Source organism: Musa acuminata, chromosome BXJ3-6 (genome assembly GCF_036884655.1).
Source record: "Musa acuminata AAA Group cultivar baxijiao chromosome BXJ3-6, Cavendish_Baxijiao_AAA, whole genome shotgun sequence".
NCBI lineage: Eukaryota > Viridiplantae > Streptophyta > Magnoliopsida > Zingiberales > Musaceae > Musa > Musa acuminata.
Window position 1 is genome coordinate 22,576,200 of NC_088354.1, and position 72,089 is coordinate 22,648,288.

At 39.8% G+C, this 72,089-nt stretch overlaps 1 long non-coding RNA gene across 2 annotated transcripts; it reads left to right on the top strand.

Annotated features, from left to right (window-relative positions):
• Positions 1-23,869: 23,869 nt before the first annotated feature.
• On the top strand, positions 23,870-33,816 carry LOC135639899 (uncharacterized). Of its 2 annotated transcripts, XR_010497071.1 has the most exons (3): positions 23,870-25,341; positions 27,540-31,146; positions 33,345-33,816. It is a non-coding gene; the product is annotated as an uncharacterized LOC135639899 (long non-coding RNA). The 2 variants fall into 2 exon arrangements; XR_010497070.1 differs by lacking the exon at positions 33,345-33,816 and having other exon boundaries at positions 27,540-32,638.
• The last annotated feature ends 38,273 nt before the right edge of the window (positions 33,817-72,089 follow it).

Here is a 72,089-nt window from a genome sequence, read left to right on the forward strand (position 1 = left end):
CTATGATTATATCATGATTCGCAATATGATCTCGTATAAAGTGATGTCTGATATTAATATGTTTTGTTCTTGAGTGTTGTATAGGATTCTTTGTTAAGCATATTGCACTCGTGTTATCACATTTAATGGGAATATCTTTAAGATTAATTTTGTAATCTTCTAAAGTGTTTTTCATCCATACAACTTGTGCACAGCATGCACTTGCTGCAATATATTCAGCTTCAGTTGTTGATAGAGCAACCGAGCTTTGTTTCTTAGATGACCAGGAAACAAGAGCATGTCCTAAAAATTGACATGTTCCTGATGTGCTTTTTCTATCTAATCTACAACCAGCAAAGTCCGCATCAGCATAAGCAATTAACTCAAGATTCTCTGATTTTGGGTACCATAATCCTAGATTTGTGGTACCATTAAGGTATCTGAGTATTCTTTTAACTGCTTTGAGATGAGATATCTTAGGGTTTGATTGAAATCTAGCACAAAGTCCTACACTGAACATGATGTCTGGTCTTGTTGCAGTGAGGTAAAGTAAACTTCCTATCATACCCGTATAAGTTTTTTGATCAAAGCTTTCTCCACTTTCATCAATTTCTAATTTAGTGGAGGTGCTCATAGGAGTGTTAATGGCTTTTGAGTTCTCCATATTAAACTTCTTGAGTAGATTCATGGCATATTTAGTTTGACTAATAAAGATGCCATTGCTTAGTTGTTTGATTTGTAAACGTAAGAAGAATGTTAACTCTCCCATTAAACTCATTTCAAATTCAAGACTCATAGTTTTAGCAAAAGATTCACAGAGAGATTCATTCGTAGAACCAAAGATAATATCATCAACATAAATTTGAACAATGAGAAAATTATTTTCAAAATTCTTGATGAATAATGTAGTATCAACCTTGCCTTTTATGAAATTATTTTCAATAAGAAAAGAACTAAGTCTCTCATACCAAGCCCTTGGAGCTTGTTTTAAACCATAGAGAGCTTTAGTTAATCTAAACACATGATTAGGGAGACTATTATTTTCAAATCCAGGAGGTTGTTCAACATAGACTTCTTCGGAAATAAAGCCATTTAGAAAAGCGCTTTTAACATCCATTTGAAATAACTTAAAATTATTACAACTAGCGTAGGCAAGGAGCATCCTTATGGCTTCCAATCGAGCCACAGGTGCGAAGGTTTCTTCGTAATCGATACCTTCTTCTTGGTTGAAACCTTTGGCCACTAATCTAGCCTTGTTTCTAACCACGATACCATTTTCATCTTGCTTGTTTCTAAAGACCCATTTAGTACCAATAACTAAATGGTCATTTGGCCTAGGAACAAGCGTCCACACCTCATTTCTCTCAAATTGATTCAATTCATCTTGCATTGCGATAATCCATGAATCATCTTTCATGGCTTCGTCAACGCATTTGGGTTCAATTTGGGAGAGAAAGGCGGCGTTTGCACAAAAAGTTTTAAGAGAAGATCGTGTTTGAACCCCCTTTGACGTGTCTCCTAAGATTAGCTCATTAGGATGAGCATCTACATACTTCCAATCCTTGGGTAAGGAAGTGGATGCATCCAAGTTGCTAGTTGGAGACGGGGTTTCGTTTAAATTCAAAGAATCAAAGTTAACATCATCATCAAGATCATTTTTCTTAATTTCGGAAATCTCATTGAAAACAACATGGATGGATTCTTCAATAATTAAAGTTCTTTTATTGAAAATACGAAAAGCTTTAGAAACCGAAGAATAACCAAGAAAGATTCCTTCATCAGATTTAGCATCGAATTTTCCTAAGTTATCCTTTTCATTTAAGATAAAGCACTTACACCCAAAGACTTTAAAATATGAGACATTGGGTTTTTTGTTATTCCATAACTCATAAGGAGTTTTGGTGAGTAAGGGTCTTACTAGAACTCTATTCAAAATATAGCATGCAGTGTTTACAGCTTCGGCCCAAAAATATTTGGGTAGGCTATGTTCATTCAACATGGTTCTTGCCATTTCTTGTAGATTTCGATTTTTTCTTTCTACTACCCCATTTTGTTGAGGATTTCTTGGAGTAGAGAAATTATGGTTGTATCCATTGAGTTCACAGAATTCTTGGAAATCATGGTTTTGAAATTCTCCACCATGATCACTTCTAATTGACGAAATCATAGATCCCTTCTCATTTTGAACAAGTTTACAAAACTTGGTAAAATATCTAAAGCATTCATTTTTCTGTTTTAAGAAGTAGGTCCATGTATATCTGCTATAGTCATCAACAATGACAAATGCGTATTTGCTACCTCCTAGACTCGATGTAGAGATTGGTCCGAACAAGTCCATATGGATCAATTGTAAGGGCCTAGAGGTGCTTATTTGATTCTTAGCTTTGAAACTACCCTTAATTTGTTTACCTAATTGGCAAGCATCGCATACATTATCTTTGATGAACTTGATATGAGGAATTCCTCTTACAAGTTCTCTAGATGATACTTGAGTGATTAGTTTCATGCTAGCATGACCTAATCTTCTATGCCATAGCCAAGCATCCTCATTCATAACCGCAAAGCACATTTCATCACATAAGTCATTGATGTCAATAGTGTATACGTTATTTTGTTTTAATGCAATCATAGACATATTTTTATGTGGTTTTTCAATGATGCAAGCATTAGATTCGAATTTGACAGTATATCCTTTATCACATAATTGACTAATACTAAAGAGGTTATGTTTTAAACCATCAACTAACAGAACATCTTCAATAAAGAGGTTGGATTTGTTACCTATGGTTCCTTTGCCAATGATTTCACCCTTGTTGTTGTCTCCGAAGGTGACATAGCCTTCGTCTATGCTAGTGAGCTTAGAGAATTGAGATGGATCTCCGATCATATGCCTTGAGCATCCACTATCAAGGTACCATCTCTTGCTCCTAGCTTGCGATGGTTTAGTTTTCTACAAGAAAGGATGATGTTTAGGTACCCATTTGCTTTTGGGTGCCTCATAAATAGATCTACATTTTCTATCATGTTGCATAGAGTTTATCATGGTTCCTTTAGGAACCCAAATCAATTTGTTTGGACTTATTTTTTTGAATGGACAACAATGTGTCTTGTGTCCAGATTTGCAACAAAAGTTGCACTTGGTTTGGTGTTGAACATGTAAGATGCGGTTGCACCTCTTGACTGGAGAGGTTGCACCGCCTGGCAGAGCTCGAAGACTGAGCTCAGGCGGTGCCACCTCTCTGTCAGGGAGGTTGCACCGCCCAGTCTTGCTCGAAGACTGAGCTCAGGCGGTGCCACCTCTCTGTCAGGGAGGTTGCACCGCCCAGTCTTGCTCGAAGACTGAGCTCAGGCGGTGCCACCTCCCGGCTGGGGAGGTTGCACCGCCCAGTCTCGCTGGGAGGCTTAGCCCAGGCGGTGCCACCTCCTGGCCTAGGCGGTTGCACCTCCTGGTGCAATCAGGGTCTGAATGGTTAGCTCCATTCGGCCCAATTTCAGTCTTTCAGGGGCCCAATTGCCCCAAGATTAAGCTAATGGGATCACCTCCCATTTTCCAACTTAATCAACGTGCTAACTACGATTAGATCTAAGACAATTTCTGCAGCTTTGCTTCGGTGCGTCAATCGCTCCTTCCGGCGAGTTTCCGGCGAACTTCCGTCGATCATCCGATGAACCCTCGGTGATGCTCCTGCGGACTTCCGGCAAACTCCTGGACTTTACGACGATCCACTTGGCAAGTTCCGACGAGCTTCACTTGGCAAGCTTCTGGACTTCTCGGATCTGTTCTCGCAGAACCTCCGACGACCGTCCGAACTTCCGTCGAACTCTCGAACTTCCAACGTGATCATGAACTTGACTCCGGCGTAACTCCTGCTGCTTGTCTAACTTTCATCGTAGTTAATCCTGCACACTTATCTCAACACATAGATTAGACAACAAATGACAATTGACTTCATCATCAAAATCCGAGATTCAACACGTAGTCGATGAGTCAAGTGAATTATTACAGAGATAATAATTCACTGAGTTAGAAGGAGTTTTGACAGGTATGACTCACGGCCAGCTCAATATTGGGCCTAGAGGGTCACACACATATGGTAGGCATTGCGATGAGTAGAGGTTCGGATATGAGATATCCGACGGAGCCCTTGTCTTATTGGATGCAGATCCAATACCCACTAGGGAAGGACCCATTAGGGTTTGACACGGGATCTCTATAAATAGGAGGGATTCACAGCCTTATAGGCTAGAGCTTTTGCGTGCCTTTCCTATTCTCCTCTTCCTCTCCACCTCAGAGTAGGCCTGGAGTTTTGAGGAGCGTCATCGCAACCCTGCTGTGTGGATCACCGCTAGAGAGGAGGACGCTTGACCTCCTTCACCCTCTCCTAAGGATCTGCAAGGAAACAGGGATATACAATCTCCCTAGGTAACACAATCTAATCTATACGCAGTTTCATGTTTCGCGGATTTTTCGCACCAATCTTCGCACGACGACGAACATCTTTTTGGGAATCGGGGATTTTGTTTTCTTGTTCTTCCGCTGCGCATGTGATGTCGCCCCCATGATTTCCCAATAGTGGTATCAGAGCCAGGTTGTTCGTGCGAATGATTGGTTTTGAACTGCGTATGTTGTGTTTAGGAAGAATATTGACGTCAAAATCGTTGACGCAAAAGCGAGAAAGGGCAGCAACAGTTGCTGCCCTCGATCTGCATGCCTATAGCCACCTGCAGCGGCAGCCGCAGCCAGGCAGCACAGCGCCGGCGCATGCGCAAGCGCTGTGCCTGCAGCAGCCGGCCGACGGTCTGCTTGCAGCAGGCTTGCTGCCGACGGGGCTGGCAGCCCACTGGCAGAGACGCCGCAGGGCAGCGGCGCCTCCCGCCGCTGCTCCCGCGGGCGAAACCCCCCCCACAGGGACGGCCGCCCGGCGGGACAGCACCGCCTGCGGAGGCAGCGGCGCCCGAAGGGGGAGCCCACCCGCAGCGGCATCGCCGCCAGCGGGCGTGCCGCCTGCAGGCGAGGGCAGTGCCCTCGCCCCGCCGCATAGGCTGCCGCCGTCAGGGTGGCGGCGGCAGCCGCAGCGAAAAAGGGGAAAGGGTATTAGGGTTTTCTGGACAAAAGACAATTTTGCCCCTCGGAATTTGAGAAATTCCAGTTTCTGTCTTTTGTCTAAATTACGAAAATACCCTTTGGGAATTGAGAAATTCCCTACATGTCCCTGATTTCAAAAAAATATTAATTAATTAAAAGGTTTAGTTCATTATTATTTTTATTATTATCTAGTAGTCCTACATGATGATGATTATTTATACATGTGATGTATGATGTATGGACGGATGATCATGGACCGTGTGATGTGTGTACTTGTGATTATTATTATTGAGGTCTGCGAACCTCCATTATATTTCTCGTTTATTGTCGGGCCTGCGTGCCTATGATTAAGTTGTAATCACATGAGGAGGCACAGCGGGAGCGTGGATGCGATAGCGGTACCCACGAGACGGACGATCGTGATGTTTGGAGATGCATCAAGATGTCGACGAAACCGACGAGGACGAGATGGACGATCACAGGGCATGGAGATGCACCGTTGCACACATAGATCTTGATGTGAGTGATTAGGCCTACTGGCTCGGGCCTAATCATATTAGGTTGTGGTCCATGATCATCTGGTGTGATTGCTTATACACATACTAGATATGTATATATATTTGCATGCGATGTAGATATATATTAAATATGTATATGTGTGACATGTCATATTAGGAGACCAAATTATAGAAACATCTCTCGATAATATTAAGTCGGTAAACGTGAGGCAATTAGATTGATCCACGTGGCCTTCCATCGTTATGAGTAAGAACCGATTCCCGATGTAGGTTGAGTTGGTCGAGTCCCTCGAGACTCACCTATATCGCGATTCGCTATCTTGCTTACGACATAGAGATGTCACCGGTGACCTGAGGGCATGGTATGCTTGGTCCAGTCCCTCGAGGGTATATCATCAAATCAGACTCATCTTGTAACGAAGGTGTTGACTTAACCGAGCATCATGGTTGGTCGAGTCCCTCGAGGCCATGGTGATTCGGAGGCCGAACAGGACGGGAATCACAAGGAGTTGTGATCGGCAAGAGTTGCCTACCTTTTAGGCTTAGTGTGATTGGTCGAGTCCCTCGAGGTTACACTAAGACGCTGATTGGATCCTGATCCCCACTAGAAGTCTGCCGGAGACTTCCGTTTCACGTGCTGAGGATGTCGCGTGACTCGATAGTAAAATAGTGGGAGCATATTAAGATAGAAGTCCATATCTTGATAGTTTATTTCTTGCAAAATCTGCATGTTATTCATTTCTGCTACATCTTTATTTTCAGAAAATGTCGCTTTCAATTCCCTTACGTGGCATACTTGATGTCAATCGCCTCATTGGTCCAAATTATACGGATTGGCTCCGTAACTTGAGAATTGTTCTCACAGCGGAGAAAATCGTGTACGTCCTTGATACAGTGATGCCTACGCCCGAAGAAGGGGCAAGCGAGAATGAGATCACTCACTACGTGAAGTACATTGATGACTCCACTCTTGCTCAGTGCTATATGTTGGGCTCTATGACTCCAGAGTTACAAAGACAACATGAAAAGATGGATGCCAGATCCATTCTCCTACATGTCCACAAATTGTTTGAGGAACAGGGAAGGACTCAACGATATGAGATATCCAAGAGCCTTTTCCGTGCTAGGATGACTGAGGGGACACCGGTTCAGAACCATGTCCTAAAGATGATTGAGTGGATAGAGAAACTCACAGGTCTAGGAATGGTCCTAGAGGATAACTTGTGTATGGACATTGTGCTTCAGTCCCTGCCAGATTCCTTTTCACAGTTCATAATGAATTTTAATATGAACAAGCTTGAGGTGACTCTCTCAGAGCTCCTCAATATGTTGAGGGGGGCAGAGAGTACTATTAAGAAAGAGAAGCCAGTTCTCTACACTGGTGAGACCAGAAAGAAAAGGAAAGCAGAAAGGTCCCTTAAGAAGGGAAAGGGCAAGGGCAAACAAGGTAAAGCAAAGGTTGCTAAGAAAGACCCAACAAAGGACAAAGGCCAGTGCTTCCACTGTGGTAAAGATGGGCATTGGAAGAGAAACTGCAAAGAGTACCTTGCAGAAAGGGCGAAACAAAAGCTTGATGAAGCTTCAGGTACATTCATGATCAGTCTCCATTTGTCAGACTCTTATGATAACACATGGGTATTGGATACCGGTAGTGCTTATCATATATGCAATTCGTTGCAGGTTCTGGCAAGGCCTAGGAGACTAGAGAGAGGCGAGATGGACCTCAAGATGGGTAATGGAGCAAAAGTTGCTGTATTAGTTGTTGGCGAGGTCGCCCTACATCTACCTAGTGGAGCTTTTATTGCATTAGATGCATGTTATTTTGTTCCTTCTATTACCAAAAACATTATCTCCATTTCATGTTTAACAGTTAGTGGATATAAATTTGTTTTTGAGAACAATGGATATAAATAAGATCATCACGAAAGGAACATTGCATAATGGTTTATTTATGTTAGACACCACTCCACATATCATGAATGTAAATGTGTCCAAAAGGAAACGAGATGAGTTGAACAGTGCATACCTGTGGCATTGTAGGCTAGGTCACATCCATGAAAGAAGGATTCAAAAGTTGCTAAATGATGGGTATCTAGATCCATTCGACTATATGTCTTATGCAACTTGTGAGCCTTGCATTCGTGGAAAATTGACCAACTCTCCATTTAGTGGAACTAGAGAGAGAGCCACTGAGTTGTTGGAACTCATACATAGTGATGTATGTGGACCCATGTCAACTCATGCCATTGGAGGTTACTCCTACTTCATTACATTTACTGATGATTTCTCAAGATATGGATATGTGTACTTAATGAAGTACAAGTCCGAGGCCTTTGAGAAATTCGGAGAGTATAAGAATGAGGTGGAGAACCAGACTGGAAAGAGTAATAAAAATCTTCGATCAGATCCAGGAGGTGAGTACTTAAGTACAGAGTTTACTCAGTTCCTCAAGGACCATGAGATATTATCCCAATGGACACCTCCTTACACACCTCAGCTCAATGGTGTCTCTGAAAGGAGAAATCGTACTTTATTAGATATGGTACGGTCCATGATGAGTTTCGCTGACCTACCCATCTCATTCTGGGGATATGCCCTAGAAACCGTAGCTTACCTTCTGAACAAAGTTCCAACTAAGTCGGTAGTGTCTACACCATATGAGATATGGAAAGGGAAGAAGCATGATCCTAAGGTTGTTAAGATTTGGGGCTGCCCAGCCCACGTTAAAAGACACAACCCCGATAAGTTAGAATCAAGGACAGAGCGATGCATATTTGTGGGATACCCCAAAGAAACTTGTGGGTATTACTTCTATCATCTCGAGGACCAAAAGGTCTTTGTAGCTAAGAGAGCAGTGTTCCTTGAGAAGGAACACATTCTTGGCGGAGACAGTGGGAGAATGATAGAGTTGAGCGAAGTTAGAGAATCAAGCTCAAGCACCACTCTACAGCCCGAGTCTGTTCAGGTACCTAATACACAAGTTTCAACTTTACGCAGGTCTGATAGAGTATCTCATCCTCCTGAGAGATATGTGGGACATATTAGAGGAGAGGATGTAGAGGATATTGATCCTCAGACCTACGAGGAGACTATTATGAGTATAGACTTCGGGAAGTGGCAAGAAGCCATGAATTCTGAGATGGATTCTATGTACTCCAATAAGGTTTGGAACCTAGTTGATGCGCCCGAAGGTATTGTACCCATCGGTTGCAAGTGGATCTTTAAGAAAAAGATCGGAGTAGATGGAAAGGTAGAGACCTATAAAGCAAGACTAGTGACTAAGGGGTATCGTCAAAGGCAAGGTGTTGACTACAACGAAACTTTCTCACCCATAGCAATGCTAAAATCCATCAGAATTCTATTGGCTATTGCAGCACACTATGATTATGAGATCTGGCAGATGGATGTGAAAACCGCATTCCTCAACGGGAACCTCGAGGAGGTGTATATGATGCAACCTGAGGGATTCGTGTCCAAGAACTGCCTAGATAAGGTGTGTAGGTTGCTTAGATCCATTTATAGACTAAAGCAAGCTTCCCAAAGTTGGAACATAAGATTTGATGAGGCAATCAGATCTTATGACTTCGTTAAGAACGAAGATGAGCCTTATGACTTCGTTAAAGGCAAGGAATTGGCTAATCAAACACATTTCTTATGCAATCTCTTCTGGAACTAGTACTAATATGTGGTACGATCCTTGGGTGAATGGGAAGAGTATATTTCAATTATATGGCGACAGAATACGAAAAGATCTTGGGGCTCCCAAAGATTGGAAGGTTTCCGAGTTCATTGCTAACGGTACCTGGTGTCTCCCTAATCCTATTTCTCCCGAAATGTTATCACTTTGGCCGACTATCATAGCTATTCCAATCAGGAACAACTCTTCAGATATACTTATTTGGCCTCATGACAATGGCAAATTTAGTGTCACATCCGTATGGAATCAAATTAGACAAAGAAATAACAAGTGGGTCCCAAGCAGTTGGACATGGGATCGACCGGGATCACAAAGACACTCCTTATGTACATGGCAGGCCCTTCTCAATAAACTACCTACAATAGACAATATGAAAAGAAGAGGTATCTATCATGTTAACCGATGCTCCCTTTGTTTGCAACAAGAAGAAACTGTTGACCACCTTTATTTTGCTTGTAATTATACAAAATGGATATGGAAGGAGATTCTCCAGCGATTTGAACTCAATAGACTGCCGCAACCAAACTTGCACCAAGAACTAGGCGACCTTATGCAATGTTTCTCAAGAAAAGGGCCACTTACACAACTGGCAAAGGCTACTTTCAGATGCGCTATTTGGTGGATGTGGAAGGAGAGATGTAATAGAATCTTTGAATGTCAACACACAAACAATGCTCAGCTCTTGAAAGAGATTATTAGAGACTCAAGATCCTGTATGGAGCATGATCTCAAAATCGAGCACTTCACCCGAAGAGAAAAAGATATTTTTATCAAATTTAATTTTGCTATTAGCTAAAGATCTTGGGAATGATGTCAAATAATGTACCCACAGGTAGTTATAGTCTACAGCATGTTTAGTCATAACTATCGCATTCGCACTCTATGAGTTAATTGGCTTTGTCTATGACTTGTATAGATAAAGCTATTTGTAGAATCTTTACACATAATCAATTTACTTTTACTTACAAAAAAAAAAGGTAAGTGGGAGCGCTATCACCTTTTTGGTGTTATATGTGGATGACATCCTCATCATTGGGAATGACGTAGGAATGCTATCCACAGTAAAGACTTAGTTATCTAGACACTTCTCCATAAAGGACTTAGGGGAAGCATCCTATATCTTGGGGATTAGAATCTATAGAGATAGATCCAAGAGGATGCTTGGCTTGTCCCAGTCCAGGTACATAGAAACCATTGTAAAAAAGGTTTGACATGGAAAACTCCAGAAGAAAGGGCAAACATGAATATGATACCTTATGCCTCAGCAATAGGGTCTATCATATATGCCATGCTATGTACTAGGCCTGATATAGCGCATGCTCTGAGTGTCACGAGCAGGTATCAGGCGGATCCAGGCTTGGCGCACTGGAAAGCAGTAAAGTGTATCCTTAAGTACTTGAGAAGGACTAAGGATCTTTTACTAGTATATGGAGGTAATAGCCTTAAGGTTGAAGGCTTCACTGACTCAAGTTTTCAGTCTGATGTCGATGATAGCAAGTCGAATTCAGGGTATGTGTACACCTTGAATGGAGGAGCAGTGTGCTGGAAGAGTTCCAAGCAAGATACCACTGCTGACTCGACCACAGAGGCGGAGTACATTGCCGCATTAGATGCAGCAAAGGAGGGAGTCTGGGTGAAGAAGTTCATCACAGATTTGGGAGTCGATACAGATAGCGACAAGTCGACTTCCTTATATTGCGACAACTATGGGGTGATTACTCAAATAAGGGAACCCGGGTCTCATCAGAAGTGTTCTGAGGAGGTTCCAGCTTTTAAGAGAGATCGTAACCCGAGGAGATGTAGCAGTGGAAAGAGTTCCATCCGAAGATAACATTGCAGATCCACTGACAAAGCCGTTGTCTCAGATTGTCTTTGAGCGTCACAGGGGTCTGATGGGGATCAGACACAAAGGTGATTGGCTTTAGGTCAAGTGGGAGATTGCTAGTCATAGGTGCCCAGCAAGCCAATCACATGAGTGATGGCACGTGTGACTTGATACATAATCTTTTTGCTTATTATATTTTGGCGTATATCACTTTATAACTATTGCATAAATGCATATATATATTGTGATGTCCTTGGATTTGTGCAATGGGAATCGGATCGTGATGAGATCACGATAATGAGATCGATTCACCTTTAAACACATATCCTAAATAATCCCGGTCATAGGTTACTCGAGAGGGACATCGTGATAACCGGATAGACTGGTGTGCTGTATACCCGTCCATATGATGGATGCAGCTGGTCTCATAGCTGCTCTTGTAGGGACACTAGGGATACAGTACAGGTGCTCATTGGAGAATGAGTTCACTGATTGATCCGCTTACGGAATGCTGGATGGTTGATGATGCCTTATTGTCAGACAGCGATTCCGTAGTCCTAGTGGTGTATTTGGTCCTTAGACTTGAGACACCAAGGATGTCCTGTATGAGTGCTCCACTCTTTGATACCAGACTTATAGGTTTGGCTGTCCCCAGATCTAGTACAGCTGGTCATTGGGAGTGGTAGTCGACCTTACGAGGGCTATTGAGTGTCAATAGAGGATCATCCACTCTCGGCATTGTGAGAGGAATATCCTATGTTTTCTTGCTCAGACAAATCCCTGGCCAGGGTCATTCGGGTTGAGAGAGAAAGAGTTCTCCGGGAGAATCCGATTAGAGCGAGACTCGAGTAGAAACCGTATGGGTCTGACAGCACCATGCTCGATATACGGTCTTTGGGATATTAGATGGATGAGGGACTATAGGTACACGGTAACTGAGGACAGACAGGTCCAATGGATTGGATTCCCCTGTATCGTCTGGGGACTACGGCGTAGTGGCCTAGTACGTCCGTAGTCGATGAGTCGAGTGAATTATTACAGAGATAATAATTCACTGAGTTAGAAGGAGTTCTGACAGGTATGACTCACGGCCAGCTCGATATTGGGCCTAGAGGGTCACACATATATGGTAGGCATTGCGATGAGTAGAGGTTCGGATATGAGATATCCGACGGAGCCCTTGTCTTATTGGATGCAGATCTAATACCCACTAGGGAAGGACCCATTAGGGTTTGACACGGGATCTCTATAAATAGGAGGGATTCACAGCCTCATAGGCTAGAGCCTTTGCTTGCCTTTCCTATTCTCCTCTTCCTCTCCACCTCAGAGTAGGCCTGGAGTTTTGAGGAGCGTCATCGCAACCCTGCCGTGTGGATCACCGCTAGAGAGGAGGATGCTTGACCTCCTTCACCCTCTCCTAAGGATCTACAAGGAAACAAGGATATACGATCTCCCTAGGTAACACAATCTAATATATACGCAGTTTCATGTTTTGCGGATTTTTGCGCACCAATCTTCGCACGACGACGAACATCTTTTTGGGAATCGGGGATTTTGTTTTCTTGGTCTTCTGCTGCGCATGTGATGTCGCCCCCATGATTTCCCAACAGAGAAGTGTCTAGATAACCAAGCCTTTACTGTGGATAGCATTCCTTCGTCATTCCCAATGATCAGGATGTCATCCACATATAACACCAAAAAGGTGATAGCACTCCCACTTACCTTCCTGTACACACAAGGCTCATCTTCGTTCTTAATGGAGTTATAAGATCTGATTGCCTCATCAAATCTTATATTCCAACTTCAGGAAGCTTACTTTAGTCCATAAATGAATCTGAGCAACCTACACACCTTATCTGGGTAGTTCTTGGACACGAATCCCTCAGGTTGCATCATATACACCTTCTCCTCGAGGTTCCCATTGAGGAATGCAGTTTTCACATCCATCTGCCAGATCTCATAATCATAGTGTGCTGCAATAGCTAATAGAATTCTGATGGAATTTAGCATTGCTACGGGTGAGAAGGTTTCGTCGTAGTCAACACCTTGCCTTTGACGATACCCCTTAGCCACTAGCCTTGCTTTATAGGTCTCTACCTTTCCATCTACTCCGATCTTTTTCTTAGAATTCATGGCTTCTTGCTATTTCCCGGAGTCTATACTCATAATAGCCTTCTCGTAGGTCTGATGGTCAATATCCTCAACATCCTCTCCTCTAATATGTCCCATATACCTCTCAGGAGGATGAGATACTCTATCAGACCTACGTAAAATTGAAACTTGTGTATTAGGTACCTGAATAGACTCGGGCTGTAGAGTGGTGCTTGAGCTTGGTTCTCCAACCTCACTCAACTCTATCATTCTCCCACTATCTCCGCAAGAATGTGTTCCTTCTCAAGGAACACTGCTCTCTTAGCTACAAAAACCTTTTGGTCCTCGAGATGATAGAAATAATACCCACAAGTTTCCTTGGGGTATCCCACAAATTTGCATCGCTTTATCCTTGATTCTAACTTATCGGGGTTGTGTCTTTTAACGTGGGAAGGGCAGCCCCAAATCTTAACAACCTTAAGATCAGGCTTCTTCTATTTCCATATCTCATATGGTGTAGACACTACCGACTTAATTGGAACTTTGTTTAGAAGGTAAGCTATGGTTTCTGGGGCATATCCCCAGAATGAGATGGGTAGGTCAGCGAAACTCATCATGGACCATACGTACCATGTCTAATAGCGTACGATTTCTCCTTTCAAAGACACCATTGAGCTGAGGTGTATAAGGAGGTGTCCATTGGGATAATATCCCATGGTCCTTGAGGAACTGAGTAAACTCTGTACTTAAGTACTCACCTCCTCGATCTGATCGAAGAGTTTTGATACTCTTTCCAGTCTGGTTCTCCACCTTATTCTTATACTCTCTGAATTTCTCAAAGGTCTCGGACTTGTACTTCATTAAGTACACATATTCATACCTTGAGAAATCATCAGTAAAGGTAATGAAGTAGGAGTAACCACCAATGGCATGAGTTGACATGGGTCCACATACATCACTATGTATGAGTTCCAACAGCTCAGTGGCTATCTCTCTAGTTCCACTAAATGAAGTGTTAGTCAGTTTTCCATGAAGATAAGGTTCACAAGTTGCATATGACACATAGTCGAATGGATCTAGATATCCATCATTTAGTAACTTTTGAATCATTCTTTCATGGATGTGACCTAGCCTACAATGCCACAGGTATGCACTGTTCATCTCATCTCATTTCCTCTTGGACACATTTATATTCATGATATGTGGAGTAGTGTCTAATATAAATAAACCTTTATGCAATATTCCTCTCGCTAATCTCCCCTCAGCTTTGTTAGAATTTACAATAAATTGTAGATGTGATAAGCAATACTGGTATCCAATACCAATGCACTATCACAAAAATCTAACAATTGAAGATTGATCATGAATGTACCTGAAGTTTCTCCAAGCTTCTATTTCGCCCTCTCTACAAGGTACTCTTTGTAGTTCCTCTTTCAGTGCCCATCTTTGCCACAGTGGAAGTGTGCAAGCTAGCGATTCTTGCTTCTTTTAGCAATGTGCAAGTTACAAGTTTTTGCATTTTCTTTACTTGTGCAAGCTAGCTATCTCCCCCTTTATCATTGTCAAAAAGAAGAAAAGAATATAATTTTGTATCTCTTTTTCCTTTCACAATAATTTTCAAATCATGTCAAAGGTTGAATAACAAAGATGAAAAATCAAGTTATGAATGTCAAAACAATTTTTCATCATGAATATTTTATCATTGCATGCATCATTTTCATATGTTGAAGTGTTGCATGCATAATATCAAATCATCATTCATAATTTCATCAATGTTTCAATCATTATTTCAATATGTTTGTGCATCATTATAGTTTCAATTTACAACATACATAATTTTAAAACCTTTACATTTGTATCCTTCATGCATGACACAAATAAATCAATCACGATGGGCATATCATACATGATATTCAAGCATTCATGATACATCATTTTGACAACAAATCATAGCATTTCAAATCATGATGGTATATAAATATCAAATTATATTACATCCTATCATACATGATCATAACTTCTCATTTGTTTGCATCAACATAAATTCATGAGTATTTCATGCATAATTTCATATCATCATAAAAAAAATATCAAGAGATTTTTGGTGATGAGATATACAAATCATGAAGACAAATAGTGAATATCAAGAGATATATTATGATTCTTTTTGGATAACTCAAATGGTGAAAAGAAAGAATCATAGTAGACAATCTTGATTTATAAAAAGAATTTTCAAGTTATAAATCATGAGAAATCAAGATCATGATTTCGATAAAATCCATTAAATTTAAATCGTTTTCATAATCCATGAGATTCACAAAAGCATAATATACATGGATTCATTCACGAAAAATCAAAATCAATTTCATGGTTCAAAAATTCATAACATAGGAATTGAGAAATTTTCAAGAAATGTATTCCTCTTTTATTTCATACAAGCATGCCCTTACTAAATAAAAACATTCTGTTAGGATCAAGAGCACTAAGAGGGGGGGGTGAATTAGTGCAGCGGAAAACTTTCTGCGATTAAAATCGAAAGCTGCGTTCAAACGATAAAAATAACTTCTGTATGAAAGTTGATACTAAGCAAGGTTAAAGTCAATCTATGCAGGCAGTTTGCAGCTATGATGAAAACCAGAATATCGGCGCAAACTGAAATCCGACGTTCGTACGAAGAAACTGATTTACGTCTAAATGCTGATTCGTAAATCACTTGATTAGATAAGACGCAGTTTAAGCAGGAGTATAAAGGCAGTGTGCAGTTATGGTAAAGCTCAAAACGTAAACGCAATCTGCAATATGATGATCATACGAAAAAGCAGATTTACATCTAAACGCAGATTTACGTCTAAACACAGATTTACGTCTAAACGCAGATTTATGTCTGAACTTTGAAGCTCGTTCATAAAATCGTAGAGGGGCAGTAAGCTATTGAGAAGTTTGCAGTGAAGATAAAATGCTCAAAGATACACATAATCAATTTACTTTTACTTACAAAAAAAAAATGCTCAAAGGAAATGCAAACCGAGATTTAGAGTGGTTCGGTCAATCTTGACCTACTCCACTTTTGGCTTCCTCCACCGACGAGGTCACCGACGTCAACTAGAGGCCTTCCTTCAATAGGCGAAGGCCAACCACCCTCTTATAGATTCACTCCTTTTGACGGGCTTAGGAGACAACCCTTACAGAAGTTTTCTCTCCTCTCTTTACAACTCAAACTTTGAAGAACAGAAAGAGGAGAACTAGTAGTTTTGAGCTCTAAGAACCACAGAAAGACAGCAAGATTTTGAGTATGTGTTCTGTGCTTTCAGTGCTGAATGGGTGGGGTATTTATAGGCCCCAACCCAGTTCAAATTTGGAGCTCAAATTTGTCAATTCTCGGAATTCCGGGATCAGGCGGTTGCACCTCCTGATTGGGGCGGTTGCACCGCCTAGCAGAGCTCGAAGACTGAGCCTCTAGGTGGTGCCACCTCTGTCAGGGGCGGTTGCACCTCTCTGCCAGAGCTCGAAGACCGAGCTCAGGCGGTTGCACCGCCTGACTGGGGAGGTTGCACCGCCTAGCAGAGCTCGAAACTTGAGCTCTGGCGGTGCTACCTCTTGACAGAAGAGGTTGCACCGCCTAGTCTCGCTCGGAGACTGAGCCCGGGGTGGTGCCACCTCTTGGCTGGGGCGGTTGCACCTCCCAGTCTCGCTGGGAGACATAGCCTAGGCGGTGCTACCTCCTGGCTTGGGCGGTTGCACCTCCCACAGCAATCAGGGTCCGAATGAGTTGATCCATTCGACCCAATTTGATTCTTTCAGGGGCCCAATTGCCCCAAGATTAAGCTAATGGGTTCACCTCCCATTTCTAACTTAATCAATGTGCTAACTACGATTATTTCCTAAGACATATTCTGCAGCTTGCTCCGGTGCGTCAATCGCTTCTTCCGGCGAGTTTCCGGCGAACTTCCGTCGATCATCCGACGAACCCTCGGTGATCCTCCTACAGACTTCCGGCAAACTCCTGGACTTGCGACGATCAACTTGGCAAGTTCTGACGAGCTCCTTTGACAAGCTTCTGGACTTCTCGGATTTGTTCCCGCAAAACCTCCGACGACTGTCCGAACTTCTGTTGAACTCTCGAACTCCCAACGTGATCATAGTCTTGACTCCAGCGCAACAACAGCTACATGTCTTACTTTAATCGTAGTTAATCCTGCACATGTAAAACAAAAACTTCGATCGAGACAATTAATCCTAAGCATTAATCACGTTGTCCGGCATGTCATTGGTCTCGCGACGCTTCGTCCGATTCTTCGGCGCATCGTCCTCTCTTGCAGCCTATTGCCCAATCGGCCAGTTGTCTCCGTAACTCCGATGTACTTGGCGCAATATCCGCTCTCCTTGGCCCGATGCCCGAATCCATAGCCCGAAGCCTTCTGTCGATACGTCGACCGATCCACCGGCCCGACGTCCAATCTTCTGACATGTTCCTCCGGCCCTGTTAGGATCGAGAGCACTAAGAGGGGGGGGTGAATTAGTGCAGCGGATATCTTTTAGCGATTAAAAACAAAAGCTGCGTTCGTTCGATATAAATCAGTTTTGAAGCAAAAGCCGACTCAAAGATAACTTATGACTAAGTGCAGTTTACGTCTAAACGTAGTTTACGTCTAAACACAATTTACGTTTAAATGCAGTTTGCGTCTAAACGCAGTTTTACGTCTAAACGCAGATTTACGTCTAAATGCAGATTTACGTCCAAACTCAGTTTACGTCTAAAACGCAGTTTTACATTTAAACGTAGTTTACGTCTAAACGTAGTTTTATGTCTAAAACGCAGATTTACGTCTAAACGCAGATTTACGTCTAAACGCAGATTTACGTCTAAACGCAGATTTACGTCTAAACGCAGTTTGCGTCTAAGCGCAGTTTGCGTCCAAACACAGTTTGCGTCTAAGCGCAGTTTACGTCTAAACGCAGTTTGCGTCTAAACGCAGTTTGCGTCTAAGCGCAGTTTACGTCTAAACGCAGTTTGCGTCTAAACGCAGTTTGCGTCTAAACGCAGTTTGCGTCTAAACGCAGATGACAGTTTGCAGTTCTAAATGAAATCAAGACGTAAACGTAAACTGCACAGAACCTTGTTCGTAAAAGCGTAGAAGACAGTTTGCAGTTGTAAATGAAATCAAGACGTGAACGTAAACTGCACAGAACCTTGTCCGTAAAAAAGGCGCAGAAGATAGTTTGCAGTTGTAAGTGAAATCAAGACGTAAACGTAAACTGCACAGAACTCATTCGTAAAAGCGCAGAGAGACAGTTTGCAGTTTGTAGATGGAATCAAGACGTAAACGTAAACTGCACAGAATTCGTTCGTAAAAGCGCAGAGAGCAGTTTGCAGTTTGTAAATGGAATTAAGATGTGAACATAAACTGCACAGAACTCATTCGTAAAAGCGCAGAGAGCAGTAGCTATGTAGGAGGTTTGCAGTAATGATAAAGTGCTCAAAATAAACGCAAACCAGAGATTTAGAGTGGTTCGGTCAGTCTTGACCTACTCCACTTTTGGCTTCCTCCACCGGCGAGGTCACCGACGTCAACTAGGAGCCTTCCTTCAATAGGCGAAGGCCAACTACCCTCTTACAGATTCACTCCTTTTGACGGGCTCAGGAGACAACCCTTACAAATGTTTTCTCTCCTCTCTTTACAACTCAAACTTGAAGAACAGAAGGAGGAGGAAAACTAGCAGTTTTGAGCTCTAAGAACCACTGAAAAGATCAAGATTTCGGCTTAAGTTCTTTTTTTTTCAGTGCTGAATGGGTGGGGAATTTATAGGCCCCAACCCAATTCAAATTTGGAGCTCAAAACAATCAAATCCCGGAATTCTGGGATCAGGCGGTTGCACCTCTTGACTGGAGAGGTTGCACCGCCTGGCAGAGCTCGAAGACTGAGCTCAGGCGGTGCCACCTCTTGACAGAGGCGGTTGCACCTCTCTGCCAGAGCTCGAAGACTGAGCTCAGGCGGTGCCACCTCTCTGTCAGGGAGGTTGCACCGCCCAGTCTTGCTCGAAGACTGAGCTCAGGCGGTGCCACCTCCCGGCTGGGGCGGTTGCACCTCCCAGCCTCGTTGGAAGACTTAGCCTGGGCGGTGCTACCTCCTGGCTGGGGCGGTGCCACCTCTTTCACTATTTCAGCTTACTTGGTTTGGCTCTAAACTTGGCCCAAACCAGTCCGAACTTGGGCCTAATTGGCCCCTACTTGGGTTATAGGATTAACACCTAATCCTAACCCTAATTAATGTGCTAACTATGATTTTAAAGACATTTTCTAAGCTATTACAAAGTCCGCAAGTCAAGACTTCTTCTAGCGAGCTTTCGGCAAACTTCCGGCGGTCTTCCGATGAACTCTCGGAAACCATTCTGCGGACTCCTGGCAAGCTCCTAGACTTCACGATTTGATCTTAGCGAGTTCCAACGAGCTTCTTCGGCAAGCTCCGATCTTTCTCGGCGAGCTCCGCGAACTTCCAACGAACCTTCCGGCAAGCTTTCGAAAATCCTTCGGCAAGCTCCCAACTCATTCTCGGCTAGTTTCGGTAGCATTCCCGATGAACCTTCGGACTTCCGTCGAACTCTCGAACTTGCAACAAATCCTTCGCGCTTGACTCCGACACTTTGTTTCGCTTTATGTCTTCATCGTTATCATAGTTAATCCTGCACAATTAAAGCAAAACTTCGATCGAGACAATTAATCCTAAGCAATTAACCAAGTTGTCCGGCATGTCATTGGTCCCTCGACGCTTCGTCTGATTCTTCGGCGCATCGTCCTCTCCTGCGGCCTATTGCCCGATCGGCCAGTTGACTTCGCAACTCCGATATCCTTGGCACAATACCCGCTCTTCTTGGCCCGATGCCCGAGTCCACGACCCGAAGCCTTCTGTCGATACGTCGACCGATCCACTGGCCCGACGTCCAATCTTCTGACATGTTCCTCCGGCACAACATGATGTTCCTGCTTTAATTGTCTCATCCTGATCAAAGCATCCTGCGTCACTCAAAACGCAGATTAAATCATAAACATATATCAAGTAGTTTCATCATCAAAATACGAGATTCAACAATCTCCCCCTTTTTGATGATGACAACTACTTGATGACGGAGTTAAACTTAACTCCCGGAGTTTAAACAAACTCCCCCTATCAATATGCCATATTGATAGAACCTTGAATTCAAACTGAATTCAAGTCATTGCAATATTCATCATGAATACTTGCAACACGTCAACATGAACTTATGCATAAACTTATGCATAACATGTCATGTCATCAACATACTTCTCCCCCTTTGTCATCAACAAAAAGGAGAAGTACCACAATCAAGTGTTTGTGATATTGGTTCAACTCATTGCATGAAAAACATATTATCAAGTTTTATTATCATGCAGTTTTGAAGCCAGAAAATTTAGCAAATGTTACATCATGCTTAGAATATTCAGGCTATCAAGTTTTAGATATGCAAGTTTTACAGCATACAAGATAGCACTTTTAGAACATGCAAGCTAGCAATTTAGAGATGTTCAAGAAAGCAACTCTTGCTTCTTGAGATATGCAAATTTGTCAAGTTTTGCTAGATGTGCAAGTTAGCATTTTTGCCTCTTGAGATAGGCAAGATAGCACATTTGCTTCTTTTGAGATAGCAACTTTTCGCTTCTCTTTAGACTACAAGCTAGCAATTTTTTTTTACGATATATAAGTTAGCAAAAACTTCGAAAGCAAATGCAAGATAACTTTCTTGTGTAGGCTCATGATTATTGCTTCCTATTATAATGTGCAGGTTGCAAGTCTTGCTTCTTGAGATATTCAAGATGGTGATGTTCAAGAAGACAACTTTTGCTTCTTGAAATAAGCAAGTTATCAATCTTTGCTACTTAAGATAGGCAAGCTAGCAATCAAGTTTTTGCATCTTCTTGACTTGTGCAAGCTAGCTATCTCCCCCTTTGTCATTGTCAAAAAGAAAGGAAGAATACAGTTTTGTAGTTCTTTTTCCTTTTACAACGATTTCAAAATCATGACAAAGGATGAATAATCAAGTTATGAATGTCAAGACAATTTTTCATCATGAATATTTTATCATTGCATTATCATAAGTTGAAGTATTACATGCATAATATCATATCATCATTCATAATTACATTAATGTTTCAATATAGCAATTTCTTCTCAAAATGTGTAACTTAGCACTCATCATGATTTACATCATATGCAATACATCACATCATAATTAGAAAGCACAAGTATTGCATGCATAATTGCAAAACATAAATGTTTCATATCATGATGGTATCAATTTTGTCAAATTATATCCTACCATGCATGATCAATAACTCCTCATTTGTATTTCATGCATTATTTCATTTCATCTCATAAGGAATATCAAGAAAAGTTATTGGATGAGGAGATAAATATTTTATGAATACACGGAATTGTATAAAAATCATATCATAAGTGTTTCGTGTATTCATATTATCACATGAAGCATATTATCATTTTTGAGATTCATAACATGAATAACGTTATTACTATTTCATCAAAATCAATTTCGAGATTCACACAATATCATGAAATCATTAATCTCGATAAGATGGGAAAAGCATTTTCTTTTTAAGTGATTCTTTTAACACATCATAAAAAACTCATTCATAACTCAAGTGATTTACAAGATATCATAAATGAATTTATCACTTGTATTTCATCAAAATAGAGAACTCTAGAGATAGAAAATGATTGAAGCATTTAACATGATTGAAGCATGATTCATATTTAAAGTGTATCTTATGTCGTAAATACGAATCAAGCATTTGTAAAATCTGAAATCATCCTCAAAATTACATTCAATAAATTCATATATGACAAGCATAGATTTATTGAAAAATCAATAAGATAGAGGATTATATTTCAAGTGTTTATCAATTGTAGCATTTCATCACATGGTAAGATATCAATGCGTAAAATTACGATACAAGTTCTTGATATCTTAACGCATGATGCAAACATGGCATAATGCAAATTTGGCAATCATATCAATTCATATATTTCTCCCCTTTTTTTAAGTGTTTCATCTTAAGTGATCGATTTCATGTTAGCATACCTTTTCATTTATGTCAAATGAAAACATGCATCAACGTTTAGGATTGTAAAATGAATTTCATCATAAAACCATCAATCACAAAAATCATCATGTAAAACTTTTAAAATCTCATGCATAAAATCGTCAAATCATAGTATCAAAACTTTAATATTTTCATTGCAACATTAAGCAAGGTTTCATTGAACTTAATTTTGAATGATTCTTATAAATGCCTAAAACATCTTTAGCTTTAATTTATATAATTGACTTTATAATAGCATGCTCAAATCTTTATTCTTATGTCAAAACCATACATCATCTCTAATCAAAGACAATAAAAAAATATCAAAAAACCATGTATCGTCATTGAAAAGAAATATGAAAATCATCAAAATATACATTCTTGCTTTTCAAGCACATTAATAAGATTAATCTCACAAGGTGTACAATCATTAGATTTTTATCTTGCATTAACATAAGACATGCAGTTTTCATTATCATTTTCAAAATTACAAGCATGATCATATTTTTACATTTTCATTATTAATATAATTTTCAAGAAAATTTAAAGAAAAAGAAAAATGCATCATGAAAAGCATCATGTAATTTCGAAATAAATTAAAGGCATTTTGATTACCTCAGCGTCGAAAGGCGTAGTTTGCCACCTCGCCTTTGTTGATTTTCTCCTCGTCTTCGGAGGAGCTCGATTCATCCCAATTTTTATTCTTCTTCTTGCGTTCAAAGCAAGTAGTTCCGTTCTTTTTATTTTTTAATTTTTGTTTCATTTGTAGTTTAAGTTCACCATCACTTGAGCTTATGCTCGAGTGGTCTTCAAATGTTCTATGTCCCAAATCCTTCCTGTTCTTTGGAAGGTGGTTCTCTTGCTCTTCATGAGCTTTACAAATCATTTCGTAGGTCATTAATGACCCGATTAGTTCTTCAAGAGGGAAATTTCGCAGATCTTTTGCCTCTTGAATAGCGGTGACTTTAGGATCCCAACTCTTAGGAAGGGATCTTAGTATCTTATTAACAAGCTCAAAATCCGAAAAGCTCTTTCCGAGTCCTTTTAGACCGTTGACGACATCCGTGAAACGGGTAAACATGTCGCCAATGGTTTCACTCGGTTTCATCCGAAAAAGTTCGAAAGAATGTAACAGCAAATTGATTTTTGACTCTTTTACTCTACTTGTGCCCTCATGGGTCACTTCGAGCGTGTGCCAAATATCAAACGTAGTTTCACAAGTTGAAACACGGTTAAACTCGTTTTTATCAAGTGCACAAAATAAGGCATTCATAGCCTTTGCATTAAGAGCGAAAGCCTTCTTCTCCAAATCATTCCAATCGATCATTGGAAGAGAAGACTTTGAAAAACCATTCTCGACAAGATTCCAAAGATCAATGTCCATAGAAATAAGAAAGATTCTCATTTGGGTTTTCCAATAGGTGTAGTCCGTCCCATTAAACATGGGTGGACGTGTAATGGAATGGCCCTCTTGGTTTCCGGCGTAAGCCATCTCTCTTGGGTTTTAATCCTTTTGAGAGTTAACCGGGCTCTGATACCAATTGTTAGGATCGTGTAATATCCCTCGCTTTTAAAAATTATTAATAAAGATTTATATGTAAATTGGAGGACCTATATGTAAATATAGAAATTACAAGGACTAAACTGCTAAGTTGCAAAAAAAGAAAAAAAAAGGGAAAACCGAAAATTCGGTATTATCCCACCGCCTCCCACGCACTCTGTTTCTTCCAGAAACAGAGAGAGCGGTGGGGCGTGAGGACAAGAAGGAGAGTGGTAGAAGAAGAGGAGGTGGCTGCAGCGAGGGCTGCAGCGAGAAGCTGTGGGGCGTGGGGAGAAGAAGAGAGGAAGAAGAGGGAGAAGAGAAGAAGAAGAAGAAGAAGAAGAGAAGAGGATAGCTGCGGCAAGGCTGCAGCGAGGAGGTGTGTGGGGTTGGGGAGGAAAAGGGAAGAGGAGAAGAAGAGGGAAAAGAGAGGGAAGAGGGAGAGGAGCGAGAGGTGGCAGCAGCTAGGGCTGCAGCACCTCTGTTTCCTGCAGGTGGAAACAGAGGAGAGGTGTGGGGCGTTCGAAGAGGAGAAGAAGAAGAAGAGGAAGAGAAGAGGAAGAGGAAGCAGGGGAAGAGGTTGTGACACCTCTGTTTCCTGCAGACGAAACAGAGGAGAGGGTGTGGGTGACGTCGGGGAGAAGAAGGGGAGGAAGGAGAAGAAGAGAAGAAGAAGAAAGGAAGGAAAAGGAAGAGGAGAAGGGAAGAAAGTAGCTGCGGCTGCGGTTGTGGCAGCTGCAGCTGTGGCAGGGAAAGAAGAAGAGAAAGGAAGAAGGGAAGGAGAGGAAGAAGAGAAGGGGCTACGGCTGCGGCGATGGCAGCTGCAGTTGGAAGAGAAGAAGGAGAGGAAGATGAGCAGGGGAGGAAGAAAGGGCTGTGGCCGTGGCTGAGGCTGCGACTGCAGCATGCAGCTGGGAAAGAAGAGAAGGAAAGGAAGAAGAAGAGAAAGGAAGAAGGGAAGGAGAGGAAGAAGAGAAGGGGCTACGGCTGCGGCGATGGCAGCTGCAGTTGGAAGAGAAGAAGGAGAGGAAGATGAGCAGGGGAGGAAGAAGAGGCTGCGAGTGTGGTGGCTGCGGCCGTGGCTGCGACTCCGGCGGCGGCTGCGACGTTGGCTGCGGTAGCTGCGGCAGCGGTGGTGGCTGCAGTAGCTGCAGTAGCTGCTTTTGGGAAAGAGAAAGAGTAGGAACGAGAGAAGGGAAGAAGGAAATAGTGCAGTGGAAGGGGGCTGCGGTTGTGACCGCAGTTGCGGTCGTGGCTGCGATTGTGGCAGCGGCAGCGACGGCGGCTGTGGCAGCTGTGTTTGGGAAAGAAAAAGAAGGAATGAGAGTAAGAGAGAGCAGGTGACTGTGCCTCGATGTTCGACACGTGGTGTAGTTGCGAAGAAAGGAAGAAAACGGGAGCACAAAACGAAACAGAGAGAGGACACGGAGGAAAAGTAGAAAGATTGGATTGGCACCTTCCTTGGATATTCAGATCAAAATATTTGAAAGGCAAGTTTCCCGCTTGTTTCGATCCTTTCTATTGCAAGTTCCCTGATCGTTTCTCCTATAATTACTCTGATATGTCTTATTGCAAGTGTTCTAACCTTTTCTATTGCAAGCTTTCTAATCTTTTCTCTTGCAAGTATCCTGATTTGTTCCTCACTGCCATTTTTATCTCTACATTTGCTTTGAATATGAGGAACTTTGAATCATTCTAGCCTTGCATTTGTTATATCTCCTGTTTAGACGTAACGATTCGAATCTGTGCAACTTCTGAGATTCTGACCTTTTGATACCGAGCTGCCTATAAGTCTTTGTGGAAACTCTGATTTGTTCAAAACTGATTTCATTGGAAACTAGACTCGTAGACCTTTCCTTGATATATGGATTGAAAGATTTGGAATCCAAACACCTGTCCAGTTATCTGTTGAATCTGACATTATGAATTCTGCCAACAGAGATTTTGTTATACGACACTTGCTTACCAAATTATTTGTAACTCTCTCTGTTGGACAGTTCAATTCATATGAAGCCTATCTTATCTGAAAGTATTATCCAATGATTATTTCTGAGTAAATTGGAGCACGATTGATAGTTTGAAATCATTTGTTCAATGTGCCTTCTGTATTCTGCCAGAAATCGAGCTTTGGTCGATTTCTCATACTCTGGTTTCATTCCTTTGGAAATTGATATCCTTTAGCTTTCTCATTCAATTGAGCTTTATATTACTGCTTTGAATTCTTGTATGCTCTTGTCCTTAAAATTATTGCATTCTTGAAAACTGTTGTGTAACGTTTATGCTATATCGTATTGACTCATATAGGCACATGTATATCCTATTGTTCCGCATTTGCTTTTGATATGTGCCTATTCCAGTTCCATTCCTTTGGATATCTGAATTTGTCTAACCTTCTTATTGGAATTGAGCTGATTATGATTGCTTGGAATCCCTGTACACTCTTGCTTTCAATTCTTTCCTAAAATGAATACTTTTGTGAGAGATTTGTTCCTTGCATCATTGTTTTGAAAAGGCACATGTACGTTTGGTTGTTCCGCGTGTGCTTCCGTTATATGCTGCTTATTGTTGAAACTGCCTTCTTGTACTCTGGTGTGTGGGATATTGTGAACCTTTGCCAGAAATGGTAAAGGGAGTTGTGAACCTTTGCCAGAAATGGTAAAGGGAGTTGTGAACCTTTGCCAGAAATGGTAAAGGGAGTTGTGAACCTTTGCCAGAAATGGTAAAGGGAGTTATGCATAGAGCCTGCGATGCTCTGCCGGCCCCCTCTGACTTCACCTAGACGTGGGTGGATGGAGCTCCCAGACGTGGGAGACTTTTGTCAGGTGGTCATTCAGAAATGGATGAATCACATTCTGACTGAGATCCCACTACACCTTCTGTATGTTTGATATGATATCCAGAGCTTTGGTTATGTGTTTCTGTACATGCTTTGGATAAGATTGATATGTTTGCAACGTCAAAGACGACGTTTGAGCTTCTGTACGACATATGAGTTTGATATGCTCTGAAATGCTTCCTTCACTGTTGAGTTTGCTTCGTAATGTTCCATATGCCGTTGATATGCTCCGGAACATTTCATATGCCATTGATATGCTCCAATTACTCTGTGCTCCATTTGCTATGAACTGATATGTTCTAAAATGTCCTATCTGCCATTGATAAGCTCCGATATGTTTCCTTTGTTACTGATATGCTCCAATTACTCTGTGCTCCATTTGCTATGAACTGATATGTTCTAAAATGTCCTATCTGCCATTGATAAGCTCCGATATGTTTCCTTTGTTACTGATATGCTCCAATTACTCTGTGCTCCATTTGCTATGAACTGATATGTTCTAAAATGTCCTATCTGCCATTGATAAGCTCCGATATGTTTCCTTTGTTACTGATATGCTCCAATTACTCTGTGCTCTATTTGCTATGAACTGATATGTTCTAAAATGTCCTATCTGCCATTGATAAGCTCCGATATGTTTCCTTTGTTACTGATATGCTCCAATTACTCTGTGCTCCATTTGCTATGAACTGATATGTTCTGAAATGTCCTATCTGCCATTGATATGTTCCAATTACTCTACGTTCCATTCGGTATGGATCAAATATGTTTGAAATCGTTCTTTTTGTTCTGAATATGCTTTGTCACTTGCTGAGCCGTTTTTGGCTCACTCCGTTGTTATATATCTTTCAGGTCAGCTTGTCACTCTTCGAGATGTTTGATTTGGGCTGAGGCAGTGGATAGCTATTCAGAATAATGGGCAAGTCTGGTTGGTTATTACGATATTGTTGTATAAGTATGTCTTGTATATAATGAAATGTTGTCGATGAACCGAAATGGATATACTGTATCCAAGTGTTAGAAGATCTCTCTTATTTGGAATTTCGGAATGTTAAGTCTAATTTATGACGATATGAACTGGTGGTGAATAGTTGGAGTTCTGATTGTATAATTTATATAGCTTGTGGATTTATAAATGTTGTTCATGTTTGTCAAGTTGGCTTGGGTTGCCATAAATGTGAATTATCGAGTGATGTGATATATGATTTTAAAATGCACAGGTGGTATGGATGTGAATATGAATAGAATGTTTTTCAGTGTCCTCAAACGTTAGTTTGGATCCTGGATTGGTTTGTGATGATTGTTTTAAAAATCATGGATATTTTGAGGGGCGTGTCAGAGGTGGTATCAGAGCATTGTTTGAGGATTACTGAAATATTTGATATGTTGACATGCAAAATATATTGAGGTCTAATGAACTTTAGTGATTGGTGGAAATTTTTCTTTGGTGCATTTTAGGAATCTAGGATGATGAGGACATTTGGTCCTCCTATTTCATTTGTTTCTGATTAATTAAGGGGAATGAAAGGATTGATCGGGGATATTCAATCAGAGTGGCGTAGCAGAAGCATGATGAACCTAATTTCATTGGTGGTAGAAAAATGGATGATGCAAATGGAGAAGATGTTTGATATACAAAATTGTTCTAATGATCAAAAGATTTCTTTTGCTACCTTATATTGGAAGTAGAGGCTGATTATTATTGGCAACAATGAAAAGAATTTTTGGAGATATGTGGCAAGAATGATAAAGATAAGTTTAGCAATAAAAATATGATTGGAAATGAATCAGAAAGTAATAACAAGAGGGTCAAGACCTTTGGATTTGAAATGAGAAGTCATCACAAAAGACTCAATCATGTGTGAATTGCGGGTTAAATTATGAAACAAGTTTGTGTTTCCGGGTGACTAGAGTCTATTTTGCTTGTAGAAAGTTGGAACATGAAATAAAAGACTGTCCTTTGAACAAGAAGAAAGTGTCACTGCCTCATAAATCATCAGCCCATGTCAGAGTGTATGCTATCACTGAATATGATTCTGAAACTTATGAATTAGTGGTCGAAGGTATTATGCATGTTTATGAAAGAATGCAAATATTTGTTCGACCATGGGTCCAATCTACGATTTGATTCGTAATATTTTGCTTATCACTTGGGTATTCAACCTAGACCACTGTATTATGTGGTATATGTAAGTACAATCATTAGAGATTCTTTGATAACGAACTTGAATCTGGTCCTCTTGTCTGATTTTTATTGGAGAACTTGAACTTTTGCTGATTTAGTTCTCCTAGAGATTTGGAGTTATGATATTATACTTGGTATGGATTGGCTATCTTCTTATCATACCAGTATGGATTGGTATATAACCAATGATCACTTTTTGTATATTTGATCAGCCGATCTTTTATTTTGAGAGTATTGGGACATGATTTATCTCTTTGCCTAATGTATCCCAGGATGACTTGCTTGGATTATCTCCAAATGTGATCTTGCTTTTGATTTGGTCCTTTGGACAATCCTAATATCTAAGCCTCTCTACAGAAAGATATCATTTGAGTAAGTGGAATTGGAAAAGCAACTACAAGGATTATTAAATGAGGATTTTATTTGGCTTAATATTTCATCATGGGGTGCTCCGGTGTTAGTTAAAAAGATGTATGGAACATTGAGGCTTTGTAATGATTATAGACAATTGAATTAGGTGACCATAAAAAAATGTGTATTTCCTGAAGTAACGACTTGCTTGATTAACTGTAGGGTGCGCAAGTATTTTTAGAAACTTATTGAAGGTCGGGTTACCGTCTATTGAGGATCAAGGAGGAGAATATTTCGGTCACTCGTGGATAACTATGTAATTGTATTGTATTGATGAAATTATTTGAGAGTAGGAGGAGGAAATAGAGATATCATAATCCTCATCTTTTCATCGATTGAGCTATGATCAATTTAGAGGACTAAATTTTCTTTTAAGGGGGGGAGAGTGTAATATCCCTCGCTTTTAAAAATTATTAATAAAGATTTATATGTAAATTGGAGGACCTATATGTAAATATAGAAATTACAAGGACTAAACTGCTAAGTTGCAAAAAAAGAAAAAAAAAGGGAAAACCGAAAATTCGGTATTATCCCACCGCCTCCCACGCACTCTGTTTCTTCCAGAAACAGAGAGAGCGGTGGGGCGTGAGGACAAGAAGGAGAGTGGTAGAAGAAGAGGAGGTGGCTGCAGCGAGGGCTGCAGCGAGAAGCTGTGGGGCGTGGGGAGAAGAAGAGAGGAAGAAGAGGGAGAAGAGAAGAAGAAGAAGAAGAAGAAGAGAAGAGGATAGCTGCGGCAAGGCTGCAGCGAGGAGGTGTGTGGGGTTGGGGAGGAAAAGGGAAGAGGAGAAGAAGAGGGAAAAGAGAGGGAAGAGGGAGAGGAGCGAGAGGTGGCAGCAGCTAGGGCTGCAGCACCTCTGTTTCCTGCAGGTGGAAACAGAGGAGAGGTGTGGGGCGTTCGAAGAGGAGAAGAAGAAGAAGAGGAAGAGAAGAGGAAGAGGAAGCAGGGGAAGAGGTTGTGACACCTCTGTTTCCTGCAGACGAAACAGAGGAGAGGGTGTGGGTGACGTCGGGGAGAAGAAGGGGAGGAAGGAGAAGAAGAGAAGAAGAAGAAAGGAAGGAAAAGGAAGAGGAGAAGGGAAGAAAGTAGCTGCGGCTGCGGTTGTGGCAGCTGCAGCTGTGGCAGGGAAAGAAGAAGAGAAAGGAAGAAGGGAAGGAGAGGAAGAAGAGAAGGGGCTACGGCTGCGGCGATGGCAGCTGCAGTTGGAAGAGAAGAAGGAGAGGAAGATGAGCAGGGGAGGAAGAAAGGGCTGTGGCCGTGGCTGAGGCTGCGACTGCAGCATGCAGCTGGGAAAGAAGAGAAGGAAAGGAAGAAGAAGAGAAAGGAAGAAGGGAAGGAGAGGAAGAAGAGAAGGGGCTACGGCTGCGGCGATGGCAGCTGCAGTTGGAAGAGAAGAAGGAGAGGAAGATGAGCAGGGGAGGAAGAAGAGGCTGCGAGTGTGGTGGCTGCGGCCGTGGCTGCGACTCCGGCGGCGGCTGCGACGTTGGCTGCGGTAGCTGCGGCAGCGGTGGTGGCTGCAGTAGCTGCAGTAGCTGCTTTTGGGAAAGAGAAAGAGTAGGAACGAGAGAAGGGAAGAAGGAAATAGTGCAGTGGAAGGGGGCTGCGGTTGTGACCGCAGTTGCGGTCGTGGCTGCGATTGTGGCAGCGGCAGCGACGGCGGCTGTGGCAGCTGTGTTTGGGAAAGAAAAAGAAGGAATGAGAGTAAGAGAGAGCAGGTGACTGTGCCTCGATGTTCGACACGTGGTGTAGTTGCGAAGAAAGGAAGAAAACGGGAGCACAAAACGAAACAGAGAGAGGACACGGAGGAAAAGTAGAAAGATTGGATTGGCACCTTCCTTGGATATTCAGATCAAAATATTTGAAAGGCAAGTTTCCCGCTTGTTTCGATCCTTTCTATTGCAAGTTCCCTGATCGTTTCTCCTATAATTACTCTGATATGTCTTATTGCAAGTGTTCTAACCTTTTCTATTGCAAGCTTTCTAATCTTTTCTCTTGCAAGTATCCTGATTTGTTCCTCACTGCCATTTTTATCTCTACATTTGCTTTGAATATGAGGAACTTTGAATCATTCTAGCCTTGCATTTGTTATATCTCCTGTTTAGACGTAACGATTCGAATCTGTGCAACTTCTGAGATTCTGACCTTTTGATACCGAGCTGCCTATAAGTCTTTGTGGAAACTCTGATTTGTTCAAAACTGATTTCATTGGAAACTAGACTCGTAGACCTTTCCTTGATATATGGATTGAAAGATTTGGAATCCAAACACCTGTCCAGTTATCTGTTGAATCTGACATTATGAATTCTGCCAACAGAGATTTTGTTATACGACACTTGCTTACCAAATTATTTGTAACTCTCTCTGTTGGACAGTTCAATTCATATGAAGCCTATCTTATCTGAAAGTATTATCCAATGATTATTTCTGAGTAAATTGGAGCACGATTGATAGTTTGAAATCATTTGTTCAATGTGCCTTCTGTATTCTGCCAGAAATCGAGCTTTGGTCGATTTCTCATACTCTGGTTTCATTCCTTTGGAAATTGATATCCTTTAGCTTTCTCATTCAATTGAGCTTTATATTACTGCTTTGAATTCTTGTATGCTCTTGTCCTTAAAATTATTGCATTCTTGAAAACTGTTGTGTAACGTTTATGCTATATCGTATTGACTCATATAGGCACATGTATATCCTATTGTTCCGCATTTGCTTTTGATATGTGCCTATTCCAGTTCCATTCCTTTGGATATCTGAATTTGTCTAACCTTCTTATTGGAATTGAGCTGATTATGATTGCTTGGAATCCCTGTACACTCTTGCTTTCAATTCTTTCCTAAAATGAATACTTTTGTGAGAGATTTGTTCCTTGCATCATTGTTTTGAAAAGGCACATGTACGTTTGGTTGTTCCGCGTGTGCTTCCGTTATATGCTGCTTATTGTTGAAACTGCCTTCTTGTACTCTGGTGTGTGGGATATTGTGAACCTTTGCCAGAAATGGTAAAGGGAGTTGTGAACCTTTGCCAGAAATGGTAAAGGGAGTTGTGAACCTTTGCCAGAAATGGTAAAGGGAGTTGTGAACCTTTGCCAGAAATGGTAAAGGGAGTTATGCATAGAGCCTGCGATGCTCTGCCGGCCCCCTCTGACTTCACCTAGACGTGGGTGGATGGAGCTCCCAGACGTGGGAGACTTTTGTCAGGTGGTCATTCAGAAATGGATGAATCACATTCTGACTGAGATCCCACTACACCTTCTGTATGTTTGATATGATATCCAGAGCTTTGGTTATGTGTTTCTGTACATGCTTTGGATAAGATTGATATGTTTGCAACGTCAAAGACGACGTTTGAGCTTCTGTACGACATATGAGTTTGATATGCTCTGAAATGCTTCCTTCACTGTTGAGTTTGCTTCGTAATGTTCCATATGCCGTTGATATGCTCCGGAACATTTCATATGCCATTGATATGCTCCAATTACTCTGTGCTCCATTTGCTATGAACTGATATGTTCTAAAATGTCCTATCTGCCATTGATAAGCTCCGATATGTTTCCTTTGTTACTGATATGCTCCAATTACTCTGTGCTCCATTTGCTATGAACTGATATGTTCTAAAATGTCCTATCTGCCATTGATAAGCTCCGATATGTTTCCTTTGTTACTGATATGCTCCAATTACTCTGTGCTCCATTTGCTATGAACTGATATGTTCTAAAATGTCCTATCTGCCATTGATAAGCTCCGATATGTTTCCTTTGTTACTGATATGCTCCAATTACTCTGTGCTCTATTTGCTATGAACTGATATGTTCTAAAATGTCCTATCTGCCATTGATAAGCTCCGATATGTTTCCTTTGTTACTGATATGCTCCAATTACTCTGTGCTCCATTTGCTATGAACTGATATGTTCTGAAATGTCCTATCTGCCATTGATATGTTCCAATTACTCTACGTTCCATTCGGTATGGATCAAATATGTTTGAAATCGTTCTTTTTGTTCTGAATATGCTTTGTCACTTGCTGAGCCGTTTTTGGCTCACTCCGTTGTTATATATCTTTCAGGTCAGCTTGTCACTCTTCGAGATGTTTGATTTGGGCTGAGGCAGTGGATAGCTATTCAGAATAATGGGCAAGTCTGGTTGGTTATTACGATATTGTTGTATAAGTATGTCTTGTATATAATGAAATGTTGTCGATGAACCGAAATGGATATACTGTATCCAAGTGTTAGAAGATCTCTCTTATTTGGAATTTCGGAATGTTAAGTCTAATTTATGACGATATGAACTGGTGGTGAATAGTTGGAGTTCTGATTGTATAATTTATTTAGCTTGTGGATTTATAAATGTTGTTCATGTTTGTCAAGTTGGCTTGGGTTGCCATAAATGTGAATTATCGAGTGATGTGATATATGATTTTAAAATGCACAGGTGGTATGGATGTGAATATGAATAGAATGTTTTTCAGTGTCCTCAAACGTTAGTTTGGATCCTGGATTGGTTTGTGATGATTGTTTTAAAAATCATGGATATTTTGAGGGGCGTGTCAGATCGAGAGCACTAAGAGGGGGGGGTGAATTAGTGCAGCGGATATCTTTTAGCGATTAAAGACAAAAGCTGCGTTCGTTCGATATAAATCAGTTTTGAAGCAAAAGCCAACTCAAAGATAACTTATGGCTAAGTGCAGTTTACGTCTAGTCAAACTTGAAGAACAGAAGGAGGAGGAAAACTAGTAGTTTTGAGCTCTAAGAACCACTGAAAAGATCAAGATTTCGGCTTAAGTTCTTTTTTTTTCAGTGCTGAATGGGTGGGGAATTTATAGGCCCCAACCCAATTCAAATTTGGAGCTCAAAACAATCAAATCCCGAAATTCTGGGATCAGGCGGTTGCACCTCTTGACTGGAGAGGTTGCACCGCCTGGCAGAGCTCGAAGAATGAGCTCAGGCGGTGCCACCTCTTGACAGAGGCGATTGCACCTCTCTGCCAGAGCTCGAAGACTGAGCTCAGGCGGTGCCACCTCTCTGTCAGGGAGGTTGCACCGCCCAGTCTTGCTCGAAGACTGAGCTCAGGCGGTGCCACCTCCCAGTTGGGGCGGTTGCACCTCCCAGCCTCGTTGGAAAACTTAGCCTGGGCGGTGCTACCTCCTGGCTGGGGCGGTGCCACCTCTTTCACTATTTCAGCTCACTTGGTTTGGCTCCAAACTTGGCCCAAACCAGTCCGAACTTGGGCCTAATTGGCCCCTACTTGGGTTATAGGATTAACACCTAATCCTAACCATAATTAATGTGCTAACTATGATTTTAAAGACATTTTCTAAGCTATTACAAAGTCCGCAAGTCAAGACTTCTTCTAGCGAGCTTTCGGCAAACTTCCGGCGGTCTTCCGATGAACTCTCGGAAACCATTCTGCGGACTCCTGGCAAGCTCCTAGACTTCACGATTTGATCTTAGCGAGTTCCAACGAGCTTCTTCGGCAAGCTCCGATCTTTCTCGGCGAGCTCCGCGAACTTCCAACGAACCTTCCGGCGAGCTTCCGAAAATCCTTCGGCAAGCTCCCAACTCATTCTCGGCTAGTTCCGGTAGCATTCCCGATGAACCTTCGGACTTCCGTCGAACTCTCGAACTTGCAACAAATCCTTCGCGCTTGACTCCGACACTTTGTTTCGCTTTATGTCTTCATCGTTATCATAGTTAATCCTGCACAATTAAAGCAAAACTTCGATCGAGACAATTAATCCTAAGCAATTAACCAAGTTGTCCGGCATGTCATTGGTCCCTCGACGCTTCGTCTGATTCTTCGGCGCATCGTCCTCTCCTGCGGCCTATTGCCCAATCGGCCAGTTGACTTCGCAACTCCGATATCCTTCGCACAATACCCGCTCTTCTTGGCCCGATGCCCGAGTCCACGACCCGAAGCCTTCTGTCGATACGTCGACCGATCCACTGGCCCGACGTCCAATCTTCTGACATGTTCCTCCGGCACAACATGATGTTCCTACTTTAATTGTCTCATCCTGATCAAAGCATCCTGCGTCATTCAAAACGCAGATTAAATCATAAACATATATCAAGTAGTTTCATCATCAAAATACGAGATTCAACAGGCCCAACATGATTTTCCTGCTTTAATTGTCTCATCCTGATCGAGGCATCCTGCATCACTCAAAACACAGATTAAATCATAAACATATATCAAGTAGTTTCATCATCAAAATACGAGATTCAACAATCTCCCCCTTTTTGATGATGACGCCACTTGATGACGGAGTTAAACTTAACTCCCGGAGTTTAAACAAACTCCCCCTATCAATATGCCATATTGATAGAAACTCTTAGATTCAAAAATCTAAGCAACATGTCATCATAATCGGAGTTAACCTTAACTCCCAGAGTTTAAACAAACTCCCCCTATCAATATGCCATATTGATAGAAACTCTTGGATTCAAAAATCCAAGCAACATGTCATCATAAACTTATGCATAACATGTCATGTCATCAATATACTTCTCCCCCTTTGTCATCAACAAAAAGGAGAAGTACCATAATCAAGTGTTTGTGATATAAGTTTAACTCATTGCATGAAAAACATAATATCTATTGTTATCATCATGCAAGTTTGCTATCATCAAATGGTAAGATATCAACATGTAAAATTGCGATTCAAGTTCTTGATATCTTAACATGATATGACATTCATAGCACCTATTCATATGAATGCTGCTTTTGATATCTCATCATAATATGGTATTCATAACATCTATTCATATTCTTCAAATATGGCACTCATAGTATCAATCTATATATTTCTCCCCCTTTGTCATCAACAACAAGGAGAACGATATAAGCAAATTTTAAATATAAGTGCGATGCCATAAGTTGGTTCATGTCATTTTCCAACGGTGAGTGATAGGATACCAATTATGCAAACATCTCGAGGAAAACATGACATGGAGATAGCTTTTATTGCTTCTTCCTTTTTATTTGTTATCTTTTTACATGAAGGAGGAAAGCCATATGTGAAGTTCAAATCGATAAGATATTAAAGCACACTTCATTTTTACAAGGATTAAGATATGTCAGTGAGTCAAATCCTTGTATGTAAAAATATCTTCCTTTTATAAGAGGGAATCATCAAATATGTTTCTCGAAAAATATTTTTCACATGATAAGTGCATTTGCTAGATGATTCCATATGTCAAAAATCAATGAAGTGAATTAAACTTGATATGACATATGCTTGTTAAGTTCGGAAGAGGATAATGTATCAAGAAAATCCAATTGTTAGGATCAAGAAAATCCGAAAATGAAATTTGACACTTTCATACATTCGGACAGGGTTTTACTAGAGATATTCAATTACAATCATAAAGGTAAAATATGCTTATTATCATGGAAATTTTTGTATTCAAGCACATAATTTCCAATATGTAATCATGGCAAGTAATTGTGTAAAATCATTATGGCAATCAAGTGATTTGATCATTCAATCAAAAAAGTCCGAAAAATAATTTTAACCCCGTTTAATCATTCGGACATATTTTTGCCATAGTTTTTCAAATATAATCATGAAGATAAGGCATGCTCATCATCATGGTAGTATGATAGCAAGTTTACCATATACAAGCTAGCAATTTTGAGATGTTCAAGAAAGCAACTCTTGCTTCTTGAAATATAAGTTTTGCTAGATGTGCAAGTTAACTTTTTGCTTCTTGAGATAGGCAAGATAGCATTCCTTGGTGATGTTCAATATAGCTAAGTTCTACATCATGCAAGCTAGTGAATTTTATAACATTTTAGAACATGCATAATCACCAAAGCATCATAAATTTTAATGATGTGCAAAATTACAAATTTTGCATGATTGCATTTGTGTGTCTTGAGATTTGCAAGATAGCACTTCTTGGTGATGTTCAAGATAGCAATTTCTTCTCTTTTGAGAAGTGCAATTTTTACTTTCTTCTTAAATTGTGCAAGCTAGCTATCTCCCCTTTAGTCATTGTTAAAAAGAAGGGAAAAACCCTTTACATCAATTTTTAAATCATGACAAATGTTAGTATCAATCTCATTTGTGCATCATTATATTTTCAAATTAAAACATGCACATTTTCAAAACATATAAACTCATTATTATATGCATGATTCCAAATCATCATTCATATTATTTCAATCATTGTTTCACTCATCACTATAGCTTATCATGCATAATATGTAAAACCATCTAACATGATATAAATATTTATTTATTTAATTTTTTTAAGCATTCATGATACACATCATACATTATCATAATAAAAAGCATATGCATCATTCCAAATCATAAATATTTCAAATCATCATGGTAATAATTTGTCACATTGCATCCTACCATGCATGATCGAAACTTCTCATTTGCATACACCAAAATAAATTCATGAATATCTCATGCATTCATATCATCACTTGAGGAATATTGAAAAGAAATAATTGGGCGATGAGATAAATATTTCATGAATACAAAGAATTGCATAAAAATCATATCATGAATACAAGGAATACAAGTCACAATCATTCAAGAGAAAAATCATCATTCATTTTCAATTCATTCAATTTGATAAATCAAGATCATGATTTTGATAAAACTCATTTCAAATTTAAATCATCAAAATCATTTTTATGGCTCACAAAATTTATAACATAAATAGATTCATGATTTCATTGATAATATATTTTCCCCCTTTTTAAGTGTTTCATTTTAAGTGGTCGATTTCATGTTAGCATGCCTTTTCATTTATGAAAACATGCATCAATTTTTTTTAAAGCCACTGTTATTATCATGAAAATCGATAATCCATAAATATCAAGAATCATCATATATAATTTCAAAAATATATACTCATTAATCATAACTTCAAATTAAACATGATTTTATATACTCAAAATCGAGAAATAACAATGGAAATCAACATGATACACATTATTACTTCTCAACCACATATAGCATGATTTCATAAGGTATTTTTAATCAAAATCATTTTGTTTATCATAAACATGCAATTTTCATGATTATTTTCAAAATTACTAGAATGATAAGCATGATTCCTAATTTTTTGTATTTTCATTATAAAATTATTAAACATGCAATTTTCAAGAAAATTAAATAAAAAAGAAAAATGTATTATGAAAAGCATTATGTAATTTCAAAGTAAATTAAAGGCATTTTGATTACCTCAGCGTCGAAAGGCGTAAAGGCGTAGTTTGCCACCTCGCCTTTGTTGATTTTCTCCTCGTCTTCGGAGGAGCTCGATTCATCCCAATTTTTGTTCTTCTTCTTGCGTTCAAAGCAAGTAGTTCCGTTATTTTTACTTTTTAATTTTTGTTTCATTTGTTGTTTAAGTTCACCATCACTTGAGCTTATGCTCGAGTGGTCTTCAAATGTTCTATGTCCCAAATCCTTCCTGTTCTTTTGAAGGTGGTTCTCAAGTTCTTCACGTGCATTGCACGTCATTTCATATGTGATCAATGAACCAATTAGTTCTTCAAGTGGAAAAATATTTAAATCTTTTGTTTCTTGTAAAGCCGTTACTTTTGAATCCCACTTCTTAGAAAGAGAACGCAAAATCTTGTTCACAAGTTCAGAATTCGAAAAACATTTGCCAAGAGCTCTTAAACCATTGACGACATCCGTAAAACGGGTGTACATGTCACCAATGGTTTCGCTTGGCTTCATTTGAAAAAGCTCGAAATCATGTAGTAAAATTTTAACTTTCGAGTCTTTGACTCTACTAGTTCCCTCATGCGTGATTTCAAGAGTGCGCCAAATATCGAAAGCTGTTTCGCACAAAGGAACCCGATTGAACTCATTTTTGTCCAAAGCGCAAAATAAGGCATTCATAGCCTTTGCGTTTAAAGAAAAATGCTTCTTCTCTAAATCCGACCATTCGTTCATCGGTTTAGAGTGAAGATGAAAACCGTTTTCAATGATATTCCATAAAACCAAATTCATATAAATCAAGAAAACTCTCATTCGAGTTTTCCAATAAGTGTAGTCCAATCCGTTAAACAATGGTGGACGAAAAATCGAAAAGCCCTCTTGAAAGCCATGAAGAGCCATTTCTCTCAGGTGTAAATCCGAAATGAGAAAAACCGGGCTCTGATACCAATTGTTAGGATCAAGAGCACTAAGAGGGGGGGGGGGGGGGGGGGTGAATTAGTACAGCGGAAAACTTTCTGCGATTAAAATCGAAAGCTGCGTTCAAACGATAAAAATAACTTCTGTATGAAAGTTGATACTAAGCAAGGTTAAAGTCAATCTATGCAGGCAGTTTGCAGCTATGATGAAAACCAGAATATCGGCGCAAACTGAAATCCGACGTTCGTACGAAGAAACTGATTTACGTCTAAATGCTGATTCGTAAATCACTTGATTAGATAAGACGCAGTTTAAGCAGGAGTATGATAGAACCCTTGCAGATTCTAAACTTGGGGTTGATCTCTTTAGGGGATCGGCCTCCTTGGAACTCTATAGGGGTTCCTCCCTCCAAGTTGCTACTCAAAGGCTGCAGAAAAGATTCATCTATTGCTTATGAAAAGAGAAGAAATACATGACTATTTATAGGGCTTCTAAACCCTAACTCCTAATAGGACTCCTACTTAAGACTCTTACTTCTAACCAACTCCTAATAGGACTCCTACTCAAGACTCCTATTCCCTTACAATTCCTAATTCTTCTCTAAGAAAAAACCTCCTACATGAATGCCCCTCTCAATTAGGACTCTCCTAGCTAGAGTCCTAATAGAATATCCCTCTCAATTAGGACTCTCTTAGCTAGAGTCCTAACAGTTTTACATGAATGTCCCTCTCAATTAGGACTCTCCAAGCTAGAGTCCTAACAGAGCTTGGTGCTTCCTCCAAAATTTTTTTTTTTTTTTACTAGTCTCCGAATCTTCCTGCCATTCCATCTTAATATCCTCAAGGAAGTCACTGGTTGGAAGTAAAACGACCGAAAATTTAGCTTGCTCAGGTAGCTGCGAAAGCGCATCTGCAACAACATTCTCTTTCCACATTTTGTAAGTTATTTCATAATCAAATCCAAGAAGTTTTGTTACCCATTTTTGCTGCTTGGGGGAAGATATCTTCTGCTCCAAGAGATATTTTAGGCTTTTATGGTCGGTCTTGATTTGAAAGTATCGCCTGATCAAGTACAATCTCCACCTCGTTGCTGCGCGCACAATGGCGAGCATCTCCTTATCATATGTTGACTTATTTTGATAGGAGGGAGATAATGCCTTGCTAGTGTATGCGAGTGGTCGACCATCTTGCATGAGAATGACTCCAATTCTGACTCCAGATGTGTCGGCCTCAATAATGAAGGGTTGGTTGAAATCTGGTAGTGTTAGCACCGGCGTTGTTGTCATGGCTGCCTTAAGTTTGTCGAAGGCAGCGGAGGCTCTGTCCAACCATTGGAAGACATCTTTTTCTAGTAAGGAAGTAAGTGGTGCACTGATCTTTCCATAGTTTTTCACGAACTTGCGGTAGTAGCCTGTTAAACCCAGAAAGCCATGTAGCAATTTTATGTTTCTCGAGGTCGGCCAGTTTTGCATTGCTCCAATTTTGAAGGGGTCCACTGCCACACCTTCCTCTGATATGATATGCCCAAGATATTCCACCTTTTGTTGCAGAAAGCAAAAATTCGTGGTTGTTGTGTGTTCAAAAGGTGGTTTTCCGTATGTCTTCTTCGCATGCTCGTATTTGATGATACCCGGATCAAAGGTCCAGCTTTGTAAAGATTTGTGCTCCCTTTCATCTAGCAATTCATCTACTATTGGAATAAAGTATTTGTCCTTGATGATTATGTCATTGAGAGCTCGGTAATCAACACATATTCGCCTTGTTCCGTCCTTCTTGCGTACAAGTAGCACCGGCGAAGAGTAGAGGTGGCAACTTAGCCGAATAACTCCTGTTTCGAGCATCTCTTTTATAATCCTTTCTATTTCATCCTTCTGGAGATGTGGATACTGATATGGCTGAGCATTTGCTGAAGATTTGCCTGGAAGAATCATTATACAATGATCATGCCGACAGGTAAGAGGTAGGTTGCGCGGTTCGTCAAATATATTTAAAAATTCAGCAAGCAAAGGAAGTAGATTTGGATCTTCAAATTCTGTTGGCTCTCCCTTAGTTTGCTGCTCAAGTTGTACCAAAAAGCCACTGCATGCTTTATGCAAAACCTTCTCCATTTGTTGTGTGCAAATCGTTGTTATGTCGCCCCCACGTTTCCCGTGCAATGTCACCTGTTTCTCCTTACTGTAAAATTTCATAATTAGTTTCATAAAATTCCAGGAAATATCACCTAATGTCATCAACCATTTAATTCTGAGCATGGCCTCATGATTGTTAAGAGGGAGAAGGAAGAAATCTGCAATTATCTCTTGGTCCTGCAGCAATAGTTTCTCCTGCAAGCGCCTATGATCACAATTCAAAATCCGTCCGTCGGTGACCTTAACATCAAACCTGCAGCGATTCTCGATAGGTAATGATATCCGAACAGCAAGCTTACTATTTAGGAAGTTAGTAGTTCTGCCCATGTCGATGAGAACAGTGATTGGTTGTTGTTTGAGAAGGCCTCCAATTTTCATCGTTTGCGGGTTTGAGTAGCTAGCTAGTGTATGTACTGTAACTTCGGTCGGTTGTGGCTCTTCTTCTGCATCTTCTTCTTCATGTTCAAAGCTCTCTTTTAGATGTTCAATGACCTCTTCTTCTATCGGTTCAATCATAAGAAGTCCTCCTTTACTACAGCGATGCTCACGGCTCCACGGCTCGTCACAATGCCAACATAACCCCTTCGTATATCGCTCCCGAAGCTCTTCTCCTATTAACCTCTTTGGTGCAGGGACTTGGTCGATAGTAGGGGGGGCTGAGGGCTTCAATATTACTAGTTGAGGAGTGACCCTAGTCCTCCGAGCTTCATGGTTCAATTGCTCCTCTTGATGTCGTGCGAAAGAGATGGCTGCCATAAGCGTGTACGGTTGTCGCGCTTTAACTTCTCCTCGGATCTCCGGCTTCAAGCCCTCAATGAAGGTCCTCAATAGCTGTTTTTGAGACCAATCATGATTTTGATTAGATAACCTTTCAAACCTGGTTTGGTACTCCTGAATGGTGGAGGTTTGTCGGATCTTTGCTAGTTGTTCATCAATATTCTCGTAATCGGTTGGTCTGAAGCGAATCAGCAGTTCTTCTTTGAATTGTCACCATGAAAGGACTCCATAAGTATGTTCAAACCAGTCAAACCACTGAATAGTATCCCCTTCAAGATGTATAGCTGCAATTTTCACCATAGATACATTCGCGGTTTTATGGTACCGAAAATATCGCTCCGCGTGCGAAATCCAACCAATCGGGTCTCCTTCTTCCCATCTAGGGAAGTCCACTCTCATGCATGGATAGTTGGGGTTGGTCATAGAGCTTCCCCTCTCTTGGAAGTCATCTCTTCGGGCTTGGTGTGATTGGGCAAAGCTCTCTCCTTGATATGATTTCTTCGGGCTTAGTGGTCGGCCCAATCTGAGTTCGGTAAAGAGCGTCCGAATCTTATCCTCCATTCGCGCCTCCAAGGCTTCGAATTTAGCATTGATTACCTCCTTAGATGCCATAGTATATGGCCCCAAATCAATAATGTTAAGATCTCTCTTTTGCTATTGGGTTAAAGGCATGTATAGGTTGAGAGAAGTGATGGTCGAAAGTGTTGGTGGATTGGTGGATGTAGGCTACGGTTTAGGCTTGTTTTGTGGCTGTTTTGGGTGCAGTTTGAGGGTGTGGTTTGGTAGAGTTTTAGGGCTCTGGATGAAAGTTTTGGATCTATGGTAGATGGTAGCAAAGGTTTGACAGAAATCCGTGGAAGTTTCAGCAAGTATGTGCTGTCTTGTAAGAGTAGAATTGTCGTCGAAGAAACAACGGTTTCTCGACGTAATTTCCACCAAAAACTTAAGAGACTTGAGGAGGGAATTGATAGCAAAATCACAGTTTATATGACAGCAAGGATATCTAATTTAATCAAGAAAATTTCGGCAGTATAACAGCAAAGAAATTGGTGCAAGTTGCAATTGCAGAATTATCGTCAAAAAATTTCAGCGGGTTACGATGAAAATTTGCAGCAACATAAAATCGTTTTTAGAGATGAATTTCTTAATAGATCAATCTTAGATGGAAGCCAAGATGATATATGAAGTCTATAAGAAATTTCATTCAAAAAAGATTGCAAATAGATGGGTTAAGGCAACGATATGCAGCTGAAATTTTCTGCAGCATAAATTTTCAAGTGCAGCAGATTGGACATAAAAGATCAGTAGTTTATATTGAGAATTTTTCGATGAAACTAAAGGGAAATCTACTGTTAGGAAGTGTCAAAGATGTCATAAAAATTTCGTAGAAATTTGGATAGAAAAAGCACAGTAGTAAGATCAAACAGATGGTGCTATGCGGTTGGAATTCTGCAATGTATCTTTCGTCGTAGAGATGAAAACTTTGTGACGAAAAGTTTATGCAGCAATATAGGAACGATTTTTTTTTTTTTTTTTTGGATTTTAGAATAAGGATAACTAAATTGCAGCAGCAGTAAGGTAGGAAACCAGAACCTGTTGCAATTCACGGGGAGATCAAAGGATGATCCGTGGTGGTGGAGATGATGGCGGAATTTGGTGACGATCTTTTAAGCAATTGTGGGAATTGCTTTGGATGGTTGTGGAGGGTTGATGGATGGCTGTGAAAGTGCAGCGAGATGCCAAGAACGCTGCTCTGATACCAGGTGATAGAACCCTTGCAGATTCTAAACTTGGGGTTGATCTCTTTAGGGGATCGGCCTCCTTGGAACTCTATAGGGGTTCCTCCCTCCAAGTTGCTGCTCAAAGGCTGCAGAAAAGATTCATCTATTGCTTATGAAAAGAGAAGAAATACATGACTATTTATAGGGCTTCTAAACCCTAACTCCTAATAGGACTCCTACTTAAGACTCTTACTTCTAACCAACTCCTAATAGGACTCCTACTCAAGACTCCTATTCCCTTACAACTCCTAATTCTTCTCTAAGAAAAAACCTCCTACATGAATGCCCCTCTCAATTAGGACTCTCCTAGCTAGAGCCCTAATAGAATGTCCCTCTCAATTAGGACTCTCTTAGCTAGAGTCCTAACAGTTTTACATGAATGTCCCTCTCAATTAGGACTCTCCAAGCTAGAGTCCTAACAGAGTATAAAGGCAGTGTGTAGTTATGGTAAAGCTCAAAACGTAAACGCAATCTGCAATATGATGATCATACGAAAAAGCAGATTTATGTCTAAACGTAGATTTACGTCTAAACGTAAATTTACGTCTAAACGCAGATTTACGTCTGAACCTTGAAACTCGTTCGTAAAATCGTAGAGGGCAGTAAGCTATTGAGAAGTTTGCAGTGAAGGTAAAATGCTCAAAGATACACATAATCAATTTACTTTTACTTACCAAAAAAAAAAAAATGCTCAAAGGAAATGCAAACCGAGATTTAGAGTGGTTCGGTCAATCTTGACCTACTCCACTTTTGGCTTCCTCCACCGACGAGGTCACCGACGTCAACTAGAGGCCTTCCTTTAATAGGCGAAGGCCAACCACCCTCTTACAGATTCACTCCTTTTGACGGGCTTAGGAGACAACCCTTACAGAAGTTTTCTCTCCTCTCTTTACAACTCAAACTTTGAAGAACAGAAAGAGGAGAACTAGCAGTTTTGAGCTCTAAGGACCACAGAAAGATAGCAAGATTTTGAGTATGTGTTCTGTGCTTTCAGTGCTGAATGGTTGGGGTATTTATAGGCCCCAACCTAGTTCAAATTTGGAGCTCAAATTTGTCAATTCCCGGAATTCCGGGATCAGGCGGTTGCACCTCCTGACTAGGGCGGTTGCACCGCCTGGCAGAGCTCGAAGACTGAGCCTCTAGGCGGTGCCACCTCTATCAGGGGCAGTTGCACCTCTCTACCAGAGCTCGAAGATCGAGCTCAGGTGGTTGCACCGCCTGACTGGGGAGGTTGCACCGCCTGGCAGAGCTCGAAACTTGAGCTCTGGCGGTGCTACCTCTTGACAGAAGAGGTTGCACCGCCTAGTCTCGCTCGGAGACTGAGCCCGGGGCGGTGCCACCTCTTGGCTGGGGCGGTTGCACCTCCCAGTCTCGCTAGGAGACATAGCCTGGGCGGTGCTACCTCCTGGCTTGGGCGGTTGCACCTCCCACAGCAATCAGGGTCCGATTAGGTTGATCCATTCGGCCCAATTTGATTCTTTCAAGGGCCCAATTGCCCCAAGATTAAGCTAATGGGATCACCTCCCATTTCTAACTTAATCAATGTGCTAACTACGATTATTTCCTAAGACATATTCTGCAGCTTGCTCCGGTGCGTCAATCGTTTCTTCCGACGAGTTTCCGGCGAACTTCCGTCGATCATCCGACGAACCCTCGGTGATCCTCTTGCGGACCTCCGGCAAACTCCTGGACTTGCGACGATCCACTTGGCAAGTTCCGACGAGCTCCTTTGGCAAGCTTCTGGACTTCTCGGATTTGTTCCCGCAAAACCTCCGACGACCGTCCGAACTTCCGTCGAACTCTCGAACTCCCAACGTGATCATAGTCTTGACTCCAGCGCAACTCCAGCTACATGTCTTACTTTCATTGTAGTTAATCCTGCATATGTAAAACAAAAACTTCGATCGAGACAATTAATCCTAAGCATTAATCACGTTGTCCGGCATGTCATTGGTCTCTCGACGCTTCGTCCGATTCTTCGGCGCATCGTCCTCTCTTGCAGCCTATTACCCAATCGGCCAGTTGTCTTCACAACTCCGATGTCCTTGACGCAATATCCGCTCTCCTTGGCCCGATGCCCGAATCCATAGCCCGATGCCCGAATCCACAGCCCGAAGCTTTCTTTCGATACGTCGACCGATCCACCGGCCCGACGTCCAATCTTCTGACATGTTCCTCCGGCCCAACATGATTTTCCTGCTTTAATTGTCTCATCCTGATCGAGGCATCCTGCGTCACTCAAAATGCAGATTAAATCATAAACATATATCAAGTAGTTTCATCATCAAAATATGAGATTCAACACATTCATCATCGTTTCAAAACCAAGAAATTAAATTTCATCATGACAAGGATCAACAAGCCATAAATCATAAAAATCATCATGCATAATTTCAAAATTTAAACTCATTAAGCATGATATCAAATCTCTTAATATTTTTATTAAGACATTAAGTATGGCTTCATTGAACATAATGTTGAATGATTCTTAAAGATATCTAATCTTCTTTACTTTAAATTTGTATGATTGACTTTATATTAGCATGGCCAAATATTTATTCTTATATCAAAACCATGCATCATGTTTAAAATCGAAAACCAAGGACAAGATTCATCATAAAAATCATCAAGCCTTTCATACAAAAGCTATCATGTTTAACTTCAAAATCTCATGCATAGAATAAAGTCATCAAGCATTGTACCAAAACATTTATTAAAAACAACAAGCATGATTTCATTGAGTGTTTTCAATTAAAGTCAAAAATCAATACGGAAATCAATATGATACATATTATTGTTTCTTTAGACAAAAGATTTAATTTATCTTTTTATGTGATTGATTTTATATAAGTATGCTCAAAATTTTCATATGAAAGCCATCCAACAAAACTCGAAAATAAATACAAAATCATCACAATACACATAATTGTTTATACCATACAAGAAATTAATCACTAGATTTAATTTTAACATTTTATTCATTTATCATAAAACATGTAATTTTCATGATCATTTTCAAAATTACTCGAATGATAAGTATGATCCTAATTTTTTTTACATTTTCATTATTAAACATATAATTTTTAAGAAAATTAATTCTAAACTAAATTAAAAATAACTCATGAAAAGTATTATGCAATTTTGAAATAAATTAAGGGCATTTTGATTACCTCATCATCGAAAGCCGTTAAGACGTAGTTTGCCACATCACCTTTGTTGATTTTCTCCTCGTTTTCGGATAAGCTTGATTCGTCTAAGATTGCTTCGTTCTTCTTGCGTTCATAGCAAGTAGTTACGTTCTTTTTGTTCTTTAATGTTTGTTTCATTAACTTTTTAAATTTCATGATTAGTTCAAGTTCACCATCACTTGAGCTTATGCTCGAGTGGTCTTCATGTGTTCTAAGTACTAAATCCTTCCTATTCTTTGGAAGGTTGTTCTTGAGTTTTTCACGTGCATTGCACGTCATTTCATAAGTCATCAAAGACCCTATAAGTTCTTGGAGAGAGAAATAGTTCAAGTTTTTTGATTCTTGAATAGCCGTTACTTTTGAGTCGCAAGTTTTAGAAAGCGATCGTAAAATCTTGTTTACAAGTTCAAAATTCGAAAAACTTCTACCAAGTACTTTTAAACCATTGATGATATCCATAAAACGGGTGTACATGTCAACAACGGTTTCGCTTGGTTTCATATGAAACAGTTCAAAATCATGCATTAAAAAATTAACTTTAGAATCCTTAACACTACTTGTGCCTTTATATGTGATTTCAAAAGTGTGCAATATATTGAATGCCGTTTCGCATGTAGAAACCTGATTAAATTTCTTTTTGTCTAAGGTGCAAAATAAGGCATTCATAGCCTTTGCATTTAGAGAAAAAGCCTTCTTCTCCAAATCATTCCAATGGTTCATTGGAAGAGAAGACCTTTGAAAATCGGTTCGACTATATGCCATAAATTAAGATTCAATAAAAGCAACAAAACTCTCATTCGAGTTTTCCAATAAATGTAATCTGTCCCATTGAACAAGGGAGGACGAATGAGAGAGTAACCCTCTTGAAAGCCAAAAAGAGCCATTTCTCATTGGGTGTTAAACCAAATGAGAAAAACGTGGCTCTGATACCAATTGCTAGGAAAGGGGTTGGCACTAAGAGAGAGGGGGGGGGGGGGTGTGTGAATTAGTGCATCGATAAAATAATGTCGGTTCAAAACTTTGTTGCGCTTAAATCCGTTTTCGATGAAAATTGTTTCGTAAATATCTTAATTTGAAATACGTTCATAAATATATTGAAAGCAATAAGCTATTAAAGAGGTTTATAGTAAAGATAAATTGCTTAAAGTAAAATGCAAACCATATTTTAAAGTGGTTCGGTCGTCATGACGTACATCCACTTCGCCGATTCCTCTTCCGTCGAGGCCACCAACATCCACTATCGATCTTCCTTTAATATACGAAGATCAACCTCCTTCTTACACCCCTCTTCTCCTTTTACTAGGTTTAGGAGATAATCCTTACAAGCACACACACTCCTCTCTAAACAGAATTCTAAGTTTAAGCTAGAGGAGGGATTTCTCAAGTGATTTTTACAGCGTTTTCTCACTTTAAAACTCTCTATGCTTATGTCTATTAACCAGGGATGAGAGGGGTATTTATAAGCCTCAAATTGATTCAAACTTGAAGCCTATAAATATCTCATCCTAGGTTTCCTATGTCCGGGCGGTACTACCGCCTGTGTTGGGCGGTACCACCGCTAGTGTCAGTCTGACACTGACACTACACTAGGTGGTACCACCACTTGGCACTAGGCCACTGGGCAGTACCACTGCCTAGACTGGCACTACCATCGCCTAGCACCCTTCCAAGGGCGGTACCACCGCCTAGACTAGCGATACCACAGCCTGACACAATCTCGGAGATTGTGCCACGACGGTGTCACCATTTGAGTCATTATTTGGGCCTCTCATTGGGCCCAAAATAGTCTTTACATGGGCCCAACTGGCCCCTAATTAGGTTGGCCCAAATCCAATCCCAATTACGTGCTAACTACGAAATCTAAGACATACTTAAACTAAACAAGCCACTAGTTCTTGGTTTCTTCCGGCGATCTTCCGGCGAACTTTCGACGATCTCTCGGCAATGTTCCAGCGGATTCCCAGCAAGCTCCTAGACTTCACGATGATCTTCTTGGTGAGTTCTGACGAGCTTCTCTGGCAAGCTCCGGGACTTCTTGACAGAACTTCTAATAAACATCCGGACTTCTGATGAACTCTCGAACTCCTAACGAAATCGCGTCCTTGACTCCGAGACTTCATTTTGCTTCATGCCTTGCTATCGTAGTTAATCCTGCACATGTAAAATACACTTTAATCTAGACAATTATTACTAAGCTTGAATCATGTTGTTCGGCATGTCATTGGTCCATCGACGCTTCGTCCGATTCTTCGGCGCATCGTCCTGTCTTGCGGCCTATTGCCCAATCGGCCAATTGACTCCGTAACTTCGATATCCTTAGCATAATATCCACTCTTCTTGGCTCGATGCCCTAATCCATGGCCTGAAGCCTTCTATCGATACGTCAATCGATCCTCCAGCCCGACGTCCAATCATCTGACATGTTTTCCTCCGGCCCAACATGATTCTTCCTGCTTTAATTGTCTCTCCCTGATCGAAGCATCATGCGTCACTCAAAATGCAGATCAAATCATAAACACTTATCAATTGGTTTCATCATCAAAATTTGAGATTCAACAAAACACACTTCGATCTAGACAATTATTACTATATATGAATCATGTTGTCTGGCATGTCATTGGTCCATCGACGCTTCATCCGATTCTTCGATGCATCATCCTCTCTTGCGGCCTATTGCCCAATCGGCCAGCTGACCTCCGCAACTCTGATATCCTTGGCGTAATATCCGCTCTTCTTGGCCCGATGCCCGAAACCATGGCCCAAAGCCTTCCGTCGATACGTCGACTGATCCTTCAGCGCGACGTCCAATCTTCTTATGTGTTTTTCTCTGGCCTAACATGATTCTTTTTGCTTTAATTGTCTCTCTCTAATCGAAGCTTCCTACGTCACTCAAAACACAGATTAAATCATAAATACTATCAATTGATTTTATCATCAAAATATGAGATTCAACAATCTTCCCCTTTTTTATGATGACAACCAATTGATAACGGAGTTAACCTTAACTCCTGGAGTTTAAACAAACTCCCCCTATCAATATGCCATATTGATAGAACTCTTGGATTCAAAAATCCAAGCAACATGTTATTATAAAATTTATGCATAACATCATACTTCTCCCCCTTTGTCATCAACAAAAAGGAGAAGTTCAACTATTAAGTGTTTGAGACATAAGTTCAAATCATTGCATACTAAACATAATATCCATTTAAATTATTATGCAAGCTAGCAAATTTAGCAAGTGCTACATCATATTAGAACATGCAAGCTATCAAGTTTTAGATATGCAAGGTAGTGAGATAGCAAGTTTACAACATACAAGCTAGCAAATTTTTTTTATTTTTTTTATTATAGAAGGTGTAAGCTAGCAATATTTTGAAAGTAAATGCATGATAACTTTCTTGTTGAAGTGTTAAGATAGCAATTCTTGCTTCCTTTTGCAATATGCAAGTTGCAAGTTTTGCTTCTTAAGATAGGCAAGATAGCACTATTGCTTCTCTTAAGATTGCAAGATAGCATTTCTTGCTTTTAAGATGAGCAAACTAAAAAGTTTTATCTCTTTTTGCGATATGTACGTTTGTAATTTTTGCTTCTCTTTAGATGTGCAAGTAAGCAAGCAAGCAAGCTATCTCCCCCTTTGTCATTATAAAAAAGAAGGGAAGAATATAATTTTGTATCTCTTTTTTCCTTTACAATAATTTTCAAATCATGACAAAGATAAAGTGTCATTCTTATTGCAATATACCATAATTGAGATAAACCTTGAATTCAAATTGAATTCAAGTCAAAGCATTTTTAAATATGATTCAGATTATATGTAATACATTATATCATCATAATAAAATCATAAGTATTGCATGCATCATTCCAAATCATAAATATTTTACATTATGATGATATCAAATATCGAGAAATCAATATGATGATTCATATAAAAAGTATCACAAGTTATAATTGAGAGAAAAAAAATCATCATTCATTTTCAACTCATTCAATTTGTTAAATCAACATTTCTTGGGTATTCATGATACCAAAACATGTTTTCAACTCTTCAACATATAACATGCATAATTTCAAAAAATTGAAAGGAGAAGAGAAGAATTCAAAGGTACAAAGATTTTAACCATCTTATAAACAAATGAAAGATCAAGTCATAAATCCAAAATTCCATGAATCATTTCGATAATTTTCCTTTTAAATAATCAAAATGATCATCAAAATCACTTTTCGGAAAATTCAATGAATGCAACATAGATAGATTCACACGAAAACTTGATTCATGCATAATGTCTCAATTTTTCATGAATCATAAAAAATTTAGAGTATCAAGTGACGAAGTCATGATTCATGTGACAAAAAAAATTATCGATTCATGCATTCAAACCATTACTACTTCAACTCGTCATACATAGTTTAAAAAATATGAAATGATCAAATATGATACAAAAATTTATTTTCAAAATGCATTCCCTTTTTGGTTGTTTCATTTTAAGTTGTTTGCTTCATAGAAGCATGTTCAAGTTTTCCATATGAAAACCATATATCATGGTTTAAAATCGAAAGAGTAAATCTTATCATTGAAATCATCAAGATCAATAAACCATAATTTACCCAAAAATCATCATTACTTCAAATCATCATGCATAATTTAAATATAAAATCGTCAAGCATGATACTTACATTATTGCATACCTTTTTCTTTTATTCCATATCAAAAAATGCATCATTTTTAAAACCAAAAAAGTAACTTTCATTACGGTACAAATCGATAAGCCATAAATCACAAAAATCATTATGCATAATTTCAAAATATAAACTTATTAAGCATGATCATTATGTATCATTACTTTGGGCATTATATCATTAATCATAGAGCATCTTTAATCAAAATCGATAAACAATACAAAAATCAACATGATACACATTAATGCTTCTTAAAAACATATATAGGATTATCATTAGATTTAAATCTAACATTTTATTTCTTTATCATAAAACATATAATTTTCATTATCATTTTCAAAATTACTACCATGATCCCAATTTTTTAGCATTTTCATTACATTATTAAACATGTAATTTTCAAGAAAAAATAATTAAACTAAATTAAAAATAACTCATGAAAAGCATCATGTAATTTCGAAATAAACTAAGGGGATTTTGATTACCTCATCATCAAAAGTCGTTAAGGCATAGTTTGCCACCTCGCCTTTATTGATTTTCTCCTCGTCTTCGGATGAGCTCGATTCATCCCAAAGTGGTTCCCACTTCTTGCGTTCATAGCAAGTAGTTGTGTTCTTTTTGTTCTTTAATTTTTGTTTCATGAACTTTTTAAATTTCATAGTGAGAAGTTCAAGTTCACCATCACTTGAGCTTATGCTCGAGTGGTCTTCGATTGTTCTAAGTTTGAAATCCTTCCTGTTCTTTAAAAAGTTGTTCTCAAGTTCATTTTATGCCGCAATGGTCATTTCGTAGGTCATTAAAGACCTAATTAGTTCTTCAAGTAAAAAATTATTAAGATCTTTTGTCTCTTGTATTGCGGTTACTTTCGGATCCCAACTCTTATTAAGAGAACGTAAAATTTTGTTTACAAGTTCAAAATCCGAAAAACTTTTACCAAGTGCTTTTAAACTATTAACGACATCTGTAAAATGGGCATACATGTCTCCAATGGTTTCGTTTGGTTTTATATGAAAAAGTTCAAAATCATGCATTAAAAGATTGATCTTCGAATCTTTTACTCTATTTATGCCTTCGTGTGTGATTTCGAAAGTGTGCCATATATCGAAAGCCATTTTGCAAGTAGAAACCCGATTAAACTCAATTTTATCTAAAGCGCAAAATAAAGCATTCATAGCTTTCGCATTTAAAGAAAAAGTCTTCTCCAAATCATTCTAATGGTTCATTGGAAGAGAAGATATTTGAAATCCATTTTTGATAATATTTTATAAATCGAGATTCAACGATCTTCCTTTAATAAGGGAAGATCAACCTCCTTCTTACAACTCTATTCTCCTTTTGCAGGCTTAGGAGAGAACCTTTACACCTCTTTTTTACAAAGCTTCCCTCACACTCTCCCTTAGAATGGTCTCTAAACTTTAGGAGGAGGGACTCTATACTTTACAAGGGTTTTCAACTCTAGAAACATAGTTTTTGTTTACTTTTCTTATTACTCCATGTAGAAATAGCTAGGGTATTTATAGACCCCAAATGGCTTTAAAAATGGAGCCAAAATTTAAATCCCCGAAATTTCAAGGTATGGGCGGTACCATCGCTTGTAGTCTGACACTGGGTGGTACCACCGCCCAGTCTGGTAGTACCATCACCTAAAAAACTGTGTCTGGGTGGTACCACTACCTAGACTGGTAGTACCACCGCCTGACACAGTCTCGGAGACTGTGCCACGATGGTTTCACCTGTTTGGTCACTGTTTGGGCCTTTCTCTTGGCCCAACATAGTCCAAACTTGGTCCAATTGTCTCCTAATTGGGTTGGCCCAATTCTAATCTCAATTATGTACTAACTATAAATTTTAAGATATTTACTAAGCTAAACAAACTCTATAAGTCTAGGTTTCTTTCGGTGAGCTTCTAGCGATCTTTCGGCAAACTTCCGACGATCTCTCAGCAATGTTCTAGTGAACTCCCGACAAGCTCTTGGACTTCACGATGATCTTCTTAGTGAGTTCCGATGAGCTTCTTTGGCAAGCTCCTAGACTTCTTGGTCAATTCCGACAAAACTTCCGACGAACGTCCGGACTCCCAACGAAATCACATTCTTGACTCTGGGACTTCATTTTGCTTTATGCCTTGCTATCATAGTTAACCCTGCACACATAAAACACACTTCAATCTAGACAATTTTTACTAAGCATGAATCCTGTTGTCCGGCTTGTCATTGGTCCATCGACGCTTCGTCCGATTCTTCGGTGCATCGTCCTCTCTTGCGGCCTATTGCCCAATCTGCTAGTTGACCTCCACAACTCCAATATTCTTGGCGCAATATCCACTCTTCTTAGACCAATGCCTGAATCTATAGCCCAAAGCCTTTTGTCGATACGTCTACCGATCCTCCGGCTCGACGTCCAATCTTTTGATATGTTTTCCTCCAGCCCAACATTATTCTTCCTGCTTAATTGTCTCATACAGATCGAAGCATCCTGCATCACTCAAAACGCAGATCAAAACATAAACACTTATCAATTAGTTTCATAATCAAAATCTGAGATTCAATACTAATAAGACTCCTACCCTAAGAAGTAACCTCCTAACTAACCCTAATGCTAACCCTAGCCGGCCACTTCACCTCTTTAATAGGGGTCAGCTAGGTAGGTTTTACATGAATGCCCCTTTCAATACAATTTAATTAGGACTCTCCTAGCTAGAGTCATAATAGACCCGTCCTCTTCAAATCAAGATTGTCCTCGAGGCTGATGATCCATGAATTTTAGGAATTTGAACTTCAAGTCGTCATAGTTCTCCCAAGTAGCATCTTCTGCCGGTAGGTTCACCCACTATATTAGCACTTCAGTAGTGGGTCATCGTCGTCGAGTCATGATCCGTCGATCAATAATGGCACTCGGCTAGGTTTGGAGTTCTCATTGGATAGTCATATTTGGTAAATGGCTTTGGGCTATCTCGTTTTGTTCCAGCTTGAGCTTTAAACATGACACATGGAAGACTGGATGGATTCGGGAGCTAGTAGGTAAGTCCAATCTGTATGCTACTAATTCAATGAGCTCCAAAATTTGGTAGGGCCCATAGAACCAAGGTGAAAGCTTCATAGATGCTATGGTTTGGATTGATATTTGCTTATATAGCTGGAGTCGTAGGAAGACCCAATCTCCTACTGAAAATTCTCTTTCGTATTTGTGTTGATCATATTGCTATTTCATCCTTGCTTGGGCTGCAGTGAGATTATCTTTTAGTAACTTCAGCATTTTGTCTCTGTCCTATGGTTTCCTATCTACTTGTTCTACTTTAGAGGTGCCTAACACATATTTTGGGATCACAGGGGGAGGTCGGTAATACATAGCCTCGTAGGGAGTACATTTTGTGGATGAATGATAAGTTGTATTATACCACCACTCGGCCTAGGGAAGCCACTTTGTCCACTCTTTTGGCCAGTCACTAGTGAAGCATCTGAGGTATGTCTCCAAGCTCCTATTCACCACTTCAGTCTGGTCATCAGTTTGTGGGTGATATGCTGTACTCATTTTTAATTTAGTGTCCTACATGCATCTGGAATAACTTTGTCCAAAACTTACTTGTAAAGACCCTATCACAATCATTTACAATATATCTCGACATCCCAAGCAATTTTATAATATTCTCCATAAAGATTCAAGCAATACGAGAAGCAGTGTAGTGATTACGAATAGTGCAAAAGTGAGCATACTTTGTAAGGCGATTAACCATGATAAGAATTGTACTTTTTCCTTGTGATGAGGGAAGCCCTTTGATGAAGTCCATTGATATATTAGTCCATATTAAGTTCGGGACGGGTAGAGGTTGCAGCTTTCTGGGGTTTGCCATTGTCTTGCCTTTATATCGTTGTCGTATATCACACTGTACCACAAATTTAGCAATAATATTTTTCATCCCTACCTAATAAATTTTTTGCTTAATTCACTTATAGGTTCTAAAGAACCTGGAGTGCCCAGCCATAGGTGTGGAATGCATCTCTTGAAGGATGGTTTTTATGCAAGTAGAATTTGGCACAAGCACAATGCGTCTCTTATAGAGCAATATTTTTGAGTTCCAATTATAATGAGCCACGAAGCTTGGTGTTTTCTCCAATTTTTTTATGATCTTACTAGTATAAGCGAGGGGGACGCCATCTTGCATTAGTACAACACTAATTCCGACTCCGGAGGTATCGACTTCAATAACAAAAGTTTTACCGAAGTTAGGTAGCGCTAGTACGGGCATTATTGTCATTGCGGCTTTAAGTTCATCAAAGGCGGTGGTGGTTTTGTCTGACCATTGGAAAGCATCTTTTTTCAGCAAGGAAATAAGGGGTGCATTGTGTTACGAACGAGTCGGCACTAGGGGGGGGGGGAGGGGGGGTGAATTAGTGCAGCGGTATAATCATGTCAGTTTGAAAATCTTTCATACGATAAAACACATTTCATAAAGATGCTTAAATTGAAAGTGTACAGAAGAGTATAGCATATGATAAGAAGGCAGTTTGCAGTTAAAGTAAATTGCTCAAAAGAAATGCAAACCAGATTTTTATAGTGGTTCGGTCATCGTGACCTACATCCACTCCACCGATTCTTCTTCCGTCGAAGCCATCAACATCCACTATCGGTCTTCCTTCAATGGGCGAAGACCAACTACCCTTTTACACCCCTCTTCTCCTTTTCACAGGTTTAGGAGACAACCTTTATAAGCACACACCTCCCTAAACATAATTCTAAACTTAGAACTTAGAGGAGAGGATTTCTCAAGTGATTACTACATCGTTTTCTCACTTTCAAACTCTCTGTGCTTGTGTATGTTAACCAAGGATGAGAGGGGTTTTTATAAGTCTCAAGTTTAATAAAACTTGAAGCCTAAAAATATCTCATCCCGGGTTTCTAGTGTATAGGTGGTACCACCGCCTGATAGTCTCTCGAAGACTGTGTTTGGAAGGTACCATCACCTAGACTGGTGGTACCACCGCCTGACAGTAACACTGGGTGATACCACTGCCCAGACTAGTGGTACCATCGCCTGACATAGTCTCAGAGATTGTGCCACGATGGTGCCACCTGTTGGGTTATTATTTGGGCCTTTCACTTGGCCCAACACAATCCATACATGGGCCCAACTGGCCCCTAATTGGGTTGGCCCAATTCTAATCCCAATTATATGCTAACTATAAAATTTAAGACATTTACTAAGCCAAACAAGTCTGTAAGTCTAGGTTTTTTCCGGTGAGCTTCCAGCGATCTTCCGGCGAACTTCCGACGATCTCTCGGCAATGTTCCAACGGACTCTCGGTAAGCTCCTGGACTTCATGACGATCTTCTTGGTGAGTTCCGACGAGCTTCTTTGGCAAGCTCTTGGACTTCTCGATCAATTCTGGTAGAACTTCTGATGAACGTCCAGACATCCGACGAACTCTCGAACTCCCAACGAAATCGCGTCCTTGACTCCGAAACTTCATTTTATTTTATGCCTTGCTATCGTAATTATTCATACATAGTTAAAACCTACTTCGATCTAGATAATTATTACTAAGCTAATCAAATGTTGTCCTAGCATGTCAATGGTTCATCGACGCTTCATCCGATTCTTCGGCGCATCGTACTCTCTTATGGCCTATCGCCCAATCGGCCAGTTGACCTCCGCAACTCCAATTTCCTTAGTGCAATACCCGTTCTTCTTAGCCCGATGCCCGAACTCATGGCCAGAAGCCTTCTGCCGATACGTCGATCGATCCTCCGGCTCGACATCCAATCTTCTAACATATTTTTCTCCGGCCCAACATGATTCTTCCCGCTTTAATTGTCTCTCCCTGATCGAAGCATCCCGCGTCACTCAAAACGCAGATGAAATCATAAACACTATCAATTGGTTTCATCATCAAAATCCGAGATTCAACAATCTCTCCCTTTTTTATGATGACAACCAATTGATGACATAGTTAACTTTTAACTCTCCCTATCAATATGCCATATTGATAGAACTCTTGGATTTAAAAATCCAAGCAACATATCATGATAAAATTATGCATAACATTATACTTCTCCCCCTTTGTCATCAACAAAAAGGAGAAGTACCGATGCTCCCTTTGTTTGCAACAAGAAGAAACTGTTGACCACCTCTATTTTGCTTGTGATTATACAAAATGGATATGGAAGGAGATTCTCCAGCGATTTGAACTCAATAGACTGCCACAACCAAACTTGCACCAAGAACTAGGCGACCTTATGCAATGTTTCTTAAGAAAAGGGCCTCTTACACAACTGGCAAAGGTTACTTTCAGATGCGCTATTTGGTGGATGTGGAAGGAGAGATGTAATAGAATCTTTGAATGTCAACACACAAACAATGCTCAGCTCTTGAAAGAGATTATTAGAGACTCAAGATCCTGTATGGAGCATGATCTCAAAACCGAGCACTTCACCCGAAGAGAAAAAGATATTTTTATCAAATTTAATTTTGCTATTAGCTAAAGATCTTGGGAATGATGCCAAATAATGTACCCACAGGTAGTTATAGTCTACAGCATGTGTAGTCATAACTATCGCATTCGCACTCTATGAGTTACTTGGCTTTGTCTAAAGCTAGTTGTAGAAACTTTACACATAATCAATTTACTTTTACTTACCAAAAAAAAACAAAAAGGAGAAGTTCAACTATCAAATGTTTAGACATACAAGTTCAAATCATTGCATAATAATCATAATCTCAAGTTTTATCAACATGGAAGCTAGCAATAATTTTGAGATGAGCAAGCTAGCAAGTTTGCCTCTTTTCGCGATGTGCACGCTACCAATTTTTTTCTCCCCCTTTGTCATTGGCAAAAAGAGGGGAATAATAATACAATGGTGTAATTTATTTCCCTTTATTTCAATTTATAAATTATGACAAAGATAAAGTATCATTCTTATTTCAAATTGCCATAATTGAGATAAACCTTGAATTTAAATCAAGGCAATTTTAATCATGATTCACATCATATGCAATACATTATATACATCATCATAATAAAATCATAAGTATTGCATGCATCATTCTAAATAAAAAACATTTCATATCAGGATGGTATCAAATATCGAGAAATCAAGATGATGATTTATAAAAAATATCACAAGTTATAATCAAGAGAAAAATCATCATTCATTTTCAACTCATTCAATTTGTCAAATCAACAATTTTTGGGTATGCATGATATCAAAACATGGTTTCAAATCTTCAACATATAACATGTATAATTTCAAAATTTGAAAGAAGGGAAGAATTCAAAGGTACAAAGATTTTAACCATCTCATAAATAAATGAAAGATCAAGTCATGAATCCAAAATTCCATGAATCATTTCGATAAATCTCCTTTTAAATAATCAAAATGATCATCAAAATTACTTTTTAGAAAATTCAATAAAGGTAACATAAATAGATTCACATGAGAACTCGATTCATGCATAATGTCTCAATTTTTTTATGAATGCCACAAGACATGATTTATTTCAACAAATATTTTTTTTATAAATAGATAAAAGAAACATAAGAGACCAAATGATATAATATCTTGATTCATGCATAAGAAATCTTAAGTTATAAATCTCAAAAAATCAAGATAAAGCTCATTTAAATTCAAATAGTCAAATCACGATCATTTTCAAGAGATTACTTGTTGAAAAATCAAAAAGCTTTAGAGGTATTTTCAAGAAAACATGCATTCCTCCTTTTTGTTTTAATCTAAGTGATTTGATTTTATGAAAGCATGCCTTTATCTTTTTATGCCAAACAAAATTATGCATCATCATTTAAAACAAAAAAGAACTTTCATTACGACAAAGATGATAATCCATCATCAGGCATAATTTTGAAAGACAAACTCATTAAGCTTGATCTTAAATCAACATTACATTATTTTATTAAAATATCAAGCATGGTTTTATTGAACATAAAGCATCTTCAATCAAAATCGAAAAGCGAAATCAACATGATTACATATTATTGCTTCTTAAAAACATACATATGATTATTCTTATTAGGTGTACAAGCATTAGATTTATATCTAATATTTTGTTATATTTTCATACATGTAATTGTCATTATCATTTTCAAAATCAGCTAGAAAAAGAAAAGCATGATCCCCTTTTATTTATTTATTTATATTTTACATTTTATATACTAATTTAAAAATAACATATGAAATGCATGAAGTAATTTCAAAATAAACTAAGGGGGTTTCGGGTGAGTCATTTACCTTATCGTCGAGAGCTGTTAAGGCAAAGTTCATCATTTCGTCTTCATCGGTTTGCTCCTCGTCATCGGATGAGCTTGATTCATCCCAAAGTGCTTCCTTCTTCTTGCGTTCATAGCAAGTAGTTACGTTTTTTTTAAGTTTATTTTTATTCTTTAATTCTTATTTCGTGAACTTTTTAAATTTCATAGTGAGGAGTTCAAGTTCATTATCACTTGAGCTTTTTCTCAAGTGGTCTTCAATTGTTCTAAGTGCCAAATTCTTTCTGTTCTTTGGAATGTTGTTCTCAAGTTCATCATATTCAACATATGACATAAAGCTCATTTCATAGGTCATTAAAGACCCAATAAGTTCTTCGAGTGGAAAATGGTTCAAGTTCTTAGATTCTTGTATTGCCATTATTTTCGAACCTAATTTTTAGAAAGTGATCATAAAATTTTATTAACAAGTTTAAAATTTAAAAAATATTTGTTAAGTGCTTTTAAACCATTAATAACATCCATAAAATGGGTGTACATGTCAATAATGGTTTCGCTCGGTTTCATTCAAAATAGTTTAAAATCTTGCATTAAAAGATTAACTTTAGACTCTTTAACTCTATTCGTGCCTTCGTGTGTGATTTCAAGAGTGTGCCAAATATCAAAAGCCATTTCACACATAAAAATTCGAATGAATTCATTTTTGTCTAAGGCGCAAAATAAGGCATTCAGAGCCTTTGCATTTAAAGAGAAAGTCTTCTTCTCTAACTCATTCCAATTGTTCATTAGAAGAGAAGACTTTTGAAATCCAAATTTGACTATATGCCATAAATCGAAATTCAAAGAAAGCAAGAAAACTCTCATTCGAGTTTTCCAATAAGTGTAGTCCGTCTCATTGAACATGGGAGGATGAATGAGAGAGTGACCCTCTTGAAAGCTAAAAAGAGCCATTTCTCTTTGCGTGTTAAACAAAATGAGAAAAACGTGGCTTTGATACCAACTATTAGGAATGAGTCAGCACTAAGAGGGGGGGGGGATGGGATGTGGGGGGTGAATTAGTGTAGCGATAAAATTATGTCGGTTTGAAAATCTTGCATATGATAAAATCTATTTCATAAAGATGCTTAAATTGAAAGGAAGAGTATAACAAGTGATAAGAAGGCAATTTGCAGTTGAAGTAAATTGCTCAAAAGAAATGCAAACCAGATTTTTATAGTGGTTCGATCATCATAACCTACAGCCACTCCATCGATTCCTCTTCTATCGAGGCCACTAACATCCACTATCGGCCTTCCTTCAATGGGTGAAGACCAACTACCCTTTTTGAAATCAAATCTCTTGTTTAAAGAAGTCTTATGTTAAATGTGTTATATTTTTTGTCATGATGATTTTGATGATGAAAAATATTTTTCGATTTTAAACAATGATGCATATTTTGATTTGGTATAAAAACTTAGGCATGCTTGTAAGAAATCAAATCACTTAAATTAAAACAACTAAAAAGAGGAAAGCATGTTTCTTGAAAATTTCTTTTTCTCTATCTTATCGATTTTTCACTAAGAGATTAATAAAATTATTTATGTCATTTTGAATCTCTTGAAAGTAATGTTGATAATTAGATGATTTGAATTTGAACGAGTTTTACCCAAATCATGATCATGATTTCTTGGGATTACTTGAGATTTTTTTTTAATCAAGATCTCTTCTTTGTACTCCTATGATTTTTCTTGATTTTTTATTTAAATCATGAGAATTATTTTACATGAATCAAGATCCTTTATGTGTTCTCCCATGACTCTATTTTCTATAGGAAAATCTTTATCTATATCATCGATCTTGAATTCTCGGAATTGTTACTTGAATTTTCTTTTTAAATCAAGATCTTTGATCTCCTAAGAATTCTTTTCATTATTTACTAAAAAGGAGATTTGTCAAAGTGAATCATGTCTTTTGGTATTCATGAATTGATTAGAACTTGAAAGTTTTATTATGAATTAAGATTTTTCATAAATTATCCTCCTATGATTCTTCTTGGAATTCACTAAAAAGGGGGGATGCATTCAAATTAACTATGATATATGACTAGACTTCTTGATGTTTATAATCTAAAGTTTATTATATATAATTTTCTTGTATTTATGATGTGTATATCTCATCACCTAGTTAATTTTTCTTGATATATAATGTTATGCCTATAGTGATGATTGATTTATTTTTGGTATAATGCATGAAGTAAAGATGATATGTAAGGTTTTTAAATTATGCATGTTTTAATTTGAAACTATAATGATGCACAAACATATTAAAATAAGATTAATACTTTACCTTTGTCATGATTTGAAAATTGATATAAAGGGAAAAGAATTACAAAATTGTATTCTTCCCATCTATTTGATACTGACATAGGGGGAGCAGATTTTGTTTGCTTGCTAGCTATCTTGCATACTTCAAGAAGAAGCAAAAAGTGTTGAATCTCGGATTTTGATGATGAAGTCAATTGTCATTTGATGTCTAATCTATGTGTTGAGATAAGTGTGCAGGATTAACTACGATGAAAGTTAGACATGTAGCAGGAGTTGCGTCGGAGTCAAGACAATGATCACGTTGGGAGTTCGAGAGTTCGACGGAAGTTCGGACAGTCGTCGGAGGTTCTACGGGAACAAATCCGAGAAGTCCATAAGCTTGCCAAAAGAAGCTCGTCGGAACTCACCAAGTGGATCGTCGCAAGTCCAGGAGTTTGCCGGAAGTCCGCAGGAGCATCACCGAGGGTTCATCGGATGATCGACGGAAGTTCGCCGGAAACTCGCCGGAAGAAGCGATTGACGCACCGGAGCGAGCTGCAGAAATTGTCTTAGGAATTATCGTAGTTAGCACAATGATTAAGTTGAAAATGGGAGGTGATCCCATTAACTTAATCTTGGGGCAATTGGGCCCCTAAACAAACCCAAATTGGGCCGAATGGATCAACCCATTCGGACCCTGATTGCTGTGGGAGGTGCAACCGCCCAAGCCAAGAGGTGGCACCGCCTGGGCTAAGTCTCCCAGTGAGACTGGGCGGTGCAACCGCCCCAGCCAGGAGGTGGCACCGCCTGGGCTCAGTCTCCGAGCGAGACTGGGCGGTGCAACCTCCCCTGATAGGAGGTGGCACCGCCTGAGCTCGGTCTTCGAGCTCTGCTAGGCGGTGCAACCGCCTCAGTCAGGAGGTGCAACCACCTGAGCTCGGTCTTCAAGCTCTGGCAAGAGGTACAACCGCCCCTGACAAGAGGTAGCACCGCCCAGAGGCTCAGTCTTCGAGCTCTGCCAGGCGGTGCAACTGCCCCAGTCAGGAGGTGTAACCGCCTGATCCCGGAATTCCAGGAATTGACAGTTTTGAGCTCTAAATTTGAACTGGGTTGGGGCCTATAAATACCCCACCCATTCGCTGGAACAAGACTCGACGTTCGCGGTTGAAAACTTGCTTAGGATGTGTTTTGTTATGTAGTTCACTTGTAATTAGGATTAGGATTAAGAGATAATCCTATATCCTGGTTAGGGGCCAACTGGGCCCAAAGTCAGATTTGGTTTGGGCTAAAATTAAGCCAAACCAGTGACCGGAGAGCCAGGCGGTGGCACCGCCCAGCACCCGAGAGCTGGGCGGTGACACCTCCTAGGCTGGGCGGTGGCACCGTCCAGCACCCGAGCGCTGGGCGGTGGCACCGCCAACATCGGGAACCCAAAGAGAATTCAAATTTTGGAGACCAAATTTGAATCCTCTTGAGGCCTATAAATACCCCTCAAATCTCAGCTGAGATTACAACTTTTGAGAAGCATTTGATTGAGAGAAAAGTCTTAGAAAGTCTTTTTTTTTTTTGGTAAGTAAAAGTAAATTGATTATGTGTAAAGTTTCAACAAATAGCTTTATCTCTTAGACCACCTTTATTTTGCTTGTAATTATACAAAATGTCTTAGAAATAGCCTTTGCCAGTTGTGTAAGTGGCCCTTTTCTTGAGAAACATTGCATAAGGTCGCCTAGTTCTTGGTGCAAGTTTGGTTGCGGCAGTCTATTGAGTTCAAATCGCTGGAGAATCTCCTTCCATATCCATTTTGTATAATTACAAGCAAAATAAAGGTGGTCAACAGTTTCCATTTGATTGAGAGAAAAGTCTCAGAAAGTCTTCCATATCTACAAATATATATATATATTTATACATGTATATATATATAAATGTATATATGTATATATATATTTATACATGTATATGTATATATGTATATATATATATATATATGTATACATATATACATATACATGTATATATATATACATGTATACATATACATGAATATATATAAACATGTATATATATATATATATATATACATGTATATATATACATGTTACGGTAAGTAACTTTTTAAGCCGTGGCCTCGGGGCCGTCGCGACTCGGTTCGGGGGTCCGGATGTCGGGGATCTCGGGTGGCGTCCCTCGGGGTCTCCCGGCGCCCGAGCACGGTGGTTCGGGTCGAGAGGTCGGTTCGGCAAGTCGGGTCGGTGGTTCGGATCGGTGGTTCGGGTCGGCGGTTCGGGTCGGGAGGCAGCTCCGCCGCAGCTTCAGGAAGAGGCGACGCCGTCTCGCACCTGCACACAGGTCGGGCCGAGAGCTCGGCCCGACCCCTCCGACGATCAAATTAGAAAAAGATGTGGAGGGGATTGTGGATGAGGCAGAAGAAGAGCCTCTGAGTGTTTTGTGTCTGAGGGAGTTCCTCTCCCCCCCTTTTTCTCTTTAGAGTTTGGGGGTATTTATAGATGAAGTTTGATGTTACCTGACGTGGTTGTCTGCAGGGCAGGACTGTACCTTCGGTGGCATCTGACATTGCCATTGGGGTTGCGTGGGAGGTCGAGCTACCGCAGGGTATGGCGAGCCTCGGGCAGTGTGTCGCTCAGGGGGTTGCTGTCATGGTGTGTCATATTGCCATTTTTACCCCTATCATATGCCCCCCCCGAAAGGAGCTATGCGTCGGTTCTTGCATGCAGGGAGTCCGATGCATGGCTTTTTACTTCAGGTGGGCTGGTCATGCGGATCCGAGACGAACGACGCAGGCGGGCTAGCCGCGCGGACGCGTCTCGTGCAACATGGGGCCGAAGTGCGCAACTCAGTCAGGAAGCCGAGCAGGGTTGGACTCGGGGCCGATGGAGCCGATGAGGGCCGAGGAGCACAGCGCAGGCGGGGTGACCGCGCAAGTGTGATCTCGGGAGGCGTAAAGCCGAGAGCCGAGGAGGACAACGCAAGCGGGGTGACCGCGCAGGTGAGGTCCCGGGATGGCGTAGATCCGAGGGCCGAGGAGCACAACGCAGGCGGGGTGACCGCGCAGGTGTGGTCCCGGGATGGCGTAGAGCCGAGGGCCGAGGAGCACAACGTAGGCGGGGTGACCGCGCAGGTGTGGTCTCGGGAGGCGTAAAGCCGAGGGCCGAGGAGCACAACGCAGGCGGGGTGACCGCGCAGGTGTGGTCTCGGGATGGCGTAGAGCCGAGGGCCGAGGAGCACAACACAGGCGGGGTGACCGCGCAGGTGTGGTCTCGGGATGGCGTAGAGCCGAGAGCCGAGGAGCACAACGTAGGCGGAGTGACTGTGCAGGTGTGGTCTCGGGATGGCGTAGAGCCGAGGGCCGAGGAGCACAACACAGGCGGGGTGACCGCACAGGTGTGGTCTCGGGATGGCGTAGAGCCGAGGGCCGAGGAGCACAACACAGGCGGGGTGACCGCGCAGGTGTGGTCTCGGGATGGCGTAGAGCCGAGGGCCGAGGAGCACAACGCAGGCGGGGTGACCGCGCAGGTGTGTTCTCGGGATGGCGTGGAGCCGAGGGCCGAGGAGCACAACACAGGCGGGGTGACCGAGCAGGTGTGTCTCGGGAGGCGAAAAGCCGAGGGCCGAGGAGCACGACGCAGGCGGGGTGACCGCACAGGTGTGTCTCGGGAGGCGGAAAGCCGAGGGCCGAGGAGACTTAGCCCAGGCGGTGCCACCTCCTGGCCTAGGCGGTTGCACCTCCTAGTGCAATCAAGGTCCGAATGGTTAGCTCCATTCGGCCCAATTTCAGTCTTTCAGGGGCCCAATTGCCCCAAGATTAAGCTAATGGGATCACCTCCCGTTTTCCAACTTAATCAACGTGCTAACTACGATTAGATCTAAGACAATTTCTGCAGCTTTGCTTCGGTGCGTCAATCGCTTCTTCCGACAAGTTTCCGGCGAACTTCCGTCGATCATCCGATGAACCCTCGATGATGCTCCTGCGGACTTCCGGCAAACTCCTGGACTTTGCGACGATCCACTTGGCGAGTTCCGATGAGCTTCGCTTGGCAAGCTTCTGGACTTCTCGGATCTGTTCTCGCAAAACCTCCGACGACCGTCCGAACTTTCGTCGAACTCTCGAACTCCCAATGTGATCATGAACTTGACTCCGGCGCAACTCCTGCTGCTTGTCTAACTTTTATCGTAGTTAATCCTGCACACTTATCTCAACACATAGATTAGACAACAAATGACAATTGATTTCATCATCAATATCCGAGATTCAACAATCTCCCCCTTTTTGATGATGACAATCAATTGATAATGGAGTTACCCTTAACTCCCCCTGTCTATATGCCATAGTTGAGATAAGTCAACCTTGAATTCAAGACCTAAGAATTCAAGTGACGTATTGATAAGTTAGATCAGTTAAACTTATCAATACTCCCATCATGATACTCATCATGATGTATCTCTTCAAAGATGATGTCAAGGCTTGACATACATCATCAAGTTTGTATGATTGTGTTTGTAACTATTCATCATGTAGTTTGAACATTATCATATAAAGCTATGAAGCACTATTACATGATGCACACATTAGCAAGTTTTGCATTTTCTTCACATGATAAGATATCAACTTAGGGCATAATGCAAACTTTAGCACATGTTCATATATCTCTTGGTGATGCAAGGATGGCATAATCATAGCAGTGTTTATAGCATCACTCATAGTATTTCTAATCATGGCAGTGTGTATCAATTCATATATCTCCCCCTTTGTCATCAACAAAAAGCATAGTAATTATGATACCAGGAAAATAATAATAGCAAGCTTATAGAGGAATTTTACATAGATTGCTTTAAATACTTCTTCCCCTTTTTGTTATAATCCATTGTCTATGTAAAGATTTTGCAGGATGGAATACATACACATGAATCACTTCATCATATCTATTTCAGAAACTTATTTTTCATGAAAGTGTACGAGAAAATCTATTTTATAGCATTCGAATAAATAAGATACATTCGGACAAGATTTTGTTGTAGATTTTCACATATAATCATAGAAACATGGCAATCAAGTGATTTGATCATTCAATATAGTCCGAAAAATAATTTTAACAAATTTATCTATTCGGACAAATCAACATTCCTAATTCTCTTCGAATGAAATCAAATTGTTCTTCACTTAGAGGTTTTGTAAAAATGTCAGCTAGTTGATGTTTAGTATCAATGAACTCTATGGTTACGTCATGATTAGTGACATGATCTCGTATAAAGTGATGTCTAATATCAATATGTTTTGTTCTTGAGTGTTGTATAGGATTCTTAGTTAAGCATATTGCACTCGTGTTATCACATTTAATGGGAATATCTTTAAGATTAACTTTGTAATCTTCTAAAGTGTTTTTCATCCATACAACTTGTGCACAGCATGCACTTACTGCAATATATTCAGCTTCGGTTGTTGATAGAGCAACCGAGCTTTGTTTCTTAGATGACCAGGAAACAAGGGCATGTCCTAAAAATTGACATGATCCTGATGTGCTTTTTCTATCTAGTCTACAGCCAGCGAAGTCCGCATCAGCATAAGCTGTTAACTTAAAATTTTCTGATTTTGGGTACCATAATCCTAGATTTGTGGTTCCATTAAGATATCTAATTATTCTTTTAACTGCTTTGAGATGAGATATCTTAGGGTTTGATTGAAATCTAGCACAAAGTCCTACACTAAACATGATGTCTGGTCTGGTGGCAGTGAGGTAAAGTAAACTTCTTATCATACCCCTATAAGTTTTTTGATCAAAGCTTTCTCCACTTTCATCAATTTCTAACTTAGTGGAGGTGCTCATAGGAGTGTTACTAGCCTTTGAGTTGTTCATATTAAACCTTTTTAATAAATTCATGGCATATTTAGTTTGACTAATAAAGATGCCATTGCTTAGTTGTTTGATTTGTAAACCTAAGAAGAATGTTAATTCTCCCATTAAGCTCATTTCGAATTCAAGACTCATAGTTTTAGCAAAAGATTCACATAGAGATTTATTTGTAGAGCCAAAGATAATATCATCAATATAAATCTGAACAATGAGAAAATTATTTTCAAAATTCTTGATAAACAATGTAGTATCAACCTTGCCTTTTGTAAAGTTATTTTTGATATGACAAGAACTAAGTCTCTCATACCAAGCCCTTGGGGCTTGTTTTAAACCATAGAGAGCTTTAGTTAATCTAAACACATGATTAGGGAGGCTATTATTTTCAAATCCAGGAGGTTGTTCAACATAAACTTCTTCGGAAATAAAGCCATTTAGAAAAGCGCTTTTAACATCCATTTGAAATAACATAAAATTATTACTACTAGCGTAGGCAAGGAGCATCCTTATGGCTTCCAATCGAGCCACAAGTGCGAAGGTTTCTTCGTAATCGATACCTTCTTCTTGGTTGAAACCTTTGGCCACTAATCTAGCCTTGTTTCTAACCACGATACCATTTTTTTTTTTTGGTAAGTAAAAGTAAATTGATTATGTGTAAAGATTCTACAAATAGCTTTATCTATACAAGTCATAGACAAAGCCAATTAACTCATAGAGTGCGAATGCGATAGTTATGACTACACATGCTGTAGACTATAACTACCTGTGGGTACATTATTTGACATCATTCCCAAGATCTTTAGCTAATAGCAAAATTAAATTTGATAAAAATATCTTTTTCTCTTCGGGTGAAGTGCTCGATTTTGAGATCATGCTCCATACAGGATCTTGAGTCTCTAATAATCTCTTTCAAGAGCTGAGCATTGTTTGTGTGTTGACATTCAAAGATTCTATTACATCTCTCCTTCCACATCCACCAAATAGCGCATCTGAAAGTAACCTTTGCTAGTTGTGTAAGTGGCCCTTTTCTTGAGAAACGTTGCATAAGGTCGCCTAGTTCTTGGTGCAAGTTTGGTTGCGGCAGTCTATTGAGTTCAAATCGCTGGAGAATCTCCTTCCATATCCATTTTGTATAATTACAAGCAAAATAAAGGTGGTCAACAGTTTCTTCTTGTTGCAAACAAAGGGAGCATCGGTTAACATGATAGATACCTCTTCTTTTCATATTGTCTATTGTAGGTAGTTTATTGAGAAGGGCCTGCCATGTACATAAGGAGTGTCTTTGTGATCCCGGTCGATCCCATGTCCAACTGCTTGGGACCCACTTGTTATTTCTTTGTCTAATTTGATTCCATACGGATGTGGCACTAAATTTGCCATTGTCATGAGGCCAAATAAGTATATCTGAAGAGTTGTTCCTGATTGGAATATCTATGATAGTCGGCCAAAGTGATAACATTTCGGGAGAAATAGGATTAGGGAGACACCAGGTACCGTTAGCAATGAACTCGGAAACCTTCCAATCTTTGGGAGCCCCAAGATCTTTTCGTATTCTGTCGCCATATAATTGAAATATACTCTTCCCATTCACCCAAGGATCGTACCACATATTAGTACCACGATACCATTTTCATCTTGCTTATTTCTGAAAACCCATTTAGTACCAATAACTAAATGGTCATTTGGCCTAGGAACAAGCTTCCATACCTCATTTCTCTCAAATTGATTCAATTCATCTTGCATTGCGATAATCCATGAATCATCTTTCATGGCTTCGTCAATGCATTTGGGTTTAATTTGGGAGACAAAGGCGGCGTTTGCACAAAAAGTTTTAAGAGAAGATCGTGTTTGAACCCCCTTTGACGTGTCTCCTAAGATTCCTTGGGATGAGCATCTAAATACTTCCAATCCTTGGGTAAGGATATTTCGGGAGTGGATGCATCCAAGTTGCTAGTTGGAGAAGGGGTTTCATTTAAATTCAAGGAATCAAAATTAACATCTTCGTCAAGATCATTTTTCGTGATTTCGGAAATCTCATTGAAAACAACATGAACGGATTCTTCGATAATTAAAGTTCTTTTATTGAAGATACGAAAGGCTTTAGAAACAGTAGAATAACCAAGAAAGATTCCTTCATCGGATTTAGCATCAAATTTTCCTAAGTTGTCCTTTTCATTTAAGATAAAACACTTACACCCAAAGACTTTAAAATATAAAACATTGGATTTTTTATTGTTCCATAACTCATAGGGAGTTTTGGTTAGTAGAAGTCTTACTAGAACTCTATTCAAAATGTAGCATGCAGTATTTACGGCTTCGGCCCAAAAATATTTGGGTAGGTTGTGTTCATTCAACATGGTTCTTGCCATTTCTTGTAAATTTCGATTTTTTCTTTCTACAACTTCATTTTGTTGAGGATTTCTAGGAGTAGAGAAATTATGGTTGTATCCATTGAGTTCACAAAATTCCTGGAAATCATGGTTTTGAAATTCACCACCATGATAACTTCTAATTGATGAAATCATAGACCCTTTCTCATTCTGAACAAGTTTGCAAAACTTGGTAAAAGATCTTAGGCACTCACTTTTCTGTTTTAAGAAGTAAGTCCATGTGTATCTGCTATAGTCATCCACGATGACGAAGGCGTATTTGCTACCTCCTAGGCTTGATGTGGAGATTGGTCCGAACAAGTCCATATGGATCAATTGTAAGGGCCTAGAGGTGCTTATTTGATTTTTAGATTTGAAGCTACTCTTAATTTGTTTACCTAATTGGCAAGCATCACATACATTATCTTTGATGAACTTGATATGAGGAATTCCTCTTACAAGTTCTTTGGATGATATTTGAGTGATTAGTTTCATGCTAGCATGACCTAATCTTCTATGCCATATCCAAGCATCCTCATTCAAAGCAGAAAAACACATTTCATTACACAAATCATTGATGTCAATAGTGTATACGTTATTTTGTTTCAATGCAATCATAGATATATTTTTGTGTGGTTTTTCAATGATGCAAGCATTAGATTCAAATCTTATAATATATCCTTTATCACATAATTGACTAATGCTCAAGAGGTTATGTTTTAAACCATCAACTAGCAAAACATCTTCAATAGAGAAGTTGGATTTGTTACCTATGGTTCCTTTGCCAATGATTTTACCCTTGTTGTTGTCTCCGAAGGTGACATATCCTTCGTCTATGCTAGTGAGCTTAGAGAATTGAGATGGATCTCCGGTCATATGCCTTGAGCATCCACTATCAAGGTACCATCTCTTGCTCCTAGCTTGCGATGGTTTAGTTTTCTACAAGAAAGGATGATGTTTAGGTACCCATTTTCTTTTGGGTGCCTCATAAATAGATCTACATTTCTTATCATGTTGCATAGAATTTGTCATGGTTCCTTTAGGAACCCAAATCAATTTGTTTGGACTTATTTTCTTGAATGGACAATAATGTGTCTTATGTCCAAATTTACAACAGAAGTTACATTTGTCTTGATGTTGAATATGTAAGATGGAGCCTTTTATGAAGGTGGTTGGATTTTGGTGAGGACTTCTCACGAATCCAATTCCACTTCTTTTGGGAACGTGACCCTTGTTTGTAAGGATCATGTTCAATGACTTGCTACCAACCTCGAATTTCTTCAAGGTGTCCTTAAGTAGGAAGTTTTCTTTTTGGAGAGTTTCTAGATCATGGCATTTTATGCATGGGCTTAAACTATCATGATGTTCAACATTTAACTTATCGAAATTACAAATAAGACTATCATGCTCCT